General features: G+C 44.5%; 1 long non-coding RNA gene across 2 annotated transcripts; it reads right to left on the reverse strand.

The window, feature by feature from the left end:
• Positions 1 to 6035: 6035 nt before the first annotated feature.
• On the reverse strand, positions 6036 to 36598 carry LOC308355969. 2 transcript variants are annotated; one of them, XR_013968025.1, is made up of 4 exons: positions 36425 to 36598; positions 15057 to 15148; positions 11476 to 14107; positions 6036 to 8113 (listed from the first exon to the last, which is right to left on the reverse strand). It is a non-coding gene; the product is annotated as an uncharacterized lncRNA (long non-coding RNA). The 2 variants fall into 2 exon arrangements; XR_013968026.1 differs by having other exon boundaries at positions 11476 to 14090; positions 36425 to 36595.
• Positions 36599 to 72089: the final 35491 nt, after the last annotated feature.

Consider the following 72089-nt stretch of genomic DNA (forward strand, 5'->3'; position numbering starts at 1 on the left):
TCTATATCTCATAAGTTACCTGGAAGTGTCATGGGAATAAATCAATCATGTAGACTTGCATGTTCCATTAAATGTTTTGCAGATGGGAAAATTTGGAAGATTAATGTTGATCCTATGATGAAGTCTGAAATTTCACTTCTAACACAAATTAATCATTACTATTTAAAAGCTTAGATATAGTCACAGCTATGAACCTTTGCCTAGCCCTCATCATTTGTGAGGTGAGTGCTTTCAAACACGTGTTCTCATTTTGTAGTTAGTGTTCACACTTTACAAATGAGAAAAGGGTGGTTTGGAGAGCTTCAGTGGCCTGTCAGAGGTCACAAACCTTGTAAACTTGGATCTTCTGACCCTAAGCCAAATTTTTCACCCTGTGCCCCCCGGCATCCTTGTTTCTCAATGACTTCTCATTTGAGCCAGTGTTGTTCTCCTTGTCCTCAAACAAGTTGTGTTTTTTTTTTCTTTTTTTTTTAATGTGCTGATCAGATGGAAGCAAAAGGCCATCTTAGTGATTATATCTCTGGTTGAAGTAGGTCTGCAGAAAGTCTGGAAACTGCTGATTCAAGGTCTAAAGGGTCAAGCTTGAAACGGTCGCTTCTAGAAGATGTGAGCCCCCTTGCATCATCCCGGGTTTCCTGCCTCAGTTTGCCTGCCCTGTCCCCTACAGCTGTTTTTGAGGTATAAAGGGACAAGGAGAAAGTATAAACTCTAATATGCATTTCTTCTTAAGTAACTTATTTAAAATACCTCTTCTTGACCTCTCTGGTACTTGAGTGGCAGGCGGAATACCAAATTCACAGATTGCCGGGACAGTCAGGGAGAACACTTCATTGCTTCTTGGGGCTTGCTGGTGTGAAAGCACTTTGATACCCTTTAGACGCAGCCTCGGGGTAGTGTCGTTTCCCCGAGCGAGTCCGTCAGCCAACCTGCTTTCATGTGACTCTGAAAATAAAGTAAGCACTGCATTTGTATTTTAGTTTCCTCCCATTCCAGGCCACGCACCTACCCCCAAGAGCAACTGTACCGAAAGGCTTCGGGGACAGCTTGTCCAGAAGGTCCGCTGCCTGCAGAAACTTCTGAAAGGCCAAGCACCCTGAAAGAGCTGCGCGTTCAACACCCTTTTCTCTGATTTCTTTCTCCAGGTTTGGCCAGACTCAATGCTGGTTCCCCATTAGGCCTCAGATCCTACCCACAGTCTGGGGGCTGGAGAGGCTAATCTCAAAGGGCTAGAAATGAGTCAGTTTCCACGCTCAGCTTCAGGTGTACGGCTTGCTGAAGCACAGACAAGGAAGCTCTAAATTTCAGAGTGATTGTGTTTTCTTTGCATACCATATCCGGAACTGAAACCACCAATTCGTTTCACTGAAGCCCTCATACACTACCCTCGGGTCATCAATAACATTCCAAATATAAGATACCAAGACTTCATCAACCAAGTCTTTCTGTCTCTTCTTTTCGTGGTGACCTTGTTAGCATCTTTGTTTTCTTCTTTTTGTTTTAGTCCTGACAACACAGGATTTGGAGGCCTTTGCTTGTTTCACAGGTGTTTGTGAGAGTTAGGAGCCAAATATCTAAAACTCTGCTAAGAGGTCAGGCTTACTCATAACTTTCTGCTTCCCTTGTTAGTCAACTTGGCTGCCTGTGAGTGTAAAGTCATTGATTCGACGTCCCAAGAGCTCCCACACACGGCTTACCTCTTTAACCCATGAAAGCAGATTAAAAAATGGGATCTGTGGAGATACGGTGCAAACCATCTTCACAAAAGAGGAGAGCAATGGAAAACCAATGCATCCTCTTGATGCCGGCCAGAACATCAACACATTCGCAGAAGGAAAGACCTCTACCATTTATATAGGACCTTACAATTTATACACCACTTTCACATCCTTCCTCCTGATTCTCACCAGAACTTGTGAAACCAGCCAGACAGGCATTATCCTCCCCAGTTTAGAGAGGAGAGGACCCAGTGCTGATAAAGGTGGAATGATGGGCCCAAGTGGTGGTAGTAGAAAAGCCAGAAACCCCGATGAGAAGCCAGGTCCAAGTACCATATTCCTGTAACTTCCATCTGACTGTATATACAATATAATGTGACATCAAAATCCACGACCTCATGCCACACAGTCATTTGATGACATTTTTAAACTTCAGGTCTTTTGTAGGTCAGGGTGAATGGCTGTTGGTCATTACTTTTGTATAACTCTCTGGGCCTCGGCTTTCTTTCTTTAAAATACAGAGGAATGACATTAAATGTTGAGTTTCTTTCAGTTCTAACAGTCTGTTGGTCCCTGTGTCAGGGACTGCCAAATCTATGGGACACCCCAAAAACGCTACCCCAAGTACTCGAGTGCTCGTTACAGAGCATCAGTCCTCAGGATGGTAGTAGCATTAGGTTAAAATGGTCACCATGGCCAAATAAGTTAGAGAAAAGCAGGATTATTCAAAATGAAACAGGTTGCTTTGCTCCAGCCCTTCTCAGAGCCTTTGCATGCAAATCTACAGGGGAAGGGGGCTATGGATATGTAACATTCCTCTCAGTTGGCCCTAGAATAGGAATCTCATGGAATTAACATTCTATGGAGCATTTTCATTAATAGTGGGACACTCTCCAAGGATCGCCTTGGCCCCTCAAAGCAGTAGCACAAATATCAAGTAATAGTTTACAGCCAGCCCAGCACCACTTCCCTCCACGGCAGTCCACACCAGGACTGCACCTGTTAGGCAGTGGAGGGTGATCCTCTGAGCCTGCTACCACCTTGCATCAGGCAACCCAGCTGCACAATCTGGATCACAGCCCTTTAGCGATGGAAGCCTTTGTACTGAAAAAAACAAACAAAAACAAACAAAAAACAACAGCAAACAAAAACAAAAACAAAAACAAAAACCAAAAAACAACCCAAACCAAAACCTCCTAATACATCTGAAAGCAAGGACTTCCACATGTTGCCTGAATATAGGACTAGCAGCCATTCCTTTTATTGCCTTGGAAGGTTGTGACCCTTCATTTCCCTGAGAGCAGGACCCCATCATTCTATTATGGGAAAGAAAGGTGAGACTGCTCAAGGATTTCCTGTCCTGCCTGTAGTCCTTCTGCCGCCCGTGGCTCCCCCGGCATCTTCACTCTGTGGGAAAAGGAATCTAGACTCTTGGAGAGACTTTGGTGCTGTGGCAGACCACGGGAAGTCCTATCTGGTCTGCAGCCCTTCTCAGCTTGACTCTTCCCCTTCAGCATCCCCTCCACAGCCCCTGCTGAACAGCTGCTGGAGTGAGGAGCCTGCTCTCTCAGAGGCAACCTGGCTCCACATTTGAAGAGTTTAGATTGCTCGAAAGTTCGGAACCACACTCCGTCTCGTGGGAACTTCTTCCTGTGGTTGGCTCCAAACACGTCTGATCCTGCTTCTACAAGCATGAACTATGTCTCTGCCAATCTTACAGGTGACTCTACTTGTCTGAAATCCAGATCTAAAAAGGTCCAAGAGCAGCGTGTACCTCCATTCCTGAGCCGAGCCCAACTTACCCTGCGGATTAACCTTCACCCACCTCTCCCAGTCCCCCTTGCTCTAGAGGGAAACAGTCTTTGTGGTGCCAAAGAAATTATTAACCTATTTGACTGGGGAATCCTGTACTCAGAGTTGAGACTTCCTGCCCCGGGTTTAGGTCCGCAAATGCCACCTTCAAGTTTAGTTGAATGCATCTGCTTTTGATCTCAGCCACACTTGTGCTCGTTTGAAAATTGTTAGCTGTAGGATAGACTGACACAAATTATCTTTAGTTCTAGAATGACATGAAACTTCCTAGTACCGAGCTATGCAAAAAAAAAAAAAAAAAAAAAAACTTCAGGCTGAAAGAAGACACAAAAGCACATAGACAGTTAAAATGACCTTGAGACTTCGGTTTAATTTGCAAGAAGAAAATAATTATTAGTTTTCCTTTGACTGGGCTAGATGTTCTTCCAACTTTATCAACGATCTAGTTAGTGCTTTAAGATTTTACATGCATATTTCACATTCATTATCTTACTTATCCTTATAACCATTTTAGGTCAGATACTATTGCATCGTGTCATTACACTTCGTGAGACTACTGATGTTTCTGAGGCTGTGGTTATGTGCTAGCCTTTGAATCTTTTGTTCTAATGCTAGAATCCTGGACTGCAGTAGGAGTCCTGGGTTCTAACTCCTGCGTGACCTTACACAAGTCACTTTCTCTCTTTGACCCTCAGCTTCTCCTGTTGTAAAATGGAGGTGTGGGTGGGGTGAACTAGAGGAGCTCCAAGAACCCCAGTCCTGTTCAGCTTCTTGCATGTATTTATCCTTGTTGACAGCGTGAACAAAGAAAACAAACCACAGCTGGATCCAGAAAGGCAAACCTTTGCCCACTATTTGCCCGCACTCACGGTAAGTGAGAAAGAGTGTCTCATTATTTTCACATCTAAAAGGATAACATGCCCACAATCATTAATTACAACAGGCACAGTAAAGATTATGTTTTAATGTAGAAATCCTGCTCGGTTGAAGTAAGAACATTTCTGAGAGAAAGTTTTGAAGGTTTGAACAAGTTTTGAAACCACTAATGCCTTCCTGTGACAGTATGTGGGACGCAGTGGGGGTGGGGAGCAGTAAGCCAGACAGGTCGTCTTAGGGATAACCTCTTTGGTTTATGTAAAATATATGAGTCAAAGCAAATTCATTCTTGTAGGCTGCCATGCCTGAAAGAGAATGAACCCTTGCTCAAAAGAGACTGAGCCCTTCATGCAATTAATCAGCTACATCTCTGTACCGTATGCTACGATGTCTACTTTCCAGAGGAAAGATTATTTTCAAACCACATAAATGATGATGCTTTTGGAAAAAAAAAAAAACAACAAAAGAAAAACCCACCTCTCTTAAATGATATGAACTCGCTTATTGTTTTTATTTCTCACCCACAGTCTTGATGCCTATAATCTCTAAAATCATTTCAGTTTCCAAAAATCATTTGAAACACTCCTACACCCGGGGCTTTTGATAAACAGTCCAGCTTCTACAGAAAGAAATAGGTGTGTGTGTGTGTGTGTGTGTGTGTGTGTGTGTCTGAGACTGAGAGCCAAAGAAAGACCAGCAGTGGAGGAGAGGACCAGGAGAGGAAGCAAGGGAACCAGGTAGCCTGGATGCTTGCAAATAGCAGAGTAGGCTTTATTGTAACAACAAAGGCATTCTGTGATCATGGGTCTTCCCTCCACTGATCTCTCTTTAAAGACTACAAGAAACTTTTGTGTAGTTTCAGTCCGATGTTAAGACTACAAATAATGATTAGTGTTTTGGAGCACTAACAATGTCCCAGGAACCTTTCTGAGAGCTTTGACACATATGAGCTCATATGGTATCTACAACAAGTCTATGAGGTTGATACAATTATTATCCCATTCTACAGATGAAACATACCACCAAAAAAACACCAAGATCCCCGAGAAATGAGCTCCCCAGTCTCTGGCTCATAAACATTGAAAGAAAGTCCTGCCTGTCCACCGTTAAGACTGAAGATGTCACTTCCTCTGGAAAATACTTTCGGTAAGATGGAATCTTATTCTCCTTTCAGCAACCAGAACTTTCTCATGGTGCTGAAGCCACTACCTTAAACTATAGTAATCTGTGCACATGCCAGATCATCTCCATAAGACTCCAAGTTCCTTATGATCAGAGCGATGATAAAATCATCCCTGTTTCCCCACAGCCATAACCAAGTGCCTGGCACTGCAGAGGCACTTAGGAAATACCAATTGAGTAAATGAAGGAAGAGACCCAAGTTTTAGACCTGAGTTCTCATAGCCATGTTAGAAAAATCATTACGGTCAGATCTCTAGGATCAAAGCCAGCTGAATCTTGAGACAACTACCTGTTACTTTTAAAATAAAATATTCTAATAGTTTTTAGCCCTTTGGAGTTTTTGGTTTGTTTGGTTTTTTCCCCCTTGAGTTCATCCTCACCCCTTGGATTGTGATGACATGTGGTCTGTCCTTCTGGCCTGCCAACTGGGTTTCAAAAGAATATATCATAATGAAAGAGAGAGAGAGAGCTTAAGTCATATCAATTTCTGAACTTTATTGTACTCTCATTGCTGATCCTGAAGTTACTTCAAGCAGGTTAAATTGATAAAGCTCACCTTAGTTTTTAAGGAGTCCCTCGTCATTTTAGAAACAGTGAAGAACCCTCTGAGAACAGAGGCCAAACCTTACTTCCAAAGCATAGCATGACTGTATAGAAAAACCAAGATGTATCAGGATGGCTCTAATAAAGGTATGATCTTATAAGGAGTTCATGGAAATGGATAATCACCAAAAGATCATCCACCTTAATCCTCTCACTTCGCTGATGGGAATAATGTGGCTGAAAGAGAAAAAAAGAGTTGACAAAGTTAACAGATCAATTTAATAGAAGCAGTAGGGATAGACTCAGGACAGGTAATTCCTATTTGAGGCAACTGTCCCCATTCTATTTTGCCTGCCTTTACGACTAGATTACAAGTAAGCAGTTATTAAGATAAAGTCTATCTGGTTACATTTGGGATAGAAGTTTGATTTGGGTTTGAGAAAGTCCGCTTTCTCGGGCTCAGGCAAGACAAATTTGAAGGGATTAGATGACAGGGGAGTCTATATTTTTGATCACATACTAAACATTTGTACCTACCAAGTCATGGCATGATAAATTAGTTGGTTGGCATCAAAAGTGCATGAGTCATTGTTCTCACCAGCAATAAATCCAATTGCTGGCACAGAGTGGATGAATGCAAAATGACAGCTGAGGTTGGAGCATGTTGGACTCCTTCCATCCAAGGTTCTTCAGTCTGTGTCTATGCTGATACAAAATGTTACATTGTCCTCACAATAATAGTCAAGGATTTTGAGTACTTATGACCTCTTAATGTTGCCAGTGTCTAAAAAGCCAATAAAAGTAGACTATGCCAGAGTGGGTGACAAGGACAAGAGGTGAAGTCCCAGCTTTGATCGTGATCCTGGACAAGAACCTGGAAAAGGCATGTGCCTCTGAGTTGCATTTTCCCCATCTGAAAATTGAAGAGGTAGACCAAGGGATGTGTGGGGTCCCTTCCACTTCTAGGATTCAATGAGTCTATGAATGTTTCGATTTCTTCTTTCTCTGTGAGGCCCTTGGGTGAACAGCAGCTCAGAAATTTGTCATTTCAGCTACCAGTAAAGGATATTTGGGGGCTAGAAAGGAAAACCAATCTGAGTCCAATGAACGGGCTGTCTCTGCCCTACACTTAGGTGATCTTGAGCAATATCAATTCCCTTTCTGCATCTCCAATCCTTTTGAAAAGTCCAAGTAACAATAGCTACTTCACAGAGCCATCTTGTGAGTTAAATGAGATTATGGAAGCCAAAGTGCTTATAACCTGAAAAGCATATGGAGCTGTGTGGGTGGGGATTAAGATGAAGATGTTGATGAGGAGTTAAGAATGCTTTTTGATTTTCCACAAATATACAAAGGTTCGGGGTCAACAGATAAGGCTAAGGAAGGAGAAATTGTCTCTGAGCACTTGTGTTCTGCTCACCCAAAGAATTACATATTTCTTTCCTTCCTTTTTCCTTCCTTCCTCCCTCCCTTCCTTCCTCCCTTCCTTCCTTCTTTCCTCCCTCCCTTCTTTCTCTCCTCCCCACTATCACTCCTCATCTCCCCAGACCAATAGAAATCATCACTTGTCTTATGTCTCAGGCCTCCCTTCCCCACCTTCACTGCAGACCCAACTGGAATGTCAAATCAAAATCTCTGTACAGGTATTTCACCCTCACTCCTTTAGTCTTTTAGACCACCTAAAAGAAAATGGTGTTCCCTGCACCTATGCATTTCCCTTTGTACTGAGGGCCAGCACAGCCTGGCCTCCCTGTGGCAGTTACAGCTCCTGTACCATCTCCAAGTCCTCTGGGTTACCAGAGTTCTGGGTACTTCACAGGTTACCTGGCATGTTTCTGGTGATGCAGCTTGATGGTACCTGATAGGAATGACATGCTAGGTAGAAAACACGGCTTTCCACCAGGATCCATCCTCTTCCAGTGCTGCCAAGGACATTAGGAACTCCCTGGTTCAACCCCGTTGTTTACAGATACACAAACAGAGCCCTAGAGAAGAGAAGCAGCATGCTGTGTCATTTGGAACTAGAGCCAGAAGGTCCTTTCAAGGACATCTAGGCCAAAGTCCTCATTGGTCAGATGAGGGAACTGAGGCCCAGCGATGTTAACTAACTTGCCCTGGGTTAAAGAACTAGTACTGAAACCTCTGATTCAAGGTTCGTATATCAGGGGCACCTGGGTGGCTCAGTGGTTAAGCCTCTGCCTTTGGATCAGGTCATGATCCCAGGGTCCTGGGATCCAACCCCACATGGGGTTCCCTGCTCAGTGGGGAGCCTGCTTTTCCCTCTCCCTCTACTACTCCCCCTGCTTGTGCTTTCTCTTTCTCTGTCTGTCAAATAAATAAATAAAATCTTTTAAAAAAATGAAGTTCATATTTCATTTCAGGTAAGGTACCTGTAAGATACATACTACAGACACCAGGCACATGAAATCTAGGCTCGAAGGACATGTACCCAAAACAACAGGTTATTGCATTCATGAAAATCAGGGGAAATCACTTTATAGCCATGTTTTGGAATTCCCATTTTCCTCTGCAAGAGATGCATCATATATTCCAGTGTACAGGGTATGATGAAGATAATAATTAAATCTGTGGTGAGGTTTAGGATATGTGAATATAGGCATAAAACATGTCTAGAATTATTTTCACTCCAACCCCAAAGCCCAAAAGAGTTTAATGAAAGTCAATTTCCTGTCATCAAGAAGCGGCTGACCTGGGGCGCTTGGGTGGCTCAGTGGGTTAAAGCCTCTGCCTTTGGCTCAGGTCATGATCCCAGAGTCTTGGGATTGAGCCCCACATCAGGCTCTCTGCTCAGCAGGGAGCCTGCTTCCTCCTCTCTCTCTGCCTGCCTCTCTGCCTGCTTGTGATCTCTGTCTGTCAAATAAATAAATAAAATCTTAAAAAAAAAAAAGAAGTGGCTGACCTGCAGTGGCCCAAAGTGGGGCCCTACTGGAAAGCTAAATCAGGAAACAGTGAAGTCCATGTACGTCTTGGGCCCTAGGCCTATTACTGCAGCACTGTCTGGCTCTGGAGCCAGGCCAGTGGTGTTCTGGTAAGCGTTCCACAAGTGGCTCTACAAGGGGAGGGCTGTGATAAGGGGAGGCCCACATGTGTCATATTTTCCAATATTGGGAATATTGATAACCTCAAGAGCATATTTAACAGAAGGTCATAAAATAAAGAGAAAGTGGTGAATTTGATTATTTATTACCATTGCTTTTAATATAATTTTTTGTATGTTTACATGATTTAATATTTAGTAATGGCTGTGCTTTTCAACCAGTTCACAAAATTCCTGATAATTTGTTTTTTCTTTAAAGATTTTATTTATTTATTTGAAAGAAAGAGAGAGCATGCTCATGCGTTCACGTAGTGGGGAGGGGCAGAGGGAGAGGGAAACAGAGACTCCCAAGCAGACGCCCCACTGATGCGGAGCCTGATGGAGGGCTCCATCCCAGGACCCTGAGATCATAACCTGAGCCAGAGTCAGACACTTGACCGACTGAACCACCCAGGTTCCCCACGAAACTCCTGGTAATTTAGCAATCAGCTCTTATAAGCTGGAACAAGTCAGCTTCCACGGACCCCTGGGCCCTATAGGTCTGAGTCTGAATCCTGGCCTATTGTTCTGCCAGCTATCTGATGTTGAGTGAGGTTTTGAAATTCTTTAAGTGCTGTTTTTTCTTTTCTTTTTTTTTTAAGATTTTATTTATTTATTTGACAGACAGAGATCACAAGCAGGCGGAGAGAGAGAGGAGGAAGCAGACCCCCTGCTAAGCAGAGAGCCCGATGCAGGGTTCCATCCCAGGACCCTGAGATCATGACCTGAGCCAAAGGCAGAGGCTTTAACCCACTGAACCACCCAGGCGCCCCAAGTTTTGCTTTTTCAGCTCTGGTAACAGTAACAGTAACATCATGGGTTCACTGCTGATGCTTATATGAGATTTTGCTTAGCAGAGTGGCCATACACGCGAAATGCTCAACAAATCACTATCAGTGCTTCCAAAGCCAGATTTGCTCACTCAATAAACATTTTGTGGAATGTGTTTTATAGGTGCCTTCTATTGTATGTGGTCTCCAGTATTAGGTGCTATACCTAAGGCTGCTAGAGAGTGCCTCAAACATTATTCTCGCCCTGCCCTCAAAGAGTTCCTGGTCTAGTGGAATGAGATATAAGACATGAACACCAGTAGTCATAGTCCAGAACAAGCTGTGACTAGCTCATGAAAAAGCAAAGAGCTTGGCAAGGGCAGGAAAGGAAGAGAAGGGGGATTCAAGGAGGCCACTGTGGCTGAACCATAGATTTCAGAATAGACTTGGGCAAGCAAGAATTTTGGAGAAATGGAGTCCCAAGAAGAGAGAGTAAAGGGAGCAAAGGCAAAAATAAAGGAACATAGAGGCATAGACTTGTAAGATTTGGTGGAACAAAGAGTATAAAAGGGTGTTGAGGGGATTGTTGGAAAGGCAGGCAACTCCCAGGTCATGTTAGCCTTGAATGCTGAGGAATCTGGTTTATGTTCACTTGGGTAACGTCTGGCCTGGGGAAATGTTTTCCTCTGATAAGTGACACAAATCAGATCTTTTGATTACTATCATATTATTTTATATATTTGTTCATTGAATGCATTTTTATGGTAACCGTTTTTTCCCTTAAGAGTTAACTAGATAGCACAATATATTTTTAAACTAAGTAAATTTCCCCTGTGGAAAAAATTCCTGTGCTCAGGGATAGAAGGTGGCATTATAATTCCCAGTTGAAAACAAAATCATTATTTAAAGCCTTTGATAAATATTAGGAGGGCTCAAACCAGTGGCAATATTTCATGAGTTTTGAATTGTCTACTGCATCCCTCTTACATTGTGCTTCGCACACAAAAAAGTCATATGACCTACATCTTTATCTGCTCCAGTCTTAAGCTTCTATATATAGGCTTTGGTTATGAATGTTTTTTCCTATGAAAAGGTCAGACTTTGCACACGTACCATCAATGCAAAGCCCTTCTTATTAAAAAGCAGGCAGGCGAGTTTGTAAAAGTCATTGAAATATTACTGATGTGGGGGGAAAAGCCTGGCAGTTTGCTGAGAAAAAATGGCTTCCAAACATTCTCGGAGAGAAGATGGGGAAGCCTCTCTCTTGTGATTACGGAAGCATTTTCCTTCTGCCCAGCGCGACCTGAGGCCGTCTGCGGCACCCTTGTACAGAAACAGGCTGGGACACTCCCACCCCCAGCTCTCTCGTGCATGCGGGTGCACACATTCGCCTCTGTCAGAGACACACCAAGCTCTGTTAACTCCTCCACCACACCTCAAACCCCCGTGGAACATCTGGAGGTGGAGCTGGGGAAGGTACCTCGGCCAGATAGATGCAAACCCAATTTGGGGTTTCCGGTCGTACGCAGAGTGCGGCAGCCACCCTCGGCCAACTTGCAACACCAGAGAGAACTTGAGGAGAGTTGAACTCTTACTTTTAAGCCAAAAGTTCACAGGTTCAAATGCCCCTCGAATGTCAGCTGCTCCGTAGGGCTAAACTTTGAGTCTGAATGCTCTGAAAAGATCAAGCTGCTTTAGGAAAGAGGCCCACGGATTTTACGATTTCATGCGGATGGTTTCTCCAGGAGATCCAGTTCTTTTCCAGCAGGAGATTATTGAACAATTATGTGAACTAGACGTGATAGACCCTTGCTTCAAGAGATAGGAAGCTGAAGTTTAAAGAGTTTAAGTGGCTTGCTCATGTTCACTCGACAAGTCAGGCTCCTGTGGATTCAACATGTGGTCAAGAAGTCTGTGCTGGGATGGGCAGTGTTGTCACATAAAGCAGTGGATGACATTGTGCTTCTTCTCAATTGGTTAATATCTACCTGTTAAGGACAAGCCTCATAGGAGACCTTACAAAATAGGGATTGGCAGATTATATGAGTTAAGTATTAAGTCGACGGTCAGAAGAACCACATTATGGTTTTAGATCAGATGTTATCAGACGCTTATTCATTCACTCACTCATTCATTCATTCATTCAGTAAACATTTATTGAGAACATGCCAGGTTTCATTCTACACACTGAGGGTACAGTGTTGTGAATAAAACCGATGCCATCCTGATCCCCTGAAGCTTATACTGGGGGCCTCCTATGTATACACGGCAGATTCTTTATACTTTTTTTTTTTTTTTTTTTTTTTTGCTTACCCCCTTCCTCTGTCCTCTAGTATGTGAGAACCTCAGAGTCAAGAGCCATGGCTAACTCACTTGTGAATCTCACTACCTGGTACCCAGTGGCACTGGTGGTGGCAGGGATGACCTGTGAAGTTTCCTCACTCGTTCCTGGATCCCACCCCTTCAGACCCCCACAAAATTTCCTTGTTGACAACCCAGACAAATCTGAGGATGTGGGGGTTACCAACATGGCAATATGAGATAAAGACATGCTTAGACTTGAATAAAGCAGTGTGAGCACTTGTAGTTAAATAATTGGAAAGGAAAGAGAAGGAAAGGAAAGGAAAGGAAAGGGGAAAGAAGGGAATGGGAGAGGGAAAGGGAAGAGAGGAGAAGAGAAGGGAAGAGAAGGGAAGAGGGGGGAAAAAAGAAAAAATAAATTCAATCTTGTGGTAGGAGCTGGCCAAGAATAGCAGCCTGCTTCATGGCGTAAAGATTCCCCATCATTGGAGGGGTCCATCAGACGCAAGGCCACCACTCAACTCCAACAAAGAAGTGAAAATAGGCAAGCCTGGATGGGAACACAGCACTCCTGACTGGGACCAGCTCTCCATTTTTCACCATTCTGAGTATCAGTGATGGTAGTAAATCCCTGAAGTTTCATCTCCCTTTCCCAAAGAGGTCAAAATTGAAAAATTAACTTGAATATAACTTCATCTTTACAAGTCCACAGACTATGGCAATAGTGTCGGTCCAAGAAAAATGGCTTTCTTCTGTTTTATTAGCTTAACTCTCTAAAAATTCCACTTTTGATGCACTACTCACCAGCTCCAAAACCCTTCATAGTTCCCTACTGACTCCAGGCTAGACTCCAATCGCTTCGTGCATCATTCCATATCCTTCACCACCAGGCTCCAATATCTCTCCTTTGTAGCCTTACCTTGAACTTCTCTTCATCCACTACCTAGTTCCTTAGTCTATCAAATGCAGAACCTCTGGAACACTTCTCCTCTTTTCCATCTCCACATTTTGTTTACATTATTCTAATGCCAGTCATATTTGTGGTATCTATTTCCTTCTTCCTTAGAGTCTCTCCTTATTGGCTTATGCTCCTGTGTCTTCATCAGCATGTGCCCAGGGCCCAGTCTGGTTCTCAGGTCAAGTTTATTGGCTAGAATTAACTTGGATTAGAAAACATTTTTCCATGCAGTGTGGCAGAAGGACACATTGGTTAAGTGCAGCCAGCCTCCTCTGGTGTGAGCCCTAGCTTTGCCACTTACTGGCGGGATAATCCCAGGTGAGTTACTTAAACTCCCAGGGACCCAGTTTTTTCATCTGTAGAATGGGAAAAATAATAACCCCTACCTCATGTCAGGAGGGCTAAATGATTGATTTTTATGAAGTATGTACTTTAGTGTCTGACACCCAGCTGTTCACTTAGATAGTGCCTATCTATCCTTTAAGGTGCCCTTCTATTTCTTCCTCCTTCATGAATATTAAATCTATTTTCCATGTATAAAGCACTTCAGAGTTTACAAAGACCTTTCATATGTGTTTTCACATTTAATCATCACAGTAATATGTGAGGTAGGTGTTGCCATCCCCAGAGAGTTTGGGTGACACAGGTAAAAGCGAGGGCCGGGGGTGGTGACAGGAACTCAGCAGAGATTCTAGTTCTCTGTCCCGAGGGTGTTCAGACACAACGTCTTGCTCCCAGTCTGGATCCGCGTGGTTTACGGGCTTCGCACGCTCCCAGAAGGCTAGGCAGTCGCAGCTTACCTCCGCTGCAGAGTGTTCTGTGACCTCTGCTCCATCCTGTAAGCAAACCTTCACTGCGGGACACCAAATAAATGTAGCAGCAGAACTAAACACCCAAGTTAGAAGGGATCTTGGACATCATTAAGTCCGATCCACGCCCCCCCCCCAAAAAAAAACATTTTACAAATGGGAACACTGAATTCCAGGAAAGAAAACTATTTTTCTAAAGACCCACTAGTGTACATGCTCCTCAAGATAGGGTCATGGGCAGGCACTAGAGAAATAAGGACAAGACTCTGGCTCTCAGAAAAAACATAGTCTAGTAAACTATGTCCTACACATCTTATTGTCTCAAATGTCTAACTCAGTGCCTAACACACAGAGAAGGTACACCATAAATGTCCCCTGAATAAATGAACAAATGAATAAATGAATATCACTAAGCAGCCACTGGCTGAGCTGACCCTAGACCCTGGGCTCCAGATTACAAACATGGGCTACCCACTGCTCCTGCCTTCTGTTTCTCCTATCCAGACTCGCTTTTTAGTGAGGTTTGAGAAATAGCTGATAAAATTGACAAACCATGTTTATTCAGGACATAAAAGTGGATTCCTAGTCATCTTGTACTAGAGTTTGCTCTCTGCCTCTGCTGCAGGGATGGACGCTGAGCAGGGACCCAGCAGAAGACCAGCTTCAACAGTGCCTGCCCTATGGGATGCTGGCACTGTCTAAAATGTTCCTGTGTCGGGGCACCTGGGTGGCTCAGTGGGTTAAGCCTCTGCCTTTGGCTCAGGTCATGATCTCAGGGTCCTGGGATCGAGCCCCACATCGGGCTCTCTGCTCAGCAGGGAGCCTGCTTCTCCCTCTCTCTCTGCCTGCTGCTCTGCCTACTTGTGATTCTATCTCTCTCTCTGTCAAATAAATAAAATAAAATCTTTAAAATAAAATAAAATAAAATGTTCCTGTGTCTTTGTTGTACAAACAGAAAGCAGCATGTGATGCATATCAGCTTATGATGAATACCTCTAACATGCTTCACATCTTTCCTGATTTCACTTGTTCCGTAGAATGTCCAAGCTGGCAGGTGCTTTGGAGATAATCGGGCTTAATAATTCCTTTATAAAGAGAGATAAAAAGTCAAGAGTCAGAGGGGGTCATTGAGTACCTCATAGTTACACATCATGTCAGCAGCCCAGACTAAACTTGCCAGCAGGTTTCCTGGCTTCCAGTGAAGACATTTTTCCCATACTCCATATTGCTGGATTTGGCATTAAGCCAGCAGACAACACTAGTGCAAACTTCTCAAGAGCGCAGGTTCCATGTGACTTAACCTTTCTATCTTGCCCTCTTGGCATGTTTTTTGCATGTCACGGAAACTCCTTCCCTGCACAGCACTCTGGAGTTCTCAAAGAGATGCTCATCACAAGTCCCATTTTATAGATCAGGGAGCCTCAAGTGGCCCGAAGGGACTAAGGGCTTGTGGCTTCAGAAAAATGGTAGCAGAACTTGAACCTCAATCTTTTGACAACCAGTCCATGCCCCACCACAACACTGCATAATAACAGTCTAACAACACTTTGATGACCAAGTGCATGGATAAGGCCAGGATGGGTGAATGAATGAAAGACTGACAGGCATAGAAATCAATCACTCACTCTTGAGAAACAAATTTTAGGAAAATAATTAACTCCAGACCCTTACTCTGCCTGTGACCTGTTTCAGCTCTGTTGCCTGCGGTTTCCTTCTACTGGATGCCTCACATACGTGTTTAAGGGGAGGGGGAAAACTAAGAACTCCAAAACTATGTGTTCTTTCAGACGCTCAGGTCTCTGGTGTTATTATATCCAGTTTGAATGATTAGAAGAAAGCATTAAGAAAGACCTTTAGGCACCTGCGTGGCTCCGTTGGTTAAGCGACTGCCTTTGACTTGAGGTCTTGATCTTGGAGTCCCAGGACTGAGTCCCACATAGGGCTCCCTGCTCAGCTGGGAGTCTGCTTCTCCCTCTGACCCTACCCTCTCTCGTCCTCTCTCTCTCATTCTCTCGCTTTCAAATAAATAAATAAAATATTTTTAAAAAGGAAGAAAGACCTTTAAACCAACCAAATATCACCACCCGGAAATTATAACAGTAGTTAATATTTTACTGAACATCCATTCTTTTTTTGGTCTTTTTTGTCAAAGCATATATATAATTTATTTAGTGGATTCATACTAAATAAACTGCTTAGTGATCTATTTTTAGCATTTCATAATAAATCACAAATATCTAGTTGGGCCACGAGTGGATCAAGAGGGAGAACGAATAAAATATTTTGACAACATTTGATCTGCTTAGTAACACATAGATGTTGAGATCCTCAAACACTGCTTTCTAATGACTGTTTCAAGAACCCGGTGAAACCATTTTTTATCAGGCTCTGTCTGAGCTTTTCTGTTTCTAAGATGGCCATGGCTATAACACTGTTAAAATATGAGTAATTGAAATAGCTTGGAATAACAACTTTCAGTTTGCTAACCTCTTTACACACACACACACACACAGTCATGTACCTTGACACACCCTATTATAAGTCAATCAGTGTGTTCAATAGGCAAAGAAGGAGACTTCATATATCACTTATGTTCTGTATGACAACCCTAGAAGAGAAGCAAGGTTTGTGCCATTATTTCAAAGAGGAAGAAATTGGGGTGCCTGGGTGGCTCAGTCAGTTAAGCATCTGCATTTGGCCCAGGTCATGAACCCAGGGTCCTGGGTTCAAGCCCCGCATCAGGCTCCCTGTTCAGTGGGAAGCCTGCTTCTCCCTGTCCCACTCCCCCTGCTTGTGTTCCCTCTCTCACTGTTTCTCTCTGTGTCAAATAAATAAACTCCTTTAAAAAAATATAAAGATGAAGAAATTAAGGATCAGGGGATTACATGTACATGCCTGGGATTTTGTGTTGTTTTAAAAATAATGTTTGAAGAAATAAGATAAGCAAAGAAATATGAACCAGTGTTGCAAGAGGAATTTCTTGGGCTGAAGATTAGTAGCAGATTTTATTCATTCATAGCACAGTGGAGACTTGAACCCATCTTTGATCTACCATTCCAGCCCACTCTTTCTATCATGCTACACTGCCTTTCTGACTTAAAACACGGTTGAACATTTGGTGATTTGAGTTCATTTCATGGAATAGATACACATACATGAACCTGCCCCAACTCTATCAGCACGAGTGCTGACAGTGCATTCTGTGGCCTCTCCAGATGGGCTGACTGCCTGTCAGGTCTGTAAATGAGGTGTAATTTGATTAACGTGGGCCACTGGTCAGGACAGCCTCCCCCGCTCAGTGAGGCGCGGGCCACCGGCACGGCTGGCTGGAGAGTCAGAGAGAGGTTGTGATTCATTTCTGCCCCAGGCACCCACCTGGCCAGGCCTGGTGCAAGGGCTATGGGACCAGGGGAAAGTGACAGGCTGCAGGCACCCTGCCTGTGAGCTGGGCCTCGGGAGTAATAGTGAGAAGAGGGGTGAGAGTAGCAGCTGCTGGGTTGATATTTATATAATGACTCCCTGTGCTCAAGGCAGGAAGTGAAACCAAGGTTGTGCTGAGGCACTTTCCTTCCCCTACACCACTCCCCACGGGTAGCTCCAAATGGGTGACATGGGGAGAACCTGAGCGGGGTATGCCTGAGTGTGTGTGGACACATGCCAGGCCCTAGGCTGGTCACTGAGATGTCATAGCCGAGGCTCTGCCTGCTGACCCCAAGGGCTCCTTTCTCAGTGTTCTCAACCTTCATCCCCTCTGTCCCTCCTCCTAGGTCCCCTTCATGATGGGGAGAGCCCTAATGTTCCCTTGAAGCTTCGCAGGAATGCTGTGAGGGTATGTGAGATAGGATCTATAAAACGCAGGCCCAGCCATGCATCTCTGCAGAATTAGCATTAAGCTCTTTGTTGCTTTTCTGTGACTATTTCCAACACCGTCACCTGTGGTTTCTGCAAACGGTTGTTCCCTGACTTTGCTGCCTGCGTCGAGTCAACTTTCTGCCTCGTTCCTCTCCTTTCCTTTCAAGCATTAATTTCTTTTCAGATGCCCTCAGTCTTCAGAGCCAATATCCCCACCAGGGCCCACCTTCCCTCTTGCTTAAGCACAGGCTTAGAAATGCTATACCATGGATGAATGGCTTAACTTTGCTTGGTTTCCTAATATACAGATAGAAAAATAACACCCACTTCAGAGAATCATTGCCATAGTTCAACAAGATAACCATGCCCAACATCTAGTACAGCCCCCGGGATCACACAGCATGCTCCTAGCAATCAGTTGCGTTCCTTCTCAAATCACAGAGTTGTCCAAATGTTTTGTAACTTTTAAATGCTAAGGTATTTTAATCTAGATGGTGTGCCATCTAAAGAGCTTTTCCTATTCTGCTTCCCACCCTAGTATTGGAGACTATTTGCATCGTGGAGTGTTCATAGCCAGAAAAAAAAAATGGACCTTAAAGTGGACCTTAAAAATGATCTAGCCCTCGGCTTTCCAGTGGGTGAAGGGCCCGCAGGAACAGCAGTAACAAGGAGCTTGTTTGGACTGTGCAATCTGAGGCCCCACTCCAGACCCACAGAATCAGAATTTGCATTTTTGCAAGATCTCTGGATGTTTCATATGTATGTTATACTTTGAGAAAGACTACCTTAGTCCAAGGTGCTCATTAGCAGATGGAGGCAAGGAGGGCTCAAAGAGGGAGCTAGACCTGCCCAAGGTCACACAGCAGGAGACTCTCATAGGACAGACCTCAGTAACCTCTGTAGTTCAAGCCTCTTCTGCATGGGGACCTAATGAAGATACAGTCTCAGGCCAGGACGATGAAACTAACAGGGCAAGGTCTTCCCCCTTTTCATTTTTACTTGAACTTTCATTAATGGCTATTTTTGCAATTTATTTGACCAATAGAAAATCAATACAAATGGTTTTCCCACACCTCCTTTGACCTCTTGTCTGGTCTAAGTTTTCATTCTAGTGTCCGAGTTCCACAGAGCCTGGTATGTTCAATTAGGGATATTCACCCAGAGTTTCTTCGAAGGAGAGCCTCAGGGTGTTGGTAAGGAAAGGGAGATATGTTATCAAATATTTCAGTGATGCCAGCCCTGCCCCTCAGGGGCCTTGCCAGGAAGAACTATGCAAGGCAGCATGTTTTGAATCACAAAATGATAACTCGAAGGGACATCAGACATCATCTCATCCAACCCCTTCAAATCTCTGAGCAACAGAGGAAAATTACTTTCTCGGGTTTATCCAACAAACTGGTAGCATATTTGGGGCAAGAGTTCGAATCTCTTGCCTCTCAAGTCAGGGCTCCAGGCTGTGTGACTCCTCCCCACCACCCACCAACTCAATGGAATGGACAATCTAACTTAACAGATAAGACGGTATTTACCCCAGAATTCTGAAGTGAGTCACAGGTAGAAATGTGGAGCTATTATTCAGACTGCACATCCTCTCATGGGTCACTGACCCAGAGAGAATGTCATACTGCCAATGGGATTTCCACCCAGGTGAAGGGTTGCTAGGGAACTATAAGATGCTGAATCTGACTGCCATGTCTAGAATCCATGATTCTAAGATCATGTGAATAGAACAACATAAACTACTATGGGGAGAAAAGCATAAGGACTTTTTTTTTTAAAGATTTTATTTATCTATTTGACAGACAGAGATCACAAGTAGGCAGAGAGAGAGGAAGGGAAGCAGGCTCCCTGCTGAACAGAGAGCCCAATGCGGGGCTCGATCCCGGGACCCTGGGATCATGACCTGAGCCGAAGGCAGAGGCTTTAACCCACTGAGCCACCCAGGCACCCAGCATAAGGACTTTAATAAAACAACATGTTCTTAAGAGATGAGGGCTAGGCACTTGATGTAATGAAATGTTATATGCTACTGAAGAATCATTATACTCTACCTCTGAAACTAATAACATACCATATGCTCATTAATTGAATTGAAATAAAATTGAAAAGGAGATTAGGGCTAGGATCTACGTGGGGAACTACTGAAACACAGTGCTTTCAATTTTCATAGATTCAAGATGTCTGTGGCTGGGCTTTCACATCAAAGATCAGCTTGATTCCAAAATTGGTTGTTATGGTACTACCTCATTTTTTACAAGGATCATAGGAAATAATTTGGTTCTATTGCTGCAACCTCCCCAGGTAGAGAATATTAACAAAAGGATCTCCAGAATTCAGAAAACACTCTGAATTAGGCTTTCCTTCATCCATATTTTAATTGAAGGCCTGGAAGAAGGGGCACGAGGTAGTGAAACCTCCGCTTTTATGAATGTCACCGAACATTTCTAGTCATCATGGCACCTCCTTTTCAGACCTTACTGGTTTCACCATTAGCATTTTGTCAGATGCTCAAGATGTCCCTGTGAGGTACGTAGACAGAGGTCGATCATCCCTATCTGAGACCAGGAACCCAAGACTCAGGGAGTGGAGTGTTTATCCAAAGCTTTCATCACTTCAGTCCCAGTTGGACTTTAAATCCAGTGTTCTCTCCATTTCACAATGTTGTTTCCAGGTAAAGAAATACCACACACAAAGAAATAGTTCCTACCATTCTGCACACTCATTTAAAAGTTACGAAACATTTGGACAACTCTGTGATTTGAGAAGGAACGCAACTGATTGCTAGGAGCATGCTGTGTGACCCCGGGGGCTGTACTAGATGTTGGGCATGATTATCTTGTTGAACTATGGCAATGATTCTCTGAAGTGGGTGTTATTTTTCTATCTGTATATTAGGAAACCAAGCAAGGTTAAGCCATTCGTCCATGGTCAGAGAGCTAGAAACTGATGGATCTACGATTAGAATCCTGAGTGGATTTGAGTTCAAAGCCCGTGTTTCCAGGTCAAGTATTTTTATCATCTCAATGTTACAGTAGAAGAAATGGACTTAGAGATGTTAATGACCGCAAATCATAGAGCTAATAAATCAGAGAAAAAGAATGTTAAGCTGGAGTCCCCTGACTTTAAGTCTCAGGGCATAAAGAATCCAAAAAGTCAGAACAAAGCTTGAGTTTGGGCAAATACAAAGCAGTGCTCTTGAGTAAAATATACCCCAGTCTCTCTAGAATCATGGACTCTCGTGTATCACAATTCAGGAAACGCCCTTAGGTTGATTACATTTCATTTCCATAACCAGGTATTGAGCACAGAGCTTGTAGCAGGTCCAGTGCAGGACTTGCGTGGGCCTTCTCTTTCTTGAGTCTCTTAACAATTTTTTGAAGTATTGTCTTTCTCTTTGTGCAAAGGAAAATCGGTGACTTGTCCAGGGTCACACAGTAATAAATGACAGGGCAAAATGAGATCAGTTCTGATTGAACTTTTGTAGCTGCTGCAGCTGAGGGGCTCATGGGAATTTTGGGTCTCACCGGAATGAGTATGGGATTCAGATGGAAAGGCATTATCTTCTGTTCAAATGACAGCAGTGTGTGGGCTCAGGACAAATGCAACCATTCTATTCCATTCTATTTCAAGAAAAAAATCAGTGGACTTCGGGGAAATGGGAGAAAGAGAATTATTCAAAGGATCAACATGATAGAGCTTGTTGGTATAAAGAGGTACAACAAAATTAGAAGACTGAGGGGATATGACAATACTTGATAGAACAGAACTGGGTACTTAACCCACAAATCTCAGAAAAACAGAACTTTCCCAACCTGCCTCTACCCCATAGTTCAAGGGAAGTAGAGGGAAGTACTACTTTACATAGTGGGTAGCATACTTAGGAACCCAGGAGATAGGAACCGGTTGAGGATGCAGCAGCACAAATGGGTTTAAGAAGGAATTATTCAGATGCCATAAACACTCATAAATTCCTCACAGGTGTATTAGAGTACGTGTGAAATCTTAGAGGTCACCTGGCCCAAACTACTACCTCACGGGTATCTACTCGCTCACCTCCAATGGCCAAGAGCTCATTCTCCCTCATGGCAAATCATTCCAGCTTTTGACAGCTCTGCATGTCAAAAAGGTCTTTCTTGGGTTTAATAAAACTTTCTTCTGTTTATTATATCCATGTTGGCTCTATCTCTGCCTTTGAAATTTCATACAATAAATCTAAAGAGTCTTCCTTTTTAATACCCCTTCAAGTATTTAAATCCGGCTCTTCACTCCAGGAGTTCAGAGCCATATTTAATTATCTCAACTAGTGGTGGAAGTCAAGGTCGTGAACAGAGATCACTTTTACCCAACCACTGTTAAGGGCGATTTTCAAAATTCAGAAAGAAGAGTATTCTGTGCCGTGTCCAACTGTGAGAAGGCAAAAGGAACAAGTATTGGCTGGCAGGAAACCTAGTTCTATTTGGGTTCTGTGACTTTTTATATGAAGTCCATGCCACTGTATCTGCTGCTAATTAGCAGATGTAAATTAGAGGGCAGAGACCTCACATTTCTGGGCCACAATTTTTTCTCTCCCCCTTCCTTCTCTCTCTCTCTCTGCATTTCTCTCTTTTAACACATCCTTCTCTTCTTCAGGATCATTTTTCATTGCCTTTGGGTATCTTTAGTTTCATGCCCAACAGACAGTTTACACTCAGTATGTCCCACACCAAATTCACCCCCTTCCACCGCACATGCATCCTTTCCCCCCAGCTTTATTGAGATATAATTGACACATAGTATTGTGTAAGCTGAAGGTGTTGATTTGATACACTTATATATCACAGAGATTACCATGGTAGCATAAACTAATACCTGTTACCACGTCACATAATTATCATTTCTTTTTTGTGGTGAGGACATTTAAGATCTACTCTCTTAGCAACTTTCGAGTATATAATACAGTATTAACTCTAATCGTTATGCTATACTGTAGATCTTCAGAACTTACTTGTCTTATAACTAGAAGTTTATACTCTTTGACCAACATCTCCCTTTTTCTCTCACCCTCCCAGCACCAGGTAATTACCATGCCCATTTCTATGAATTTGGCTTTTTTAGATTCCACATACTATTGAGATCATACAGCATTTGTCCTTCTGTGTCTGACTTATTTTCCTTAGCATAATGCCCTCAAGGTCCATCCATATTGTCACAAATGGAAAGATCTCTTTCTTTCTTCTGGCTGGAAAATATTCCATCGTGTATAAATACTACATTGTCTTTATTCTTCTGTTGATGGACACTTGGGGTGCTTCCATGTCTCGGCTGTTGTGGATAATGGACCACAGTTCTCTTAACTGTAGGATAAAGAGATTGAACAAAATACTGTTTATTCTCCCTTGTGTCTACAATTCTCTGGCTTGAACCTAATTAACCAGTAGTGGTTCTGACACCCAAATCCACTTCTGAATCTCCCTTCAATACACTGTCACCGGAAAGGAGTTTTACCAGTCCCTTCAGATGAACCAACACAATTGGGTAGAAATTTCACTGACCATGATTATAGGTCACTAGCTCCCCCACCCCCATTCCCTGTGAAAGCAGGTTCATCTAAGGATAGAGCAGATTTCATCAGAATATCGTTCATTTTCAGCTAAGCTACTTGTTAATAGTCAGAGATAAGTTAATGAGTAGAAAGCAAGCAACACACAGAAGGAACAATTTGACATTTATTTTCAGATCCTGAATCTGATCCATGGGACAAGGACCATTCAATAGACATTTTTAAAGCTAGTGACCCTGGTCTTATCCCTATAGGAATGGAAATTACATGAGCAAATAAGTTTCTTGTCCATAAAAAGACCCTGGGAAAATGGTAAAACACAGCAGTGTCCCTGAGCATCGGTGCTCAAGAAGGTCATGCTAGCCAAGGAGCCATGCTGGGAGGCACTTAGGTTTCCAGAGATTTCCAAGGTCTCCCAGCTGGCTAGTGGCACCACTAAAACTAGAACAGCTCCCCTTGCACCCGATGTTATAAAAAGTCTAACTTTATAATTTATTAAGCAACTACTACCTGCCAGGCACTGTGCTAAGCTTATGAGCACCTATAATCTCCTTTAATCTTTATTATAGTTTATATAATACAAATTCTGAGGGAGCAGGGATTTCAGCTGTCTTGGGCATGATTTTATCTCACTCTCAAGAACATCACCTGGCATATAATAATAACAGTTGAAAAAAATTCTGTTTAATGAATTTAAATAGGCAAATTAATAAAGTAGGTATTAATAACCCCATCTTAAAGATCAAGAAGTTGAGGCTCAGAGAGATAAACTACTTGATGATTTAAAAAAAAAAAAAAAAGTTTGGAAACAACAGGGCTGATGATGGAGCCCAGGCTTTCTGATGTCAAGGTTGGTGCTCTTAATAGAACATAGCTATCTCTCAGCTTAATCACCTTAAAAACCTGAAAGAAAACTGGTGTTAACCTCTCCAAAACAAAAAGTAAAATTTGTGGGACAAGCATCGATTTCTTTTTTTTTTTTTAAGATTTTATTTATTTATTTGACAGACAGAGATCACAAGCAGGCAGAGAGGCAGGCAGAGAGAGAGGAGGAAGCAGGCTCCCTGCTGAGCAGAGAGCCTGATGTGGGGCTCAATCCCAAGACTCTGGGATCATGACCTGAGCCAAAGGCAGAGGCTTAACCCACTGAGCCACCCAGGCGCCTCCAAGCATCGATTTCTTAATGCCAATCTTTACGCCATTCAAATCCTTCTCACAGAACGGATGACCAAATTTTCTGCCCACAAAAGTAACATGAGAGAGATTTGAAAGTTCCCGCTAAACTTAATAAAACAAAACCAGTTTGCCCATTTCACAGAAACTGCGAATGTCTCTCTTATGGAAGACACAGTCCCCCCCAAACTTCCTGTGGCCCTGGGAGAATGTTGGCCCAAACTATGAGCAGAATAAAGACAGAAGCTGACCTAAAAGAATGGCCGGTCAGGAACGAGGACCAGTGTGTCCGGTGGGGTCCCCAGGGACTCATCACCTGTGTCATCTACTGCACTGGTCCCTCTCCTCCACCTCAGTCTTCCAAGGGGACAGGAGGCAGCACTGGCCCTTAAGTCAGGAGCCATGGGTTCTAGCAACATCCCGATAATCACTGACTGTGGGACCATGAACAAGCCCACTGCCTCTTTTGACTTCAGTTCCCCTACACGTAAGAGAGAGGAGTTAGCCCGCATGACACCGGGTCCCTTTCCTCACTGACAGTCTCTTATCACACTATTCCCTCTTTTCTTCCACCCAACCACACACGGCAGCACTGGCAGCCCAGAGTAACTGTGGGGAGTCCCCATGGCGGCTGCTGCCGGGCCTTACCATGCAGGTGCACAGGGACAGCTGTCTCCTCCTGCACTGGTGAATGCTCCAATTTACCTATGCAGATGAGGCTATGAATAAACAGGGTCGGCAACAAGTGAAAGGGCCCTTTTTTATTCACATTCTTTTCAGCTTTTCACTTTCCGGAGGCCAAGAGTGGCTAAGGTGAGGCTCCCTTTCCAACCCATCCCCCTCCTACAGGGACTCAGTCCTGCCCTCCACCTACACAGGTAGGACTAGGGTTGGGTAAGAAGGAAGTGCTTTGGATTTGCCAGTAGGGTTTTCCTTTTCAGAGTGTTATTTAGCCTTCCAGCTCCCCTCTCACACTCACACACACACACACGCACACACACACACATAAAACTGGGCTTTTTTAGTCATTCTAAAACTTAAACACTGGTCAGTCAGTACCCATGGGTCTTGGAAAAGACAGGCCCAACTGGTCATTGTAATGCCCTGTTCCCTGACCCAGTCAGGTTTGCCTCCCTTACACAATCTCCTGACTTGAACTCACACAGTGATGCCTCTTCACATACAACTTCTGAAGACTGGCAAGATTCTGGCCCATTCTTTAAGCTTTTGCTTCATAGACATGTTCTCCAAAGCATCTTCCCCCTCTCTGTTTTTGTTTCTCCCTTACCTTACTTAAAATTACCTGTTGCCTCTTCTGCACCCCATGGCACACACACACACACGTTGTACACATTCTTACACACACATACACACATGCATACATTTCATCAGGTGCTCTGTCCTGATTATTTACCACCATGCTATCTTATACCAAGTAGACTGCGAACTTCCAGGGAGCAAGAATTGTGTCTTGCCTGTGTCGATAGTCTTCACTGGACTGACTCAAGGTAAAGACTAAAATGTGGATGAATTCAAGAACTCTCAATGGCCACTAATGTGTTAGGCACTCTTCTTTCCACCCTTCTGCCATAAGGAAGACATACGAGGCCATTTAAGGGTTAATTGGAAGCCTTATGATTCACCTGGTCCCACCCTAAGACGCTTCATCCAACTTCTGTTGACTTCTCCTGTTACCAGGCATAAAACAAACACTGTTGTTTCCCTCGTTCCTATTTTCCTGGTCCCCTGGGCTGCACTCCTGTGCCAGGCTCTTTTCTTTCTCACCCACCTTTCGCTGAATGCATTTATTCGCACTTCCCCCCACACAACATCATCAATTTAATTTCTGTTCTATGGTGGACACTATTTGAAGCTTAGAAGCTGGAGCTCTTCTGTCTCCCAATCCCAACAAGCAGTCATTCACTTGCGTTGTTATTAATTCATCCGATAACTAAAAAGCAGCCAAGACCCTGAGGAATATGAACTTGAACATGATCCCTTTCCCTGACTGCAAGGTGATCCCAGTCTAGGAGGGGAGATAAGACATGCCCAGAGATCATTACAATACCAGGTAGATGGCAGTAACTGAGGAGCCCAGACCACCAGGTGTGATACACACTCAGGCATGAGGTGTCCCTCCCGTGGGAGAGGGGAGAGGGCAGGACAAGGAAAGACGTCCTGGGGGAGGTGGCGTTAAGGTGGTCCTGAAAGAATGACGTTGGATTTGCACTAAAGGGGGAGTTGAGCAGAAGGAAAAAAAAAAAACCCAAAAAACAAAAAAACCCACCAGCTGAGCCCGGAGATGGAAAAGTACAGGAGCGGGCAGAGCGACTAGTTCACTTAGTTCACTCAGCTGCAGCACTGCATGCTCAGGCAGAGCACTGAGGAATATGGCTCAACAGGTAGGTTGAGCTCCATGTGGGGGTGGAATGGAACAGGAGAGACTGGAGCAGGGCGACCAGTTGAGAGGCGTCTGCAGCCCTCTGGGTGAGAAGCAAGAGGGTGGTGGCAGTGAACATGGAGGGGAGGAATGGGAGTGAGAAATGTTTCAACAGAGATGCTTAAATGCTTCCAAATCTCCTTGACTAATTCTCCTCCATAGCTCATACACCCATTCTCATGGCGGGTGTTCATGCTACCTTCCCTGCCCCCTCTCTGGAAGCTTATCCTTTTATCTTCCAGGTGCATGACTTTCTGCCCAATTACTTGTCTTCAACCCATCAGAGCAGGTCAACCGTGCAGTAGTCTCACTGTCACACTTGGCCTATGTTGCTCCTGTGCACGTCTCCGTCATCTGCGTTCTCCGAGAATAATCGCGTTAAGTCTCCTGTGGCCTCGTGGGGCCAAGTGAGGACTAAGATGCCAGAGCCTGGGCAGGGAAAGGAGATTGGGTGGAACCAAGAGGGACTCCTTTTCGTCCAGGGAACCAAGCCAGCTGTATATCCACCTCCGGGTCTGGGAGCCACTGGCCGAGAAAATCAGAACGGGAAACGCAAAGGCACTGCTTTACCTCTATGAGCAAAGTGACCTTGAGTCTCTGTCTCTCTCCGATCCTCAGATTTGTTTTCTATAAAATACGAATTATGACACCCCCCTTATCTGCTCTCATCAAGCTGTTGGTGAAGCTAGAATAAGGTGTGTATGGAACCACTTTGAATATGTAAAACAAGATTTCATGGGCTTATTCTCATTCAGCTCAGATCCCGTTCATTAGGACAGGTAGAGATAGAGAGAAAAAAGAGAAATATAGATGCCTGGAGAGCACGGCTGTGGGGTTCCCTGTTTTCCGCAATAGTTCTAAGACTACTGGTCATATGAAGCATCTAGATCAGTCTCCTCCTTGGACAGGTGAAAAAAAACCAAAGCGCAAAGGGAAAGATTGAATGGTCTGTGGTCTCAAAGGGAGTCAAGGTCAAACCCAGGTCCTGAGCATCTCAGACCAGGCCTTCTCCCACCTCACATCCCTGATTCTCCAAACTGAAGCCAGAATGGAAACCACTGGCCCAGAGACAGGGCTTGCTTAACCTCTGCATTATTGGTCAATTGTTCCATAATTGAAACTAAGGAAGAATTCAGTGTGGGTTTCTAGTAAACATGATGTTGAAAATCTTAGGTGACCATTTCCTAAAGTCCAGAGCATTCATGTCCTCAAAAGAAAGACTCAGCTCCAAATGTGGGATTGCCTGTCACCCTTCTGGCTTTTTCTCAAGCATCAGTGGGCTCCATAGGAGGAGAAAGGATGATTACCCCTACTAGCGAGCAGCTGACAAATATCAGTAGCTTTGAGGTGCTAATTCTCCAACAAACATTTTACATTTACCTCACCTTATTTCATGCTCCTAACAACCACGGGTGGTAAATAATGTCAGGATCCTCATTTTCCAGTCAAATAAAAAAAATTTAAAAAATTAAAAAAAGAAAAAAACAAACCTGAAGACTCAGATAAGTCAAGTGTCTTGAGTTGCAAGCTGGTGCCAGGTTCGTGCCTAGGGCCTCTCTAAACCACAGGGAGACTGTTCATGAGGGAGCTGCGGCTTCCACTCCACATCCTTTTTTGCTTGGCTCCTGCTACGTATCAGAACTGTGCAATGATCCTTTCACCTAGGAAAGTCTGTGAAATATGCACTGTCTCTCTACTTCATCCTCCAGCTCATATGTGTTATCTTTCGGTTCATCCGTCATGGCCCAAGCATTTTCTGACGGTGGCACTGTGCTGGAACTGAGGGGCTGAAACACACCCCTGCCTTTGAGGTTTTGAAGTTTGCAAAGATGAGAGTAGGGGGAGACATATTGTCAGAGCGCTCTAATCAAAGAAGGACAGTTGAGTCGCCAACGAAAGACATGGATGTGTATCTGATGGTACAGAGGTGGGAGGGTGGAGGAGGGCATGTGCCCACATAACTAGGGGACCTGTGCATTCAGGGAAGGTCAACAGGGGCAGACAGTCTCTAGAGTTCAAGCCAGAAAGTCTGGGACTGGTGTTCAAAGGAATCTAAGGGACTTACTTCTTCTGAAAGTGCCAGTTCCAGATCAGCCCAGACATAGACGGCACCCATTTGTGGGGAATCTCAGTTTCCCCTTCTGTACAATGAAAGCCATGAGTGTCACCTATGAGGGACCTGTGTGAGAGTGGGGCAGGGGGAAGTAATAGCGGAATGCATTGATATCCTCTAGGGTAGGGTGGAAAGGAAATGCAAATCACAGATATTTATAATTGCAGCAAACTGAAACCCAAAAGATATTACTGTGGGCCGCCAAGCATTCCTGCTGGAAATCCTGAAAACCTGCTACCTTGAGGCTGTGCCCAGATCCCAGCTGGAAGCAGACTTATCTCTTCTCAGCTCCTGCCAGGCTGTTCCTCATACAACAAACACTAAGCTCCCCACATAATTCTACCTACAGAGGAGGAACTCCACACCCTTCTGTCTTCTCTTTTCAAAGTACCAAGCTGAGCCCTAAACTCCCAGGTCATGACAAACTACTTTTTTGTCCTCGGTGCCTACCAGGCCACCCTGGCAAATCTAGACCCTCAGAGCTGGGAGCAGCATGGCTTGGGAAACATCATAAAGTCCCACTAGTCTCCTGACCCAGCCCCTGATTCTGGAGCCTCTCCTGCAGCAGGCTTGTGCTAGGCATCTGAGGGGCTCAGGAGAACAGCAGGAGGGCAAGGGTCTGGCCTCAGGAGAGATGGAGAACAGGGTCCTAACCTCAGCACAATTTCCTCTTCTACCAAAGGGAGGGAAAGCCCACATTGGTTTCAACCTTTTTCTTTTTTTAAAAATGTCAATGGTCCCCTTTTTCACATGCTATTCTTCATGGGACCCCATATACATAGCTGGAAGGTACCTACAGGTAGCCTCCTCAGGCATTTCAGAAGGATCCTAAACTAGTGCTTCTCAGACTTTAATATCCATAATAATCTGGGTGGATCTGGTGAAAATGCAGATTCTGACTTAGGGATCTGGGATAGGACCCAGTTGACATTGATGCCTGTGATCTATGGACCACATTGGAAATAGCAAGTGTCTAGAGCTCTAAGAATTGGTTGGAAAACCACTGATCTTTAAGAGAGACAATGAGCCTACCCATACCCTATCCCTGGAAATATTAAACCAAAGCTCCTGGATTAGATTTTTCTTCTCTGGATTGAACTCAGCTTCTGCAATCAACTACAAACCAAGATCCTAGAATGACCTCCTTAACCTTCCTCTGGCCCTGGGTGTCTATCATCTATCTCTACAAGGCAATCTGGAAACATTCCCGAGAGGTGTAGCCATGAGGAAGAGCTCTAAGCCATACCCTTCTAACAGAGAAGTAAAAAAGGTTAAGGTAAATCCTCTCCAACCCCCCACCACCTTAACACACAGTGAGATCAAATCAGTGTTCCCACTGGCTCTCAAAAGGATGACCTTGTGACAGCCACTTTCTTCCTGCCCTCTCGTAACCCCAGCAGATGAACGACGGAAGTCATTTTCCTCACTAAGTCCCTGTCCCTTAGGCCCACCCCCTTGGACTGAGATGCTCCCACTGAGGTCAAAGGTATTTTTAGCACTGCTCATGTGGGACCATGCTTGGCAAATTCTCCTAGACATCAATCTTGGATTCCGCAAATGCCAGCTCTTCTAATCCAGGAGGCACAGAGGCGACAGAGAAATCTGAGTGCATTGGAAAATGAAGCACATGGCCTTTTGAGGATTTTGTCCATATGCTGTGTATGATAAAAACAACAACAGTAACACCTAATGCTCAGAAAATGCTTCAGCATTTATAGAGCAGTTCCACTGGTGTTGGCCTCATTTGATCTTCTCAAGAGGCATATGGGAAAGATAAGGCAAAAATGACTCTTAGTGTATTTAAAGGAAGGGCCAAGAGACTTGGCATGGTGACAGATCCAGGAGGTAACAAACTTGGTTCTCCAGCTTCCAGGTCCAAACCCAGTGCCTTTAAATCCCCACACAACTCTAACCTTTGGCTTCTTCTTCTAGCTTCGTTTTGTTTTCCAATGAAATATTTTGAGGAGCAAAATCTGCAGACTTTCATGTGAAAAGCCTTGGGTGAGAAGTGTTTCTTTAGAAATGGAAGACCAGAAGTAAGGAATAATGAGGCACATTGTATATCAGTCATGGTCCTTGGACGAAGCAGGGTGACCAAAGAGAGATTAATTAAAGAATAATATGCACAGGTGTGAGCAGGTTTAAGAAAACCCAAGAGATGGTGAGGCATACTGGGGCTAACGACAACAGGGAGCTGCTACCAGTCCACCATCTAAAAGGGCAAAGGGAGAGGCAATTCCCAGGATCTGGTGGCTATGCCAGGAGGCTGCAGGAGAGGGCTACTGATAGGAGCTGTGGCCTTTCATGGCAACATACAGCCTCCACTAACCTCCAGCCAGCAGGGCGGGAGATATGGGATGATAGATCCTCACTTCTCCCTCCTCCCATCCTCCGATCACCTAATCAGTGAGTCCAACCAGAAGCCAGAGGGCACGGAATCTACTGATCTCTACAAGATCAGCTTCCGGAAGAGAAGGAGGATGGATTTAGAGGGTCAAATAGGGAACACCAGGCACATAGCTACCATAGCCAAGAAATTGGTTGCAGTGTAGGTGGAGGAAGGGCAGGCATAACAGAGTCTGGCGGGCTGGATTTTGAGGAGGAGCTGGTAGCTAGGTCCTCCCAAAGTAGAGTTACCCCAGAGCCCAGCTCTCATTCCCTGGGGCCACTCTGGCCCCAAGTTTCGGGGGAGCACACAAACACACACACATACACACACACACACACACACACACACACACACACACACACAAGCAGACTAATAGCCCCCAAGAAGCCCGACCAACCCCACAGGCAGTGTTGCCTGTCTTGGAACCTGGGTTTAAATCCCAGTTCCTCCATTTTGCTTTGTGTGACCTTAGGCAGTACCTTTAATGTCTCTGAGTCTCTGAGCTTCACCTATGGGACTAATCCTGCCTGTCTCAGGATAGATGGCCACATTACACACTGAGAAGCCATGCAAGGTCAGGATGTAAGAACATGGTAAGAATGCCACGCACAGAAGTCATGTAAAAATGTGGTGGAATCCAAATGGTCTGGACCATCTATGCCTCATTTGCTCTCTGTAAAATCCAGCTCCTAATACTAGACTTGAGGCAGGATAAAGCCAAAGTAGTCCCAGAATCACCATGTCAACATTCTGCCATCTAAAAAGAAGAAGTAACAGGTGGCAAATTGGGTGGCAAAGATAGGACCAGGAGGCATACTCTCATGGCCTCATGGCATGCCCCCATGGTCCTTGCCCCTTGCACATGACAGTCAGTGAGACAAAGGATGAGGTAGGGTCTTGCTAATTGTGTCAGTGGTGGTGATCATTGCAGTTAATAGCAATCTTTCCCCCATCAATCTACCCCAGGGTGGAAAAGTTCCATCATTAACCATGTCTTCCAGGGCACTGGAAAGTATGATTATTTGACCAGGATAAGGCACATGAATACTCATGAGCATACCATCAGGAGTGTTCATCTGAGTCAAGAGAAATGTCACTTTGCAGAGGACAGGATCCAGAGGCCACAGGTAAGTTGTGATGGGCAGCAGGTGGCACGAAAGACCAGAGCTTGATATGCTCCCTACATAGGAAGGAAAGCTTGGGTAGGGACACAAGAGGGTACATAAGACTCCCAACCCCAACTGGCTAGAGGAGAGGTTAGGTAGAGGAGGAAAGCTCAGCCCTGAACAGCTTATGGCTCCCCCATGTTCTCCCTGAGAGCAGACAGAATTGGGCCCCACTCTCCAGGCCCTCCTTTTGCAGGCAGACCCCAATGGGCAGGCTTCAGGAGACACCTCCATCTGTGGATTCCTCAGTGGAGAGTTTGTTACAAGAGGATCACATGCCACATTGCAGCTTTTAATCTGAGAGCCAAGGGACGTCTGGGTGGCACAGTCAATTAAGCATCTGACTCTTGGTTTTGGTTCAGGTCCTAATCTCAGGGTTGCGAGATTGAGGCCTGCTTCAGGCTCTGTGCTCAGCCGAGATTCTACTTAGAGTTTCTCTTTCCCTTGCACTCTGCCATTCCCCTCTGCTCACTCGCTCTCTCTCTCAAATAAATAAATCTTTGAATTTTTTTAAAATAAATAAAAGCCCAAATATCCTAGGGAAGACCTCCAGCTTTCAGAATGTGTGGACCAGCTCACATCCCAGGGAGCTGATTCTGTTCTTCTTCCCTTCTATTACGCACCTCTTCAACTGTCCCTCTGCCCCACCATGTTCAATTATTCTTCTATACACCCATTTAACCAATATTAATTGAGCACCTACTGTGAGTCAGGCACTGTGCTTATCATGAGGAATTTCATGAGGAACCCTGCCCGCACAGAACTGATCATCCAGATTTCACTGAAACAAATGTGGGAGCAAAGACTGGCTCGGTCAAGAGTCCAGTGCTAAACAAACATGTGCTGCTCCCGGCAGGACTAACTTCAGCACAAATATCCTGAGCAGAATTGTACATAGTATATCCAGAGAGCCCAAACCACTCTGAGGGTCAGGACAAAGGGAGTATAGGTTTGTCTCAGAGCATGGGTGGTAGTTGGACTCCCTGGGACAGTTCCCATCTCCATGGCCCAGTGAATGACCTTGGGCAAGTTCCTTCACCTGTCTGAGACTCCTTTTCCTCCTCTGAGTGACAGCGGTCATCACAGTACCTCACTCACGGAACCGCGACGAGAATTAGGGTAATACATCTCGAGCTCTGAGAACAGTTCCTGGGATGGCAGGTACTCAATAGTCACCGTCACAGGTGACCTGAGGCCAAGGGGGGCCATGACTCACCAAATGCTTCTTACCTAGTTAGGAGCAGAGGCAAGGTTGGAACCTAGGTGCCCCAACACCAGACCAGCGTTCTTTCCACCGCATCTCATACCTTCCCACCAGGGAATCCACATCATGAATTTAGCTATATCCCATTTGAATGTTTAAACAAACTGGGAAATTTGAGCTTTTATCTCCATACAGAGCCTTTCTTATTTGGGCCACTAGAAAGATTATATTTCTTCCACTCAAGTAACCTCATTGCCAACAGCCAATCATCTGCCTCACCCTCCTTGCTAAGGAAACTGAAGCCTCCGACTCCATGGCCAGCACTTAGGGCCAAGCATTCCCTGCTGGCCACATCTCGCTGAATCACTGTACCCCTGCAGCCCAAATCTTCACGGTGACTTCCCTACCTCACTTCTTTGCTTAGATTGAGCACCGTTTTCACGATCCTACCAGGTAAACATTGCGAACAGGTGTGATATAAGAGAGTCCTTGTGTGAAGATCTGGGGCCCTGCAGTGGGTCCGTAGATCCACTCAATTCACAGTCCGGGTGGTGGCAAGCTCATGCCCCAACTCAGTGAAATTAACAGACGTAGGTGATTTGTGTCACACCAAAGCATATTTAACAGCCCACTGATAACTCACAGCCTAAGCCCTAACCACTTGCTGATTCCACTGAATCACGAAGTGTTAGAGTTTGGTGTAACTTTAGAAATTATTTGCTCTGCTTACCCTTTCTCTTGTAGGCATTGCCAGAGTCTTAGCTTGGAAATTAGAATAAAAAGTAACCGAATGTTGGGGTGTAGAATTTGGGCCTGGTAGCCAAACTATCTAGGCTCAACTCTGTTCTAGCTATTAAGGTGAGGCCTTGGCCAACCCACTTGCCATCACTGTGCCTCAGTTCTCTCATCAGCAAAATGGAGCAAAAGTACTCCCCTTATAGGATTGTCATGAGAATTGAGTAAGTTAATAACTAACAAAGTGCTTAGAGCAGTGCCTGGCACATAACCGAGCACTATGTGTTTATAATAAACAAACAAAGAAGACAGGACCTTCTGTGAGTCTCAATCAGTTTTATGCCCACTCAGGGTGCTGTCAGATTGGATTAGACAGTCTCTAGGGGCCCCCTTATTTTTTTATCATGGTGGCGGCATCCCTTGCTGGAATAGGTGGTGTGCCGCTCTCTGAGATGACAAAACAGCTCTTCAGAAGCACCAAGAAGAACACGGTGGAGAGGAATGACTCACCTGACTGAGGCAAAGATCTCCATGACTTTGATTTTTGCCTTGGCCTTAGCCAAAGTCATTACAGGAAGCTCCTTGGGAGCTTGGAATGGAGAGTGTGCCCACTGGTGGTCTCAGGGGGCTTCTGTCAGGTACCAAGGAGCTGGCCGTTGCTGGGCACTCTTCACTACTTGCCCTCCGCCCTGTCTCTCTCTGATCCACCTCATGTTTGTTCTCTTGAAGATGGCTGGGGACTCAGAATCCTCCCTTTGCTTCCACCCAGGCATTCTCCTTTGGTGTCTGATTCCATTAAAAGAATTCTATGATTCATTTGGTTCTGCTGCTGTTGGGGGTTGGGAGTGGGGACAAGAGAGTGATGGAGAAAGGGTACAAGTTGAACATGTAAGACGCTCTGTTCACTGCAGATGAGGAAAGAGTACCAGCCCCTGCACTGGTGCATGTCATGGACTTGAGTGACAGGAAAGTTACCCAGACGCCTGCAGAACCTCAGAGGAACACAGGCTGTCTTCAGACACCTCATTCTCTGCTATGTCATTGATGGTGACAGCCGGAGATGATGCACAGGTGTTCAGGTTTAGGTTGCTCCTCTCCTTCCCCCCAACACACCCAACTCCCATCCTACAGCCCAGTCTCTCAGCCCAACCACTGGCCAGCAGCCCACCTGTACTTGCTGCTAAATCAGAGCCACCTTCCCATTGTACATCGTCTTGCACTGATTTTTGGTCTCCCCACAGCCTTCAGGACAAAGTCCAGGTCCCCACTGGCCCTCAAGTCCCAATTATCTTACCTCCACAGCTTCCCTGTCCAAACAAAATTATGCCATCCTTTGCCACTCCAAGCTGTCATTCTTCATCCTACAGTAGGAATACCTCACCTCCATATTTGAGTAGAAACCATGGGTTCGAATCATCTACTCACTGGGTGGCCTTGAGAAAGTTACTTAGCCTCTCTGGGTCTCACATTTTTTTAGCTATAAAATGATGCTATCTAAGAGGGAAGGGCTTTTGTAAAGAGGTAATGTACAAGGTTTTAGCACTATACATTGGATATAGTAAGAGCTCAATAAAAGTGGTTATAGTAATAGCCATAATAATAAATATTATGGGCATGATTGTTCTATCTCAAGTCATCACATCCTTCTGTGAGCTCCCAACTGAGCACCATTCCTCCTTCATTTGAAGTCTTTCTGAATTTGTGACCATGCTCCTATTCTGCATAGTATTATTGTGGTTTTCCCACTTACCCTGTCTCTCCGTTTGGAAGCGGGAACTGGTCCAAAAATGGATCCTCGTGCTTAGTAGGTGCCCAGTAAAGGTTTCTTTCACTTGGATGTTCCCCCTGCGCCCTGGAGGGAGGGCCATAGAAAGTCAATGGTGCTCCTGAGCTGCTCAGGAGTAATGGGTCCCTCTTTAGAAATGAGACAGAGCCAGCCAGTATGGGTGTCTGCCTGTAGGGACACGTGGCACAGCCTGGGCAGCCACAGGGACCAGCTCATGAACTTCACCCTCATGCCCCACACCCTACTTCTCAAAGCCTGGACTGGTGCTATGGTTGGTCACCAGAAAGAACAGGGGAAGTGTGTGCAAAAGAGCAATTGCTTTTGTCACTGAGACTCTGCTTGGGAAATGGGAGAAGTGGAGGGGAAGACTTCCTATGTTCTGAGACTTGCAGAAGGAAAATGGGAGTGGGGAGGAAATGACCTGTGTTGTCCAAGGCTCAAAAGGAAGACACTGCTCTTGTACATGGAGTTCATCAGAGAAATTCTCCTCTGTGTTATACAGAGCTCCACAACCTGATGAGGGTGAACTCGGAGGGCTCCCCGCTCTCTGATTTATCTGAACCGCAAGCTTGGGCTGGCAGGCACACTGTTGTCTCTGCCCCAAGCTGACCTTGTTTGAAATTCCCCATGTTGCCATCATGGTCACAGGACTCAGTCACCCTGGGCCGTAGGTCAGTTCACTCACAGTAGCTGTCCTCTGTGAATTTCAATCTGAAGAGACAGGCTGCCCTGTCCCCCATCCCCCAGGAACCTGGATCTGCATCTAGTCCCAGGGATCAAGCATTCTGGTCTGACCCCAACCCCAAAAGAGAGGGTCATACCACCCAACAGTGATGGAGCCAGAGCCTGAATGCAGAGCTCCGCTTCTCAGTCCAGTGTACTTTCCACTCCCCCTGAGATGCCCCTACTGGCTGTTCACTCCAAGGACATAACCCACGAAGAAAGGAGGGGTTGTGAAATCCTTCCACTGGAAGCCCAGGGCTGGCTGAAAGCCCAGATGGCTCTCTCTTACCCCTCCTAATCTAGTCTCAATTCCACAGTTTTCCTTTCACACATTCATGTTAACCCTTCTTCTCCATGAGTCCATGGACTGCCTTCCAAGGAGCAGCTCCTGAGAACAGCTGAGCTGACTTCTGCTTGCACCTTCCTGGACACCTCTACTGGCAAGACCTTGGCATTGAGCAATCACCTTGTGCAAACGGACTCTTCCTTGCCCTTCATCATTACTTGGCAACTCTGCAAAACAGTAACTCAACTGTTTATTTGTACTTCAAACTCAAGATTGAAAAGTTAGCTTTGTATTTCTTTCTTTCCCTTGAGGAAGTTACTAGGGACCTAAGGGATTTCTGGTCTTTGACTCCTAACTGGTAGCTCAGCACACCTTAATCTTCAGTTAGCTCCCAGTCTGTGCCAAGTGACACAGGATGTGCTGGGGAGGAAACAAGATATCTCTCCAGAGGGAAGATGATCCCAAACAGAGACTTACCATTGACTCAATAACACCCCCAACCACCCATCCCCATTGCCACCAACCAACTCTCATTTCCATTGCATCCAGCCAGACTGGGGCATTATCTTCCACATTCGTTCTGTAGTTGTATAATTTACAAATCATTTCAGCCTCTTTGCAAGTGATGTCCAGGACCTCTCTGAAGGGTAGGCAGGGCAGGTGCTCACATTAGAGAAGTAACTAAACCTATATATTTCTGCACATATCTGGAACTGATCTGAGCAAGCTTACATGGTTAGAAAGCAATACAGTCAGTCCCCTGACCCCAAATACACTGCCCATGTTGACTTTCTTTTTCCAATTGCTTTCATTATTACCCATCTTGAATACCCAACAAAAGGAGCTTTCTAGAACATCAGTTTTCTCACACTACCCTCACATTCACAAAGCTTCTGAGCCTCCTAAATACCCTCAGAATAAAACCATGATGATTCAGCTGGTCTTTCAACATCCTCTGCACTGTGACTCCAAAGTGTCCCCTCACCATCAATTCCATGTCTTCAGCTTGGTAGATCTTTTTAAAATTCCCTACAATGCCTTGTGTACTTTCAACCTTTAGGCCTTGATCCTGTTGCCTTTCTAGACCTCCCCATGCTTCAACCCACACGTACCTTCTCAGATGCTGCTTCCGTAGGGCTTCCTCCTGCTAAAAGTCTCTCCTAAATAGCCTTGGCCCACAGTGAACTCTACCTTGTGAAATTCCACAGCCCATGTCAATCACCTTGCTCTCTGGACCTAGGGAGCAAACCTGTTCAACAGAAATTGAAGCTCGACTCTACCACCTGTTTCCCACCTCAGCCCAAGGCTGGATGGGCTTTGCATGCTAGAAAAGGGTCATCACAAGCATCTGTTGGTGGTCATCTACTACACATCAGGTTCACGAAGAGTCTGGGGTAGGAAGTGCCTTCTCATGACTAAACAAAAAACACAATAGAAAAAATATTGGAACACACAAACTAAAAAGCCCTTATATTTCATCCCTAAAGTATTAAATGTGCCCTTCTTTGTCAAAGGAGGAGGAAGGAGGAAGAGAGAAGGAGGAAGACATGGAGAGGGATAGCTCAAGTGCAGACCCAAGGAGCCTGATTCCCATCTCTGACTCCTCGGGGCCCTACTATGAGCATAGACCACTGGGAGTAGAGTTCTTGTGCCATTTTACATCAGAGTGTCCACTTCCTCAAGTGGAAAATGTCCCTGTTCTGTCCATCTCACTGGGTAATACATGTAAATGTGCTTTGTAAGTGTCAGTATCAGACCTAGGCAAAGGATGGTTAATTTCCAAAACCCAGGCCACTCCCTCCTCCCCAGCCCTGCCCAGTGTCTTTCCTCTGTGAAAATCCGTGAGACCATTTGGGTCCATAGAAGAGTGAACACTCCCTTTTGTACCTATGCTGTTGACTGATGGCTGTCTGATGCTGGAAATGTCCCATGACCCTTGGCTATTATTAGGGTTGGTTAAATTGGCAGAGGAAGAATATAAACAGGCAGCATGGCCATCACCAAACTTCTGGTTTTTCATTTCAGGAACCAGTTTCAAAATAAAACCTTTCCCTTAAAAGAGAGTGCATTTCGGTAGCTCTTCCCAACAGACTGAAAGGAAAGGGAATTATACTTTGCAAGATTAGAGAATTTGCTTCCCTGAGTTTGCTCAGCCACAGTTCTTAACCCTGGAACATTTGTTCCGAACTGCTACTTGAGCCTTGAAGTTCAGCCAAGTTGGGTGGACTTCAGGGTGCCTTCACTGACAGCTTGTCTGAGCCTCAATGCCCTGCCATAGGACAAATGGCCATGACTCCAAATAGGACAGATTTTCAAGGAACAGCAAAGAGGTTAGGGAGGGAGGAGTTTGGGGCTGAGGGGTTCCAGGGGTTTTGCTCCTGAGTCCATGCCTCCCCCCAAGTTACCAATGGGACAGTATATATCCCACATTCTCATCTGAGAATCTGAGGCTTTCAGGCTCCGGTGGCCCAGTTAGCTGCAGTGAACCTTCCACATAACCTTTCCCCTCCCCTAACACACACTTGCAACCTCGCTTCATTTACCACCCCCACCTCCTCTAAAGCAGCCAAGATATTTTAAAACCCTTGTTTTGATCTTCTTTGCATATCAGTTACACTATTTCTGAGCGTGTTTATTTTTATTTTTTTTTTCCGGTGGTGAGCCCGTTGCTTTGAGCCCTCCACTCGCACGTTTCCACTTCCTCTCACTTTCCTGCGCACTGCTGTGGCCTCAGGGCATGTGGCTCAGGCTAAGCTGGATGCTTCTCATGGGTCTGTGGCCTTTGATGGAGCCAGGGGAGGTCTTTTCTCCTTCTACTGGTGCTCCATTGCTCCTGACATCTGCAGAGGCAGGATGAAACTTCAGTTATGTTGTCCCTTCCTCATTTCCTAAGGACGTAGTTCTGACTACTAGTCTGAAAAGGAGGGGGCCTGGACTGGGCATGAGGGAGAACAGAATTTTGGTTCTAACTTTGAACTGACCTTGAGAAAATCCTCTACCCTCTTCAGGTTTGACTTAATGTTTCTAAAGCTCTTTGTGGCCCTAACTTTGGAGGATTCTAACCACCATAAGGATACTGCTGTATCAACTAGCAAAATAAGCTCTGTATTGAGGATCAGCTTAGGGCCAGGTTCCAAGATGGACCTGTTGGAGATACAGGGATGACTGAGATATCTCACTCTCAGGGAGTAATGATTGAGAGTTTGGGGATAGAGCATCCCCTCATGATAGGGTCTTGTGAAATGTGTCTGATGTGACTTACGAGAAGCCCAAGCCTACACCCTGCCAGTGAGTCAGTTACATATGCCCGAACCCACATGCTTCCCAGCATTTTTCATATCACAGCATACTTAAAATGGGTATTATCTGTACAGCATATTGGGCAAATGAATAAGGCTGCTCTTGCCGGGCATTAACCAACCCATTAATCCTGGCTGTACTGGGCCTTTGCTGGCCATCCAAAGTCTGGGAAGACAATATTTGGGCCCAGATTTGAGAAGCTCTGGTTGAAAAAATTGAGATAACTCTTTGTTTAACAAGAAGAATGGTGTTCTGGCCTACAGAAAAAATATAAAATTCTAGAGAAGGCAGAACAGGTAGGAAGGTGAGTTCTGAAAGTAGATCACAGGACTCAGGTCGGGAATCCTACATTTGCCAACTCTGTTCCCTTGGGAAACACTAAATCTCAGTTTCTCTGTCTTGGAAATTGAAATAGTAATATTCTCAACCTAAATAAGATAACACACCTCAGCACGCTCTAGAGATTCAACAAATGTTGCCCATTATTATCATGGCTAACACAAGACAGGAAATTAAAGGTCATCTGGTCCAATCCTCTCATTTGAGAGAAAAGGAACTTCTGACTTGACCAAAATCATGCAGCTTGTTTGTAGCTGAGCTGAGACTAGATTCCAAGTCTTCTGATTTCAGTTCTGTGCTTTTTTATAATAAAGGGAATGATGTACCACTCTGTGTTAAAAAGCATCCAACTTCCTAAGTATCTAGGGTGGCTTTCCTGATGACGTTTTAAAGATTGGACTATTCATATTTGTTTTAAGTTCATTTACCAATAACCCTGCCTTAGGAGCAGGCATGAGTGAGATGACCTTCTAAAGGTTTGCTTCATATTCCAAGTCAGTAGCCAAAGGGCCAGATTCCTTGACTTCAGAAGTAATGGGAATGGGACTGGCTACACATCTGGCATCCAGATGCCAAAGAAGTCCCATGAAGTCCCATGAATCCAAGAAGTCCCATTTAACACGTGAACACACTGAATCTCTGCTTCACTCAGAGCCACACATCATGTTCAACAGCAAAACGAAGACTAGAACTTGGATCTCAGACTTGCTGCAGGTGCCCTTTCCACAGAGCTCACAAAGGGAAATAGGATTTAAGACTCATTGTCCACACGCACTGATCATGTCACCCAAACCTATAAACATGCTGACTTGCCCTGCAAAGTCAATTACTCACTTAGATGTGTTTTCTTCCTTTCTTTTTCTCCTGCCAACAACAAAGGATTGAGGCAACTTATCGGAAATATGATAATGAATAATGAAGTGTGCATAAAAATAAACTCTAGTATCTTAGACCAGGATATCCAGGCCTGTGCTGTCCAGTGTAGTAGCCAGCAGGCACGTGTGTCTATTTAAATTTGAATTAAGAAAAAATAAATATAATAAAAATTTGTTTCCTTTGTTTCACTGGCTTGGCCGCCACACATGGTTAGGGCTACTCATTAGACATTGCAGATACAGAATATTGCCAAGTTTGTAGAAAGTTCTGTTGAGCAAAACTATCTAGTTAGGTAACCATGTCCTAGAGTCCTATATGTTTGCAATAATTAAGGTAAAATGTTGGCTCTGAGCTTTGTGCTATTAAACCAAAAGAGAGAGAGAGAGAGAGAAACCAAAGCAAAGCCAGTTGTGTCATGACCAGGTTCCCAAGGGAAGCAAAGATTTTCTATCTCTTAGACCTAAAAGGATTCCTCATAGATGGCTATATAGAAAAGATGACTGAGTGACAGAGCAAATAATGTCCTCAGAAACCCCAAGAGACAATGTAGTCCCAAATTGCAATGTCAGTTTTTATACTGAGTCACCACTGAAGTTGAGGGTATAATTCACTAGGATTTAACGAAAGGAAAACACTCCTGGGGTGGTGGGGGGTGGGGTGCAGATAGAGATGAAAGACTCATTTACTTGGTTCTGGAGAAGAATACCTTAGCAGCTTCAGTCAGGTGATTGTCTACTGGAAGGACATCTATTCTGAGGCCAGGATGACAAGATGAAACAGCCATTGGAGTTCTGGAAGAAGAACATCCAAACAGGAAGAAAAGCAAGTGCAAAGGTCCTCAGATTGGAAAGTGTTGGCAGACTAGAGGGAGGAAAAAAGCCACAAAATGTGAACGTTGCGGATGAAGCTGAGGGTGAAGGGAGATGATGCTGGACAAGTAGTCAACGGCCAAGCCCTATAGTCTTATACTCATGGTAAGAGAGTTTAGCAGAGAGGTAACATTATTCTGGCCACTGCGTGAAAGGCGAGGATAGGGAACAAAAATCTGTATATGAACAATGTGTTGACAGTTTGGAATAAGATGGCCATCAATAGAGATGATGAAAAATAATCTAAATTGGCATATATTTTAGATGTACAGTAATAGGACTTGCTTATGCACTAAACATAGCATTTAAGGAAAATAAAAATAAATCAGAATGACGTGGGTATTTTCTCCAAACAAATACGTGGGTGGTTCATGACAACTTACTCTGACAAGGGAAGACTTGATGAGGAGGAATTGGACGTTGGGGAGGGGCACATCAGTTGTTTGGTTTGGGTGGTAGTTTGTGTGAAATGCCTATTAGATATACCATTATAGTTATCAAGTCTGGAGCTCAAGGGAGAAGTCAGGTAGAGATAGAGATTTGGAGTTATCTGCATATAGATGGTGTATTAAAGCCATGGGACCCAATGAATTCATCTGGGAAGAGTATAGACAGAACAGACACAAGAACCTCAGAGCACTCCAAAATTTGATGTAGAGGAGGAAGAGCCAGACAAGGAGACAGGAAGGTAAGGTCAAACAAGGTGAGCATGGAATCACAGAAGCCCAGAGAAGGAGATGAAAGTACTAGGGATCAATCATGTCCCATTCTACTGAGCAGTCCAGTGAGTTGAGTCCATGTGAGCTTTGGAAACAGGTAGATCTTTAGTGACCTTGATAAGGGCTGCTTAAGTAGAGTGATAGAATCTGAAAAAAAAAAAATGGAAACAGAGTGAGGAGAGGATGGGAGCTGAAGGAGAGAGGAACATAGATCCTGAAGATTTTTATAAAGGCATCAAAGAAAAGGGTGGATGTTGGAGGATCAAGGGAGGAAAGCAGGACCAAGGGAGAGTTGTTTTTTAATGGTTACTACCCAGGCATCTTTGTATGTTGATGGCATAGATGTAACAGGACAAGGGAAAATGATGTTGCTAGAGACAAGTAAGTAAAAGGAGGTGGAATCCAGAAGACAAATGGAAGAGTCGTCTTTATTTAGAAACAACAACACTACCTGCGGAAGGCAGTATATGCAGGTACGGATGCAAGTAGGTAAAGACATTGGTGGTGGAAAGATGGAGTAACTGTCCTCCAATAACAAGGAAAGTCATCATCCTAGAAGCTGGAAAGGGGAAAGCATGGTGGAGATTTAGGGAGGAAGGGAAAGGTGTAAAAGGGTTGATTCGAAGATTGAAAAAACAAATTTGCCAGAAGTGTTATAGGGCCCTTCGCAGGCCCATTTAAGGGCTACAGCCATAAATTTAAAGTAAGTGGCTTCCAGCATGGGTACAATGTTTAACAACATTTTACTGCTTAGATACAAGCAAAGGAGGAGAGGATGGTTACCTTTCATCAGGACTGGGGCTTTGCCCAATGAAGGGGAAAGCAGCAAAGGAATTTAGTATCTTGGCAAGAGAATAGTTATGGTAGAGCAGTGGGAGGTCGGGTCAGAACAGGGGCTAAGACTGGTCAGTAACACAACCTCACTGGACTCCACCTCACTCCAAATCATCTGCCAGAATGATCAGAATGCCAAGAGTTGTGCTTCCTCCAAAAAGGGAGCTTGTCACTGACTTGGTTTTGCCACATCTAGAATCCCCTTTCAGGTGCTGTTGAGTGCTGGGCACCAAACTGGGCGGCAGAGTCACTCCCGAGTACAAAGGAAGACATATTCCCTGGTAACATACATTGTGCAGCCAAGTCTCACAGCATTGGGAAACCGGCTCAGCCCTGCAAAGAGAAGACCTATGTGCTGGTCAGCGTCTGTTCCCCCTACCAGATAAAAAGGCTCCCCCACACTCTGGGCCTCTGATCTGGCTCATCATAACACTGACCCTGCCTAAATGATAACCCGTTTCACAGATCTGAGGAGATGGTGAGTGTAAGACCATCTTGAATGTAAGGAATTCTGGAGACAAGAGAAATCACGTTATTAAGACTCTGTAAATTGGTCTGCAAATACAGATCATCATGGCTTATAAGCAATTTGCCTTAGAACTGGAAACTGATGAAATGCTTGCAATGAAAGGCAAGTGCATTTCAAAACAGAAGCAATGGCAAGCAAGCGTCTTTTTCTTTTGTGCAACATCCTATGAACTCGTGGTTCTCACAGCCCAGGATGTTGCTGCAGCCCGCAACCCAGTGTGTTCAGAACCACACGGCATTAATTCCTGAGTCAGTCTACAATCCCGAGCTCGTGACTTAACCTTTCGATAACTCAGTCACCTTCTCTGTGAAGTGGGAAGAATTGTACTTAGCTTACAGGGACATCAGGAGGATTCAATTTTTTATTTTTTTTATTTTATTTTTTTTAAGAAAACAGGTAACTGGAAAGTACTCTCGGCTTCTTTGAGAAGAGGTTGGTATAAACGTGAAGTGTCACTATTATTAAGTGTGAGGCAATCCTCCCCACCCCCAGCATGTCCCGGGGCTACAATGTGAGCTGTGTGACAGGCTATTTTTAAATCCTCATCTCTGGAAGCATATGGTTCCACACAGTGCCAAAAAGAGAAAACTGACCTGCTTCTTGTTTGTTTGCTTGTGTGTTTTGACATGATGGATCATTTTCTATGGTCTGGTAAAGATGATCTTTTCTACTCTGAACTTCTAAAGCGGGTGCTGAAGTTTTGCTATAACACAGCCTGAAACAGACATGGCCATATCACTTGCTTAACCAACAAGGAAGACCATCCTGAGTCAATGGTGTGTTTATACAGATCTCCTTCCCTCCGGATCAGTTAAGAAGTTTCGGGGTTTGCCTGGCTGTTTATTACTATTGTTATTTCTTTTGTTTTTGTATCTTATTAGTATCGACCTCTACTGACTGAAGCCCTTGTGTGCCTCAAATATACACTCTGTCCATCCTAGGCTTCATTTTTTGCTACCCCCTCTAACCGACCTGACTCCACTCACTCTATTTGCAATTTGGCAAGGCTGTTCTGAAACCAGTCAAACTTGTCACTCATCAGATTTGATTTCTGACACCAAATCCCTGGAAGATATCCAGCTGATCGGCTCAAAAAGGAAAGAGATAAAAACACCTATTTCACAAGTTCACGGAACCTGACTTTCGTGCAAGCCCCCTTTCTCACAAAAATATCCCCCATTTTATTTTCTTAAAATAAAAAAGAAAGATAAGAAGGACCCCACAATTGAGTCTTATTTATTTATTTACTTACTTACTTACTTACTTTTTTTTTCCCCCCGTAAGATCCAGAATCCAACTTGTCTTTGGATCAAGTGATAAATAAAAATGGAAATAATGAAATTTTATAACTTTACTTATCCAATGTAAAAGGTAATTTATAAACGAGGTTGATGAGATGCATTCGGGAAGATAGGCCCTGCATGTTCAATTAAATGGTTGACTCCAGAAGCTGTGAAAGGACTTTTAAATGTTCTGTGTGACCCTGGTGCCAATAAGAGAGCCAGTCAGGGAAATTCGTGAAAGTTCCAAATAAAAATATTATTAAGCTCAAGATATATCTAGTCCTGGGAAGGTCTTCTTCAAGTATTAATGAACTCCTTTGATAGAGAGGTTTGAGAAGAAGAGGAATGAGCATTTGCTGGGGATACTGGAGCAGAAATTCTGACATTGACCACCATGTGACCAGCTAAACTTTAAGGTCCTCTCTGACTATGAAAACCTGTCATTCTATGGATGAGCCAGCAACTTCAAATCCTTTTTGATAGGTAGACAAATAGCCACTGTATGACCAAGCTGGGTTTTCAAAAAAAATCTTCCAATGTACATATAAAGACAGTCCCATTTTTTTGCCCCTCCTTGCCCAATTTAATTCAAATCCCAATGTATAGACACCAAGAGAGGAGAAAACGTTAATAGCATGACTTGTCTTCCCTCTACAAACAGAACTATCTTTCACTTACATGCATTTTTTTTCTTCTTGCCATTTCTATTGGTCTGGTGCAGAAACACACTATCCCCCTGCTATAACCCCCTTCCCTCCTTCGTTTCCTCACAAGTCTATCCTTCACATGTGAGGCCTCCCTAGTCACCATAACCTATAGTTGGTCTGCAAAATGCTCTGACTTTCCCTTTCCCATAACTCTCCTCAAATTCTGAAATCCATAACTCCAGCTCGACTGGGAGTTTCAACTCCAAGTTGATTGAGCTACCAAGAAAACCCTCCACTAGCTGACTCAGTGGCACCACACCCAAAAAGACCCTCTCTGTCTTCTCTGTCTACTTCGTCATCCAACTCAACTCCTCCAAGAGGCATTCCCAACTTCTGCAGCCTGTTCATGATCTCCCCCTTCTCTACTGTCCTAGAGGTCTCAGAGTCATTAGCTACTATTGAAGTAGTAAATACATCCTTGCATCTCTGTTTTGTTTGGGTGTGTGCTGGTTTCCCAACCCAGGGCTGCAAGTTCCTGGAAGGTAGGGACCATTTCTACTTCTTCTGTAACCAACCTGGTGCCTAACCTACTGTTGGGCACAGAGTGGTAGCAACAAACTTTCACCCTCATGTCAGGCTATAGCGTTGAAACAGTACTTCCGCATATCATTCATTAGATGCTTACAGCAACAAGGTGAGGTCCACCAGGCAGAAAATGGGTAGTCTCATATGGGTGGGAAAACTGAGGTGTGGAGAGCTCAGAGAATTTCTAGTTCAGTGCTCCCTTAATCATAACTATTAGGTGAGAAAATAAACGAACAGCTTTTTCTGTTCAAAAATTTGTGGGTAGCCAAAGGGAAATGACCATGTATTTGGCAAATGTCCCATTCTGTTGATGTAGGCTGACCTCCAAAACAGGCTAAAGAATCCACTTTGTCTGGATGGACTCAGTTGGAGAGACAAATGGCCCATGTCTCTTTGACTTTGGTCATGTTCTGTTAATGAGAAGAGAACGCAGTGAGAACCACGAGTGTTTCGGTATTTGTTTGCATGGGAGCTTAAATGGAAACCAGCAACCTCAGACATTGCTCTGGGAAACCTCTAGGCCTGCCCACCTTGAGGCTGCTAGGACCTTGTGACCAAGGCAGACAGAAGAGACCTGTCTGGAAGAGGCCTCAGGCCCCAAATGATCCTTAGTGCCCTTCACTTCTTTAACAACTAAATTCACCCAATCACATTTACATAAATTTTAGAAGTCTTTGGAAATGTGTTCCCATTCCTCCAGAAATTGCCTCTGAAAATTCTAGTAAAAAGTCTTCCAGATTTGTTCAGCCAAGTTCCTTTTCCCCTTCCTTTCTTTGATAATAAAAGCCACTTTGGCTCCAATGCTCAGATCTAGCAGGTGTTGGATGACACATGTTCTATGATAAATGTTTATTATATAAGTTCACTCAAGCTAGTTACCACTGCTCTTAAGGCACCACTGCTGTCATTATAGCCATAAAACTGTCCTTGAAAACCAGTAACCCAAGATATTCCATAAGGATCTATTTTTTTTTCTTTCTTCTTTTAGATTCTCTGCATTCTTTCCACACATGGTGTAATGGAGATAGGAGACAGGAAAATTCAGGAGACAGGTGTTTGAATCCTGATTCTGCCCCAAGCTGGCTCTGTGACCCTGGTGAAGTCACCTCTAGGCACCAAACCTTAGGTTGCTCTTCAGTACAATAAGGGGGTGAGAGCAGGGACTGCCAAGGTCTTGGTAAGTTCTGACCTGTCCTGACAAGAGGACAAAGTGGTGGGGGAAAAAAGCAATTTCAATCAAGTCAGGACACATACTTGCCTTTCTTCACCCAAGATACGCTTTACATAACTGAATTTGCTTCCTTTTTTACTGGCTCATTCTCTAGTCAGGAGCAGGGGAGAAATGGTGCCCACACAGATTAGAGAGGTCAAACCTGTGGGAATATATGTGGGGTGGGGGCTATGCTGCCGAGTCAAGGAGCTGCAGACATCACTATTACTTCCACTTCATCATACTTCTTAGTTCTAGGATTATATTATATTGAATTACAGGACCTTCAGTGTACTTAAAGTTTAACAACTTATAGGAGAACTATCAAGAAATTTCCAATCCCATGATTGCTCCTGAAAAGGCATTTAGGAACTAATTCTGAAAATTGGATTATTTTCGGGGGGGGGTGCACATGGAGGGAAGGTGAGGACATTTACATCAAGAAGAAAAACAATGTGCCCTTGATATTCATTCTTCCAAAACTTTCAACTAGCCCATGTAGGACTATACTGTAGGTCTCTCCACGCTTTATAGTTTGTATCAAAAAAAAGTTCACATGCTTTATATCACTTGCCCCTTGAAAGAGTCCTCTGAAAGATTGCATTTGTCAGGGCACCTGGGTGGCTCAGTGGGTTAAAGCCTCTGTCTTCAGCAGAGATCATGATCCCAGGCTCCTGGGATCAAGCACCACATCATGCCCTCTGCTCAGCGGGGAGCCTGTTTCCCCCTCTCTCTCTCTGCCTGCCTCTCTGCCTACTTGTGATTTCTGTCTGTCTAATAAATAATAAAATATTTAAAAAAAGAAAAAAGAAAGAAAGAAAGAATTTGTCCACTGTCTCTGTTTTATAGGTAAAGAAACTGAGGCCCTAACAGGTCTAGCAACTTATTGGTGTATCCAAATCCTAGGTGGCAAGGTTGAGAGTTAATCCAGATGCCCTGCCTTCTGATGTGGAATTCTCTCTGCTACCACACTCTAAGGCATTCTTCCACCCTGTCCCATACAGAGCTCTTTCTGGCCTCAAGAACGGACGTGGGTAATTATCTACAAGCCTGGAGCAGGGATTTGGCTCTATTCTCCAAAGGGCTTATACAGAGTCACAGCTATCAGAGCAAAGTTCTCCCTACGTATCATCCAGGCCTTTTTATTCAGATGAGTACCTCTCTAGTACTCCAGTCCTGTAAAACTCTGAGACAAGTTGGTGGCAAAATCAGCACTGAAATCCTTTCATTTCCATCTTAGAGTCTTTGGTATTAAAGACCAAAGCGATTCAGCAGAATAGTCGCCAAACAGAAGATCAAAAATTGTGTTTTCAAGTCACTTAAGAGTCCTACTGGTCAAGGATTGACACAGTTAACTTTGACCTCAGTTTCTTCAGTGACTCCTATTAACCAACCTCACCAATATAATAAAGAGGGGCTGAGGCAGAAAGAAATGTAACTGCTCATGAGTCATTCATTCTTGACCTTCAACATGTTTTGAAAATGTGTTATGAAATGCTTGCCAATCAATAATTCCATCACCAGGCAGTAGAGAAGCTGGGAGTTGTGCAACAGGGGAAGCAGGGCATTAATGCCAGTCACTTAGGAGGCTCCAAATTCCTGCTGAGGGCAGGACTTACAGCAGGACCCAAAAACACAAAATCCCCTTAAAAGTTTTTAAAGGAATCAAAGACAGAACCAAGAACAAAGGGAGAGTGAAAGTAGACTTCTTTCCTTGCATGAGATCGGTAAAGGGGGACTAGTGATTGTTTGCAGACACTCCCAAGCTAACATGTCTGTCCTCTTCTCTGAAGGGCTAGGACAAATGGTATACCCCAGGCTGCTACTAGGCATCCCTTCTCTTTGTCCCAGACAGCAACCTGAGCTGTAACTATGGCAAGTGTTATGAGTGACGGAGGGACGAAGTACAAGGGGAAAGATCACAAAACAAGAAAGCAGAGGACCCAGGCCAAGCCCCTGACTTCCACTTGCTAGGCCTATGATTCTGGAAGAGGTCCCATCATTTGTCATATCTTCAAGCTCTTCCTCTTTAACAAGAGAAGGCATCTGTCCCATAGACCACACAGAGTACAGACGTGATTAGGGATGTGAAAACACTTTGCAAACTATACACATCTGGGAACTTATTAGTAGAAACCCATTCATCTGATTTTGCAAGCTTGGACAGAAAGAGCCTCCTATTTAAGGAATGGCATGACCCCATGAATGGAGTATGACTTGTGGTTAGAAGAAAAATCAACACTGAAGATGGTCCCATGCAGATGACAGAAGAGAACTTTTGAACTTCTAGTTTGAGTCAAGTCACTGTTAACTATAAGCAGTGATATGCTGGTAAATGTTTAATGGCTGGTTCTCTGGGATGGAAAAGCCCTGAATTGTAGCATTTGCTGATTTCCATGGTGTAAATTCTTGCTCCATGGTTGATTTCAAGCTAGCAATGTGACATCACTAAGCCATGAAGTAAAGAAGAGATGCCCACAACTGGCTTTCACTAACAGGCACAAGCTAGCTGCAGCACACCACAGAAATGTTGCTGACAGCTTTGGAAGCCTTCTTGACACATGGGACTAAAGTTTTAACAGAGCCACAGTGTCTGTTCCTCCAATAATTAAAAAAAAATGGGAATTCTTATTTTTATTTAAATTTGTACTTGGCATTTTTACAGCAAATCATAATCATAAATTTCTTTGTGGACATTGTTGAGCCCTCAAATATAGTTCTATCATTCTTAGTAATGTTCCTCAATTTTCAAATCTGATAACATAAGAGATCAGCAAGCAAGGCAGAATGGAACATTGCATGAAACAGAGTGAAAAAAACTGACATCGAGTGGTAGCAATCCCATCTGTGAACTTGGAAAAGTCACCTCACTGCCTGCTCTGAGTCTCAGCTTCTGCATCTGTAAAAAGGGAATAGCCCTGCGTTATTGGATTATTGTGAGATAACAGAAGATAATGCAAATTCAAGAGTTTTGAGAACAGCAAAATCTTATCTGGGCCATGAGCAATTCTCATTTATTTCAAATAGTGATGGCTAGACATTATTATTCATATTAATTACCAACCTACACTTTGCTGGCCAAATCCTGCACAGGAACTAGCGTCCTCCATCTGGACACCCTCTCGTGTCTATGCCAAGGAAAACCATGCTCAGGGGAGACCTGTGTAGTCCAAGAATGCCCCCCAGGAGCCTCTGGGATTGCTCAGTTTTATTGAGCCAGGTCTAGCTCTACTGCACTGGAAACTGCTTATGCCTACAAATGTCCACACTTCAAATGGCCTGTGGAGGTTAAAAGCAAGATTGAGCCCAGGTTCAGCCAATACAGAGTTGTCACAGTACCACCAAGGAGCTAGATAACACGGCATTTTGGAAAATTTTCCCCAGCCAACTTTGAGACCATCTTTGAGGCAGAGGTGTTTTGGGGGAGAGTGTCAGAGGGACTGAGAAATCTGCATTTTAAACAAGGGTCCCCTTTAATTCAGGTGCACTTGACAAAAACTCTTTATGATGTGAAACTTGATGGAGGGAAGCAAAGAAAGGGTTCTCCATTGATGATGTGCCAAGTGTTTGATAGAAAGCAATCTCTCTTAAGGGAAATGCTGGTGTGCAGGGAAACACCCTTATAATCCATTTCTTGGTTGGGCTTCTGCCTTCCTTAACATAATATGACTGTCCCCACCCATCCACCCACATACACACATACAGGGTGGTCAAGGTATGCAGGTTACCAGGTCAGGCACACAGTAGGTCATCCAGTGAGGACTGTGCAATAGTAAAATCCTTCATTGTCTGCCTCCAGATCTTATCAAAGATTACTGCAGAGAGATAGATGATCTCAGAGAGATTTATCTAAAACACAGTCTATGGATCTGCTCCCCCAGAGATCTTAAAGGAAGTTCCGTCGATCCCTGTATCACTAATCAACACATCCCAGACTCTACCTCAAGAGTTCTATTTTCCCCTCCACCCATTTGGTCAATAGTTATTCATCAGACTCCAACCATGTCAGGCATATGTACAAAGCCTAGGAAATCTAGGATGGGTGGAATTCTGGAATTCTGTTTCTGTCTTTAAGGAGCTGATATTCTCAGAGGACTCAGGAACTAAGCAATTACAGCAGCACATGGCTAAGCATAAGTGAAATATCCCAGGTAGCAGAGGAGGCGGAACCTAAACATGGGGAGTATCAAAAGGGGATCACAAAAGCTTCCCAGAACAGAGGACACCGGGTTTTTAAAGAAGGGGTAGGTTCTAGGAAGAAGCAATAGCCCGTACAAAGCATAGAGACAGGAGAGGGGATGTGTGTCCTGAGGAAACAAGTGGTCTGTCATAGAGACTGTGTACGAGGTGTGGCAGCAGCTGGGGCTGGTAAGTAAGCATGTGAAAGGCCTTCTTGGCCATGTCAGGAATTTAGGTTTCACCTTGAACACAAGGCGCAGTCTTGGCAAGGTTTTTTTTTTTTTTTTAATTAAATTTTTTATTTATTTTCAGCGTAACAGTATTCATTGTTTTTTCACCACACCCAGTGCTCCATGCAATCTGTGCCCTCCCTAATACCTATCACCTGGTTCCCCCACCCTCCCACCCCCGCCCCTTCAAAACCCTCAGGTTCTTGGCAAGGTTTTGAGAAGGATTAGGTTTGCATTTTTTATGTATCTGTCCCAACACAGGCAGTGTGGAGAATAGGTTGAAATAAGAAGAAGGCCAGTTAAGAAGCCACTGCAGTAGCCCAGGTGAGAGATGGGGTGCCCTGGCCCAAAGTGGTGTTGGAAGTGGGGAGGGAGTGTGGGGTTTAAACAAAATCAAGTACATAGAGTCCCCAGGATTGACTGGTCATGGGCTAGAGTTTGGGGGAGAAGTCATCTAAGTAAGCTGACGTTTCTGGCAAGGGCACCTTGTGTATGTGATGCTTTAACAGAGGTAATGAACACAGGGGGATGAACTAGTTTCAGAAAAAAGTTAACAAGTTCAGTATGGAATATGTTCTGGTGACTCTAGAATATGTAGGTGAAGAAATTTCATCAATATTTATGAGGAGCCTGGAGTTCAAAAGGGGAAATGAAATGGAACGGTAAGAACTTTCTTGCATTTGTTTGTAAAATTCTTGCTATAGACATATTCATCACCCCTGAGAGTCATCCAGTATTAAATTCCTTTTCAAAATTGGTACCAGAAGAGAAAATTCCATCAGGACACCCCTTTGAATCAGAAAAAGAAAATGATGTAAGTCATCATGTTTACTTTTTTGTCCTGCCTGCCAGGAAGCTCAGAGTTATGTTTAAGGCTCCATTGCAATAACTATACGAAATCTTATAACTAACATATTTGCTTTCCTGACATTCTTACGGCTTTCATTTTTCATTTACAATATATCCTTCTCAGTGTATGTCCCATATTATAAGTTGCCTCTACTTCTCTTTGGAAATAAAAAGTATGTTTTCACCAAGGTTGGGTCCTATCTACTTCAAACGTGTTTTAAGCTCCTGAGAAGGGGTTTCTCTTTACAGTCTATGAGAGTAACTATTTCTTCCCAGGTATAAGAAAGAAAACCAAAAAAGGCCCCCTTCAGAAAGGGAATTGATCCTCAGAGAGCAGTTAGAACCAAGGGGGCTAGAAGCTTACAGATCATTCCAGAAAGCTAGAGCTATTGATTCAAAAAGAGCATCAAAAAGGTATGAGGAGGGGGCACCTGGGTGGCTCAGTGGGTTAAAGCCTCTGCCTTCAGCTCAGGTCATGATGCCAGGGTCCTGGGATCGAGCCCTGCATCGGGCTCTCTGCTCAGCGGGGAGCCTTCCTCCTCCTGTCTCTCTTTGCCTGCCTCTCTGTCTACTTGTCTGTCAAATAACTGAATAAAATCTTAAAAAAAAAAAAAAAAGGTATGAGGAGCAAAATCTGAGCAGAGGAGTTCCAGCCCAGCCCTTCTCCCGATTCAGCTACGGGGCGCTCTCTACTCCCAACATGAGGCAGGGCCACAGCAGAAATAGCATCATAGAGGGTTTGGACAAATTCCTTTCAGGTTACTAAGGGTTACCTTTAGCCTTTGAGGAAAAAGAATATGCCATAATAATAGCAACTGTTATTTTTTTTTTTTTAATGCTCTGACAACATTACCTAACTTAATCCTCCTCGATGTTCTGACTGGCAGGTAGGGCAGGAACTGTGGTTACTCACACTTTTACAGCGATGTGTCCTCTTGCATCATGTTTCTTGGAGCCATTTTTAGGAAAATAACGCTGAGCTGGGCTTACTTCCCTCCACTGAGACCATTCACAGTTAAGGCAGAATAATAACAAAAGCAAACATGGTGCTCCCTGAATGTCAGCCCAGCACTTTCAGCTTCGGGAACACGGCCACCTCCATCAGAATAGGTGACCCCCACAACCTCCCTGGGGTAAGCCAGGAGCCACTTATTATTCCTACTTCATAGATACAGAAGCTGCATCTCAGAGAGGTACCCCAGTAAGTTGTGCTCCCTCTGCACGGGATTCATAGCATTCAGGGGAGGGCTCTAAGATCCTGTGCTCCTGAAATGGTCCCCCACCACCAGTCCTCTGAAGCTTCCAGCCTTCAGCAACTTATTTACTGGCATAGTGAGATGCTAATGATAGAAACTACCAAATGGACAATTCTAGCTCATTTGAATTCCCTGTTCACTAATGAGTACAGCCCCTTGATCCCACAGAATTAGTAATGGGTTAGGACCTCTTCTTTCCTTCGGATAGAATCACCTGCCTCAGAGTGGTCAGGCAATACAGCAGAAATCTAAATAATTTTCAAGGAGTCAGTGAAAATCAGAACGGTAGAAGATAAATAGGTCTCACTGGGCCAGGCTCAGAAAGTCTTCTTAGCCATGTGGCCTGAGGGCAAGTCACTTCATCTCTTTGAGCCTTAGTTCCATCTGCAAAATGGGTCAATAATAACCTCTGTCCTTCCTCAGCTCATAGGCTGGTTATGAAGATCATAGCTGTGCATTAATAGCATCTTCTAAAATAGGAATATGAGGCCTACTGAATCCTCTCCATGCAGGAAGCTCCAAACCTGCAACTCAGGAGACAAAAAGGTAGCATAGAAAGTGGGTGGCATGGGCCTCGTGAATCAGGTGCTCCTGAGCATGACATGAGCAACATGGCTAAATGAGTGAGAAGAGAGACACTGGGGAGACACACACAGAGACACGGTGACCCCTTTCCACACACATCCGAGCTGACAACAGTCATTAGAAAATACAGTCAGGAATTCCTTTCAAAGAATCAATGAGTTCAGGGGCACCTGGGTGGCTCAGTTGGTTAAACATCTGCCTTTACCTCGGGTCATGATCCCAGGGTCCTGGGATCAAGTCCCATATCAGGCTTCCTGGTCAGCAGGAAGCTGACCTCTCCCTCTTCCTCTGCCACTCCCCCTGTTTATGCTCTCTCTCTCTCTCTCTCTCAAATAAATAAATAAAATCTTTTTAAAAAGTTTTAAAAAGAATTAGTTCAACTATTTTATTCAACAGGGGAGATAGAAGATATATCCTTCCTACAATCAACCAATCCCAGAAATCTCTTGAAACTTTAGTCGGAGAATTTGCAAAATGCTACATAATACACATTTTTTTTTAAAACATGGCAGACTAGAGGTGGGGAAGAAACACGAGGCCCTCTAATACACATAAGTGAAAATATCCCTTTGGGTTTTAAAGAATTATGAAGAGCCCTCAGTTTTCCACAAGGAGATCAGAGTTTTAAAATCACAGACAACAGAGCCAGGAAGCCTTAGAAACCATTTTTCTCCTTTATCCTTCCCCATCCATTTCATGGAGAAGGAAGGTAAGACTCAGAGACACTGGGGTCGCCTGGGTGGCTCAGTGGGTTAAAGCCTCTGCCTTTGGCTCGGGTCATGATCCCAGGGTCCTGGGATCGAGCCCCGCATCGGGATCTCTGCTCAGCATGGAGCCTGCTTCCTCCCTCTCTCTCTCTCTCTGCCTACTTGTGATCTTTGTCTGTCAAATAAATAAATAAAATCTTAAAAAAAAAAAAAAAGACTCAGAGAGACTGGTCTCCTTCCAGTCATAACTGAGGATAGAATCAGATAGGATCATGAGTTGTGTCCCTTGCTGCATTTAACCCAGCACACATTTATGAGGATCTACTAAATTAGTAAATCCTTGCTAGGGAAACAAGGGTGAATAAACCAGAGAATCCACTTCCAAGAGATCGCGTCCATCGGGGGAGATAAACACTGAGAAGCTGATGCTGGCCCAAAATGGTATGTGCAATATTACAATGATCCAGAGTGTTCTGGGGACACAGAATTCAGAGAATTCAATTCTGCCTGCAGTTCTCAGAGAAGACCCCACGCAGGAGTTAACGTTTGAGTGTACAGACTAGATGAGCATTCCCGGCGAAGGGAACAGAGTGAGCGAAAGCAAGGGGCTGCAGGAAGAATACAGCCTGTTCAGAGAGCCACACACAAATAGTTTGAAACAGCTGGAGGGTTTATAGAAAGTGCTTCAGGGCAATCTTGGGGGATGTCAACAGCTCTCAGCTGCCATCCTGCACCTCATTTGGCACGCTCCTGAGGCTGTGGCCTGTGTCCACCTAATGGGCCAGCACAACACCTGGCCAAGTGCCGATGGCGTTGTGGGGTTTAATGAATTCCCTTTGAAGATGAGAGGACTGTGAGGGAGAGAAGAATTTGCCACTCAAGTGAGTCAACTGGAACGGAAGGTGTGTCTAGCCGCTCAGGCCCAGCTCTCTGGCTAGTCGACCAGACAGCCAGGGTTACCTCTCCTGGGGCTGTGAGGTTCTACTGGGGATACTAGGGAACATCAAGCTGTTTGGGTTTTTCTTTTCTTTTCTTTTTTTTCTTCACCAAGTAGTTCTAAGCCACAACACTTCTGGCTCACCCTTGCATTTGTAGTTTTACCAACATAATTGATCCCAGAGCTCAGTTTCTACCATACCCATTGGTTTCCTAGGGAGTGATGATATATTTAGGCCCCCTTAGAGCATCAGCACAGCCTGGCATCCTGGGGATAGCATGGAGGGACATGTAAGAAGCAGACATAAATAGTCCTGAGCTGTGTAGTCATCCTTTTGGGTGCTCTGAGCTTCCTGTCCTGAGTTAAGGTTTTTCTCTTGGGGTTAGCTGAGGCACCGAGAGATAAACAAAGCTTTAAAGGGACTCTCCCTATTGGAAAGCTAAAAGCACTTCCAGGACACTGCTTTGCCCTATCTTCTGATGTATGCGTCTGCCCTTTCCATGAGTACGCCCTTGTGCAAACTCTCTGAGGTGTGTGGGGGCAGAAAAAAAGACCACTTGAACATAAAATTTCTCCGAGGTGCCCTTCCTCATATGTTCGGTCTACAAAATGTCAAAATAGCCAGGCAAATTACGCCAGGATTCATCATGGCAGTGGGCAACCAGTCACCCCTGATATTCAGCCCTGAGCCACCCAAATAACTTTTAGTGACTAAGGTTTTTTTCCACTTACACCGGATTCTTCTGGTTTCACCACACAATTATATTAGCAAATGAGATCCTTGAGTAAGCAAAATAGGCCTTTCACAGACACATTCCTTAGCCTACTACATATAATTTAGAGTCAGGGAACATCCATTCACATAAGCTTTTCAAAATACACCCCTAAGCCATTTTCACCATGTAGTTGCTGTGAACCCAAAAATCAAGTATATGCAAAAGCAGGCAACCAGTAGCTTGCAAGAGAATGAGAACTGGGCAATGAAGCAATGAACAAAATTAACATTTACAACGTATGTAACTGACAAAGGATTAGTACCCAGAATATGGGGAGGGGGGGGATCCTACATATCCATTACAAGAAGAACAACAGAAATAAATTAGCAGATTATATGAGCATGCGCATCGCAGAAAACAAAATGATCCTTAGCATATAGAAAGATGTTCAGCTTCACTAATAATCAAAGCAACACAAATTTAAAAATTAAGAGATGCCATTTCACACCCATCAGATTGACCATAATTTTTAAAGTCTGAAAATATGAAATGTTTACATGAAGATATAAAACAACAGCAAAGCACAACACACAATAGAAGTGGATAGAAATTCTGCAATTATCTACTAAGTTTGAGGCTACATATACCTTATCTCAGAGCTATTCCACTCTCAGGTATACAACTGAGAGAAATTGTTTTCCTATACACAAAGAGTTTTATATAGGATGTTCACTGCATTGTTGTTTATAGGAGAGAAAAGAAATTTAGGACTTCATTAGTAGGGAAATGCTTAATACATTGTAACACATTCATAAAAAAGGAATATGACATTGAAGTTAAAGTGAATGAAATAAAACTGATATACATTTAAAACAATAATATTGAATGAAAAAAGCAATTTTTAGAATAAATTCGTATTATATAATTTACACAAATTTCAGACATGAAGCTGCAGTCTTTATTGTCTTGGACACATATTTATGTGCCAGCTATAGACGGGACAGAGACATACCATCTTTGGAGTGGTAATTGTTCTGAGGGAAAAGGAAAAGGGCTGGGAAAAGATGGGCTCTGAGAGGACTCAGCTGTCTTTGGTTATGTTTGTTTCTTTAAAAAGCATTTGAAGGGGCAGGTGCACCTCAGTGTTTATAGCAGCAATGTCCACAACACCCAAACTATGGACAGAACTCAAATGCCCACAAACTGATGAATGGATAAAGAAGATATAGTACATGTGCATGTGCACAGGTATGCACACACACGCACACATACAATGGAGTATTACTCAACCATCAAAAGAATGAAATCTTGCTATTTACAATGACATGGATAGAACTAGAGGGTATTATGCTAAGCAAAATAAGTCAGTCAGAGAAAGACAAATACCATATGATTTCACTTATATGTGGGATTTAAGAAACAAAACTGATGAACATAAGGGAATGAAAGAAAAAATAAAATAGGATAAAAACAGAGAGGGGGACAAATTGTAAGAGTCTCTTAACTGTAGAGAACAAACTGAGGGCTGCTGGAGGGGAGGTGGGTGCAGGGATGGGTTAAGTGGGTGATGGGCATTAAGGGGGGGACTGGATATAATGAGCACTGGATGTTATAGTCAACTGATGTACCCTGAAATTAATAATACACAATATGCTAACTAACTTGAATTTAAATAAAACCAAAAAAATTTAAGATAAAAAAATAAAATAGAAAACTGAAGGTGTAAGGAAATGTTAGCATTCTTAAAAGTCAGGATGATGGGAATATGAATGTAAAGGTCAGGAGAGGTTCAGTTTTGCTACAGTAACAAAACTGCTGAATCTCAGTGACTCGGATTTCTTTTTTGCTCATACATGGTGGGTTGGCAGAGGGGCTCTGCTTATTGTCGTCACACAGGAACTAAAACTGAGAGTGTCCACTACCTCCTTGCTATTGGCTGTACCAGAGGGGAACAAAGAGCAATTATATGGTCCAGCCTGGATGTGGTCCAAGTTACCTCCTCTCACAACTAATTGGACAGAACTAGTTATATGGGTCTACCCTGCCCAAGGGGACCAGGATGTGCAATTCCACAATGAGCCCAGAAGTGGGAAGAGTTGGAAATTTTTTGGCTAATGACAAGGAAGTCTTTTTGTAATGGGTGGTTGTTACAGTCTTCATCATCTCTTTTTACATGTTTGAATTACGTTTCATATTTTATAAAATAGGGGTTGAGGGGGAGCCTTGGTTTGGGAATCCAGAGGCTTGGGCTTCAGTGTGAGAAAGAGAAGGTGACGGAGGCAAGGTGGGGGGACAGAGTTAGTATGACTGTCAGCTCCATGTTCCCAGGCCATTCGATGTGATTGGTGACTGGCATACCCACACTGATGCTGCAATTATCCCTTATTCAGAAAAGGACCACCATGTAAATGACCCTGAGCTGGTTGACCTACTTTGCTCTTATTTCCATGGAGGTTGAGCAGGTGACAGGAAGCCTGACACAAAGAGATGGGAGTACATGGAGTGTGGATGGTAAAGAGCAAAGTCTTAACTAAGTACCCAGTCTGCCACTCACACGCTTCCTGTCACCCTGAGCAAGTCACCATACTTCCAGGGTCTATTTTCCTCATCTGCAAAATGGGCATAACAATAACATCTACATCTTTGAATAGCTGTGATAAGCAAATGAGGTATGTAAGGTGTGTTGTAACTGTAACGTGCTGTGCAGACGTTCACTATTATTAATGACCTAAATTTTGCTGCAAGGGAAGCCTCAGGCCAGATTTACATTTCTGGCCGACAATGACTCATACAACTTCCCTCACTAGAGCCACCTGGTTGACAAAATGGGCCCAGGCATCATCCTGTGGTCCAACCGCTTAAAGAATCTATTGATTTCCTCTTTGAAAGTGAGTGTAGGAGCAGGGATTAAGCATTATTGTAGATTCCCTGGGGAAAGCCAGGGGGAGGGTATGATTCCTAGGAGCACGGCCTTGGAGGGGGAGAGGTTCTAGGCTGAGATGGAAGCCTGGGTCCCTGGGACTCGCCGAATGTTTGAGTTAGAAGACTGCAGTAAGGAGAGAACGGCTCTTTCAATACCCTCATTTTCCAAAAGAGGAAACTGATGCCAGGAAGGCAAAAAGGATGACCCTTTTCTGACAGCAATAGAGAGTCAAGAGAGCTGTCATTCACCTGGGGTCTTCAATTAACTCACAGTAACCAGGACAAGCCCCTTATGTGCAAAATGACACACAAACCTGACCCCCACAGTTACTTCTACTCTCTCTTGTTTTAGGAACACCCAGTTCTATCACATGTGAAATGCAGTATAACTCTCCGTAAAAGTGAGCTCTCTGATCCCGGTTACTGACTTTGCAGGCTGGGCTCATAGGACTTATCTCCTTGTCTCCTCCATACCCTGAAGCCCACGTATTGGTCCTCCTCCCTATCTTGCTAAAGGATTCCTTCTTGGTGACTCACCTGTTCTTTATTAACCCATAGAGCCCTGATGCTCTTGACTCTACCCTTACCTAATAAATATCCCTACCTGCTTGTGTTACTGGCTCTGGGGATGGGGCCAGGAAAATCTTCACTCAGCTGCAGAGAACACAGGACACAACTCGGGAAATGGCTCGTGAGCACCTGTGTCTGACCCCAGAAGTCACTCCCAGAGGATGCTTCGCACATCAATATTGCTGCCAATAACCCTTCTCCAGAGATCACAAGAAGCTACACAGCCAGAAGCAAGGGTAAGTCTGACCCTGCAGCAGGTGCATCCTGCTTTGACAGTGAAGCAGACTCCATAGGAGGATCTCTCCTACCTCATTACCTGGGACCTTGCCTCTGAGGCCAAGTCATTCTGCCAGGAATTCCCAGGACCAGAGAAAAGACCACTATCTCCATCAGTAGGAAGAAGAGGTGCCTATTACACCTGCAAGACACTTCACCTGTGAGGCACTTCTCAGTCTGCAAAGCACTTTCACACCCATTAGCTCATTTGATTTTTATGAAGAACCGAAAGTCGGCTAGAGAAAGGCTTATTCTCCTGCATTCTCGATAAAGACGCTCATGTGAGATCCAGAGAGGTTGAAGGACTTAAGGTCAGATCTTTTGACTCCAATTCTGATTCTTTCTCTGTAGTACAATTAAAGCATTATCATTTTATTATAACATTCTATTAATGACCAAGCCAGAGGGCCAGTATTTAAATCGCTTTCAAATATAAAGGCACTCATCAGCTTGCTCCTGCCCTCCAATAAACAGTTCAGGGGGAGAAACCATTTGTGAAACCAAAACGCATTTACATTGTGGTTTGTGCTGTATCTGGTTTCTAGAAGCCAGGACTAAAGTCCACTTTCACCTGCTACCTAAATTTTTACTTGAGTCAGTGCAACTGAGGAAAGGATGATATGAAGCAATTGCTCACATGAGCCCAGCTTGCAGCACAAGCTTACAGCGTGTGTGTGTGTGTGTGTGTGTGTGTGTGTGTGTATGTGTGTGAGAGAGAGAGAGAGAGAATTCAGAAAGTCAAAGGGAAGTATAATGTTGGGTGTAGCAGAAACTCCTTCCCTACTGCTCAAAACCCTCAACAATTCCCTATTTCTCAGAGTGGTCCAGGGACTAGAGGCATCAGCATCACCTGAGTTTATTAGAAATGCGTAACTTCAGGCCCCCACCCCAGACTTACTGCATCAGAAACTGTATTATAATAAGATCCCTAGAGGTCTGCATGTGATTGTTGAGAAACCCTGATGTAAAGAATATGACCCAGATCACTGTCCCCAGGGGTGAAGTCCTTACTCATCCTGACTGCCTGAAGGCAACACTTACCAGTCCACCCATCCTCACACTTCCCCTCTCACCTTGGCTCCTGTGATGGATCTCTTCCTCTGGTGTTCCCCTGACCAATCCTTCCCATCCTTTGAAATCTGGCTCAAACACCACCTCCTCCAAGAAGCCAAATTTGGTCTTCCCACCAGGAAGTGATCTTTCCTCTTTCTGGGCTCCCATATCCCAGGCCACATACTTTCTGTCTTGGATTATAATTTTTCTGAGCATACTTTACTTCCCTCTCTAAATTATGTGCCCTTCAAGATCAAGATCTGGTCTGATTCATTTCTATATTTCCCAAAGCCACACATTACTTTGCAAAGCTTCTACCACAAACTGACTCTTCAATACATTCATTTTTAATGTTTCTGTCTCTAATTGAGGTGTCCAGAGCAATTAAGAAATTCACATTATTATTTTTGTTATTTAGACAACCATTAGCACGTATGATTATGGTATGGACTTGGAACTGTTTACCTAAAATATCCAGTCACCATCACCAGGCATGAGCACAGACACCCCTCCGCCAAATGCACACCTACTCTGTTTCCTTTTCCATTTGTTCTTTCCAGTGAGAAGAACAACTGGCCAGAATTTATCGAGGTAGCAGGGAAATGACTTCTCTACACCTGATGTGCCAATTCCAGACTGATTAAGAGTCTTACCAATAGAGGGGAAAGAACTTGAACCTATTACAGAACAGAACATAGTACCCAGATCCCAAAGTCTCTATCAGGACCGCATTTGGGACAAGCAAAAGTCCCCTGGCCCTCGTTCAGTCACTTAATGGAGAAGACTCCAAAGACAGAACGCCACTGGTGTTCTTCCAATTATAGAGTCATCTGATTAGAATTACAGTAAATGCATAGCTCAGTTTGCATTGTCCTGAGCTGAACCGGCAACCAAGCTTCTACGGCTGGAGCATCTGAGGGTACTGAACTCTGAAAGTCCATTGTCTCATCACACTGGTGCACTCATGCAAGGACTCCCCTGGAACAGGGACAGACACAAGTTAGGACACTCCATTTCTGGGGACTCCAGAGCTCTGGAGGCCAAAGCTGGACATATAATTGTATTACTGTTTGAAAGAAAAAACTCAACACATACTCCACACATTAAACCAACTTAGACCTTTGGAGAAAAGGTTTGCCCCTGGGATAATTTTAGAATTAATTGTTCCCGTTTATTTCTAGCCTGTTAGCATTGAACCTTGAGAAGTGGTCTACACAGCACAAGTTTTCCGAACCATAAGATACTATTTTGGTCCATGGCTAAGTGAATTGTCTTGTTCTGTCTAGCTGTAGCGGACGAGGCAGGAATTCTATATCACAAACCCAGCCATCCCCTTTCACCCATTCCACTGGCAGCGTGAGGATTGGGAATCGTCAGGGTGTCGGGCCAAACCTGACTATCATGTTATTGTTGCTTCTACTTTAACTACCAAACTGTTAAGCATTACTGCCCCAAACCGAGCTGGGGGCAGACACCACACTTTGAAGCCACCAAGTCAGAGTGCTATTGGATGAAACTCTGCTCTACTGGACCATGAAATGAGTTTTCAAAGGGACAGAGAATGACAAACGTGCAAGCCGTGACTAAAACCGTCTCACCAGAGTGGTAACACTCATAATGGAGCAAAAAGAAGCACCCCCATGTGATGGGACTCTGCCCAAGTCCTGGGGAGAGGCCAGGCCGAGTCACAGACCAGAGAACAATCTGGAGATGAACTCTGGAGCCTCTGTTTCCTCATCGACAAAGCTGGTTTCATATGTGCATCGTGAGAGACTTAGGCAATTACATATATTCTTTTTTTAAGGTAGTGATTGAATCCAAGCACCGAAACTGGCTGGCTGGATGACCTCCCAGGATCATCATGCTCATCCAAAGAAAACAAGAGGATTTGGGGATTGCCCCGACTCACGTTGAGAGAACAAAATCTACACTCTTATTTTCTAAATGTCCTTCATAAGGGCACCTTGGTGGCTCAGTGGCTTAAAGCCTCTGCCTTCGGCTCAGGTCATGATCCCAGGGTCCTGGGATTAAGCCCCACATCAGCAGGGAGCCTGCTTTCTCCCCCCACTCCAACTGCCTCTCTGACTACTTGTGATCTCCGTCAAATAAATAAATAAAATCTTTTAAAAATAAATAAATAAATAAATAAATAAATATCCTTCATAGAGGAGAGCTGAGCAAGTTCCCTGATACTAGGCTTTCTTACAACACTAAGGCTTTTGCCACTCTCCTTTCCTCATCTTCACAAACCCCAGGAACCAAAGATGCATCGAAATCAAGGAATATACAGGAACTAAATCACAGAGTATACTTATGCATACACACGTACACGCACACACACACACACACACACACATGCATAATTGTAAATATATTTTTAAAGAATTTACCACATTTAACAAGAAAACTCTGTCAGGGAAATTCATGTGCAATTAGGAACGGGGAAGGAGAGTATTGGATCGTGGCCATGAAGGGGAAAGCTTTAATTACGGGTAGTTTGGAGAAAAACAACTTGCCCATCCCTACCCTGGCTATTCCTGATCATGCTATCCATCACTCTCCATTTGGCCTACCCTGATTGATCCCTGCACTACCTGCATTATAAATCAAACTTGATCTGGCATCACTTCAGACTCACTGGGCCCTCATCAACAGAAAATCTTGAAATGATGTGGAAGCCACCTGTGAAATGCTCGTACTGAAAGTGTTATGGGGAAAGCTTATTTGCAGCTTCAGATTGGCTGACAGGACAACAGCAAGAAAGAGAGAGGGTCCTTCTAGACCATGAACAGAGGCAAATGGTGATCCAAAATCCAGGCTAAGTACTACCCAGGGTCTTGCCATCAGGGCTTCACATCCCAGAAATACAGTATGTCAGGCTGCAAAGACCCAGAAATCTTGGACCAACCACCTCATTGTGGAGGTGAGGAAACTGAGACTCAGCTTGGGGAAGTGACTGTGCCCAAGGTCACACAGCCAATATGTGGCAGAACGGAGGCTCGAGGCCAAAACACCCACTGACATTCTGAAGACTGTTCCTCCCCCTTCAAGCTCTCAGAGATGGGAACTTATTAAAAGGCATAGACACATTTCCTAATTTCCCTCTGAAGGCTGAGGAGTTAAGCGTGCTGAGCCTCTTGTACGACAAACCAGAAAACTCTGCCAGACCTTCAGCTCTCAGAAAGTAGCTGCTCAGTGTTGCAGAAATCGGGATTCAAGGCCCAACTGAGACAGGAATCCTCGTGTCTGTTGTGCTTTGGCTCCAGCCCAAAGCACTTTTGTCGCTCAGGAAGAGAAACGGTGTCAGAAATAAGGAAAAGGAAGGGAGCTGTCTCTGCTCAGGGGCACCCCAAGAAGCACAGTGTCAGTGTCAGTACCCAGCATCTACCTATCCAAAGCCTTCCTCTTCCTTTACAGATGAGTAAACATGGGAATGGGAAGCCACAGCTGTCTACCAGCGGCTGACCACGCAAAATCCTGCGCTGCGCGTGTGTTTAACCATCCCTCCACAGTTCTTTGCTCACCTTTTATCTCAATCTCGAATTGTTACCCCTTGAGAGAATACCTGCCGATGACTTGTATTTCACCATTTCTTGTTAGTACCAGCATTCTGAAAAGTACATTGTTGTGTGCTCTTCCATTTCATAGATGAAGACGTCAAGACACAGAAGTTCTAGTCACAGGGCAAACCCAGAAGTGGACGTGGCTGAAAGATCCTACTCCAAGCTCAGCTGCAGCTTTCCAGGATGGGCACAAGGCCATGGGTTCAGTCACCCCAACAAGCTGCTCCAGCTTCCAGACCATCCTGCACTGTTATTTTGCTGGAATGCTTGTTATTTTGCTAGAATACTTGTCTTCTCTTCATTAATGCCATCCCTGCCCCCTACCTCCACACCCTCCACCACACCCTCAACACACACACACACACACACGCGCGCGCGCACACACACACTCACTCACACCATCTAATTACTTGTATTCATTTTTGTTTTTAGATTCACCTTAAGTGATATTTCTTCAAGGAGGCCCTTCCTTACCACCCCGCAAAAACAGGTCCCCCTAATCTATGGTCTCTCACACCATCTTCTTTTCATTTTTAACACTCTTTAAACATCCATGGGTTAAAAAAATAATAAAAATAAAAAATAAAAAAAAAAATAAACCCATGGGATTGTGACCATCTGTTCTGAGTCTCTAACCTTCATGTCAGACACTCAGGCACAGTCCCTGCATTTTGCTTTCCATCATACCCCCACATTCTTACCCAGCATCTGGTACCATGGAAGCAATAAAACGGGTGAATGGTACAAAGAGCTGATGGGTCAACAGCAGGATATAAGCACAGTCAAATCTTTAGTAATTCATCTCTTGTTAGTAGTGCTTTAAAAGCTTGTCTAAGGGGTGCCTGGGTGGCTCAGCGGGTTAAGCATCTGCCTTTGGCTCAGGTCGTGATCCCAGGGTCCTGGGATCGAGCCCCGCATCAGGCTCCTTGCTCAGTGAGGAGCCCACTTCTCTCTCTGCCTGCCTCTCCCCCTGCTTGTGTTCTCTCTCTCTCTCTCTGTCTGCCTCTCTGACAAATAAATAAATAAGATCTTAAGAAAAATAAAAGCTTGTCTCGACAACCCAACAACTACCCAACATCTAATTCAGAGTAGCCAACCCAGGCTACTCTGCTTGTATACCTCCTGTTTCCTGTACTTGCTCTCACCGCGTGCTTACAGTTCCTACAGTCCCAGCTTCCCTTCCCCAGATTCAGCCTTTGACATCAGCCTCAAAGTAACACTGAGAAATCTTCCTTGAACTCCTCATAGAATACGAAATACCCTTTCACTGTTTGATCCCTGCATCCGTGATCAGTGTAGCAGTCTGGCAGGGCTGAGATGCTGGGTTACCCATCTGCACAGCCCCTGTGCGGGCCCTGCTCATAGGTGGTGCTCAGAAAATATTGAATGAATGAATCAAAGGATCAAGGGTTTCCAACACAAGATGCTACGTTCTTGAGAGAAGAATGTCCCTGGCGTAGGGTTTTGCACATAGTAGGCACTCACTGACAAGTTTCCTTCAATGCCATCCTCTCCTAAAGACAACACAGAGTAGAGCAATGTAGAAGAAATAGTGTAAGCTTTAAAATATTTCAGCTATACCTGCTCTGTGACCTTGGAGAAATGCCTTCATCTCAAGAGGCTCATGTTCATCTGAGGGTAACGCTGCTCCCCACCATGATGGAGAACAGATATTAACACATCTGGCATTTGCCTGGCACCCTGGAGTTGTTCCTTTTCCCCCTTCCTTCCTGGGAGTCACTGAGAATGGCCAGCCTCACGCTTCGTTCTGTCTCCTGGGAAGAAACAGTGGTAAAGGGATTGGAACCCGGAGTCTGAGACCCTTCCTCTTGTCCCCAGTTGACCCCCTATGCCCAGCAGCTCCTGTCCAAACCCTCTCCATCCTGAGGGAGGGAAAGGTGGTAGGAATAGGCTGAAAGGATGGATGACTCAGCTCCGGTGACTAAGGCGAGGAGGTGGTGGTGGCAGGTAGGGCACACGGGCTGGAGAGGAAATAAGTGAACACTCCATCTGATGAAGAATGAGACGGGGTTTGGCCTTGCTGGGCTTCTGACTCTGATACGGAGCAGACAAGTAGGGGCCTGAGTGCCTTTCCAGGGCACCCTCTGTTTCACCCTTTAGCAAACTCCCTGCCGGTCCAGAGGGATCTGCCAGAGCAAATGTTGGGCATCTTTCTGCCCTTTGGAGCTTTTCAGTCCAAGTGCTAAGACACAACTGAATACCACTTTTGATGAATTGGCTTTTAAATAGCATTCCATCTCACTGAAATCAATGTGCATGGGTTCAAATTTTGACGGCTACCTGACTTCCAGCCTTGGCCTCTCTCCTGTTTCCTCCATCCACATTACCACTTTGACATCCCCAAGCACTGAACAAGCAACACGTTTAAAACTGTACACAGTTTTACAGGTGCCTCCGCACCTGCCTCACTCGGCTCCTCCCCTGGCTGACTGTACCGCCGTCTACCTGATCACCAGCCCAGGCGCTGCCACACCGCTCCCCACCCATCGCTCCAGGACCCATGTCAGGGCCTGAATCTCTCACGTTCACTTCCACCTTCCCTTGCAGCTGGAACTGGCCAGGCCCTCATCATCGTGCGCTATGACTCTTTCTGGCATCTTCCAGCTGGTCTTCCTGTCTCCAGTCTCTCTCCAGTCCACTTTCTAGACTGTCCGCAGAATGATATGTTTAAGCCTTATTTCGAATCTTATCTCCCTGCTTAACATCCTTCAATGCTTTCCCAGTTCCTGCAGGGAATAGTCAGACTCCTGAGTCTGGCATATAAAACCCTTCTTGATCCAGCACCCCCTCCCCACCTCCTGGCTTTACCTGCTGACCCCACCCTACAAATGCAAGTGGAGAGAGACACACACTAGATTCCAACCAGCCCCGAGTCCCATATCACACTGTGCTTTTCGCACTTCTGGGTCTTTGAACATGTTACCTTCTCACAGGTAAGCACTTCTGTGTCTTTGGAAAAAAAATTTTCTTACCAGACTTGGTTCAAGTGTCATCTCTGAGACACCCAGAAATGAGTTGGTAGCTCCTTCTGTGAGCTCTGTCAAAACACAGTCACGCACAGTAAACACCTGTTGGCATTGTGACTTCTTGTTTTTACATTTCTCTCTCCACTAGACTGGGAAATCCTCAAAGGTGAGTCCTTCCACAGAATGCCTACTCAACATCTTTTTTTTCTTTTTTTAGTATATGAAATATCAAAGACAGGTATGAAGTAATAAACAAACTACTTCTGTCCCTTGATCCTCAGCGTTTGTTTCCATCCATAAAATAGGTATCTGAACCAGATACCTTCTAACGCCACCAGCCACCGATTTCATACTGCATCACCCTTCAAGTACACAGCTTACATCCTTGGCCCACTCAGTAGTAGGAGATTTTGCTGAGTTATTTTTCCCAAGGAAGGAGTGGGACTGTGGGTCCACCCACACAGCAAAATGGCTGGTCTCAGCAGCTCCGACTGAAGTCCCAGTACTGCTCAAAGACAGGGATCCACACAGGGACCCAGAAACCCAGGACCCACGCTGTCCCGGGCCGGGACTCCAGCTGTGTCCCCAGCGCCCTCATGGCCATTGCCCACCCACACAGGTGCTTGTTCGTGGGCACTCACACAGACATTGTCACAGTCCTCGGGCAGGCACAGAGGGTGACGCATCCGTGCAAAGGAACCACCCACAAAGTTTCACCTCCCCCAGGTCATTGTCCCCATGATCCCCACACCTCCAGCACCGCCTACGCACTCACATACCCACAGGGTGCTGGGTTGTCTGTCTGCAAATCTGGAGTTTTACACATTGGACCACAGCGTCTTTCAGCAGATGGAGACAGGTGCACCTGTAGGCTGATGACTGTCTTCCTCTGACCTTCCTGGGCACCTTGCCCCTCAGTAAACAGCTTCTGCCAGTGTGCTGGCCTGAGCAGATCTGCATTCTCCTCCCAGCTTCCTCTGGGAACACTATTTATCTCCCTGAGCCTCAGTTTCCTGACCTATAAAATGGGACAAGTCCCATGTTTGTTTGGAGGTTTTAATATTGATGCATGTTCATGCATTTTACACATATGGGAATAGAAACAATATTTACATATGTATGAGGGTGTGTGTGTGTGTGTGTGTGTGTGCATGCGTGTGTGTGTTTAAGAGTAAAGAATACTTTCCCAGGAGTTCGGAATGAAGTATAATGAAAAAAAAGCATGTGTTCTAGGATAAGACTTCAATACCCTGGTTCAAATCCTGACTATGGCTTACCAGCTTTTGGACTCAGGAAAATTTGCAATTCACTGAAGCCTCAATTTCTCCACATCACAAAAGGAAATAAGGAAAACTCTCTCATAGATCTGCTCTGCAAATTAAATAAAATCATGCACCCAAAATATTGAACCGCCTGTAGCACACAGACGGCTCCAGAAATGTCACTCCCCCCAGAACGCCTGCATTTCACTCAGGGACTCGAGTCACTCAGACCCTGCACATATTTCTCATCTGTAGAAGGAGAGGGATAAATGTGACAATTCCATGGATTCCTTCAGGCCTCGGGATGCCAACGCCGTGTATCAAATGTCTATTTCACGCAAGCACGTGGGTTTAAATAATGAGCGTGGCCCAGGGGAAGCCCCTTCAGCCTGATGCTCGCTTCCATTTCCAAAGCCTTTCCTTTCTCCGAACGTGCCATTTGCTGGCTCTCATAGTTTCAGTACAGAGCCCATTGATGGCTAGGAGAAGGAATGCCCAGCGCAGCTGCGGGTCCACTTGAGCCCTCCCAGCTAGCACCCGCAAGCCCGCTCTCTGTGAGCTCTGTGTTTGCAGAGCCTGTTGTTGTAACGATGTCTGGAATCCTCAACACCTGCACGTCAGCTTCCTGGGCATTTCCAATCCCCTCCTCCGCCCCCCACCCTCGGCTTCCATTTGCATCTGAAATGCAGCTGCTGGGGCCCTAAGGAGGGGAGCCAAGTGGACAGGACATCTCCTTGTCTGCTCTCCCTGCCTTGAGTCAAACCGAATCTGAAGCTTCTCTGTGCGAGGGCTTTTGTTGCCTCGTCATTATGTTTAAATGAGCCTCATCTGCAAGAGCGTTTTTTTTTTAAATAAAATAAAATAAAACCACCACAAAAGACCAAAGCAGATGACATCTGTTCTTTCGATGAAAGCTTTTTTTGTCCTGAATTAGACTAAAAAAAGAAGAAAAGAAAAATTGAAAGGGGCTGGGCCTCATTGGTACTATTCCTCCCCCAAAAAAACAAAACAAACAAGATGAGTCTATGCGGGGGTCCAGGGGTGCTGAATGGAGAAGAAGAAGGGGAGCGACAAGGGCAAATGAAGGGGACCCTTCCCGCTTCACCAGCAGTTTTGCCCTCGCTCCACACCAGCAATACGCGGACACCATTCCTTTAAGTGCCACTTATTTTGGAAGATGTTCAAATTTCTGTTCTCCGTGCACATTTCATGGGCAAAACATTGAACGACCCTTTAGCTGTTTTCCCAGCCTTCTCCAGCAGTCTTTGTTTATCAAATAGGGCAGGTTGGTCTGATGCCGGTGGTACCTGGAATAGAATTTGAAAGACAGTGATCTA

This window comes from Martes martes (assembly GCF_963455335.1).
Source record: "Martes martes genome assembly, chromosome: 1".
NCBI classification, from domain to species: domain Eukaryota; kingdom Metazoa; phylum Chordata; class Mammalia; order Carnivora; family Mustelidae; genus Martes; species Martes martes.